Genomic DNA, 72,089 nt, shown 5'->3' with positions numbered 1-72,089 from the left:
AATTATCATAAATTGAAAATTAATTTAATACATCTGACTTATGAACATCAAAGCTTAGCCTAGCCTACCTTAAATACACTAAGGACAGTTACATTAGCTTCTAGTTGGGCAAAATTATGTAACACATAGCCTATTTTATAATAAAGTATTTCTCATGTAATTTATTGAATACTCTGCTGAAAGTCAGAAACAGAATGGTTATATGGCCACAGAAGGGTTATAAGTGTATCAGTTATTTACCTTCCTGATTGTGTGGCTGACTGGGAGCTGCACTCACTGTCGCTGCTCATCATCATTATGATTGAATAGCAATACTGCATATCATTGTCCCAGAAAAAGATCAAAATTCAAAATTTGAAATATAGTTTCTACTAAAAGCATATTGCTTTCTCATCATTGTAAATTCAAACAATCATAAGCTGAACTATTGTAAATTGGGGAGGTCTACATATTAATGTTACTCAATAACATTTAAGTATCAATTCCTACTTATTGAACATGTGTTTTCTCCCAGAGTTGGTTGAAATTGTTTCTGGTTAATCCTGAATCTTTTGATGGATGCATTCTTTTAACATGTGTGTAGATATTTCTATATCTAGTCTAAGATCCTTGCGGATAAAGACCTACTTGGTTGTAAATACTGTGCTTCAGAGCTTAGTACCCTCACACCCAAATTTTCTGTTCCCAACCTAACCCAGGCAATCATTGTGATAACCTCCTCTGATTAAAACAACACCTGGTTGAATGCCCAGGGTCTGAATACTCAGATATTTAATTATCCCCCTTCACTCCATTCCTATGATGGCTTTTGTTCTTCTGTAGCTTCCTGATTTTCATTTACACCTTACCTGGCCTTTTATTCGGATCTCTCAGTCTTTTGATTCAGAAATTGTTTCTAGGTTAATCAGTGCTCATTGGAGTGCAAGTACCCATTATTCAGCTTAGCCATCATCTTCTTGTGGAATATGTAGAAGGTTTTTATGAGACCCACTGTGATGACCTAGATTGAGATATTGAATCAAATCAGTGTTGCCAGCCTTCCCCTTCCAGGTATTGTGACTGCTGGGAGAGTCTCCCTGCTATGCCCTTCTTACTAGAAGAAATCTGTTTGGCTGGCTGTGACTGACAATCAAAACCCGAGTTTCTCTGTGTCTTATTCACATAAATTTGAACTTCTGAAACTCTTTCTTACCATACTCTGCCCTTCTAATATACCAGAGGACAAAACTTCTATACTCTGGGAATACTTTTTACTGGCTTTTCTTTCTCTCCCCACGACTAGCTCCCTAGATCCAATTTGCCTTCCAGCCTCAACCCACATCATACATCAGTTATGTTATTCAGTATTTGTTTAATCACTTCTAATAACAAAGAATTCACTTCTAAGTTCAATCATTGAGTAGCTCAAAGCCTCAGTAAGTTTGCCATCAAAGTCACAGATGGCCTTTGATTTCCCTGTATTCATTCTTATTTCATCAGAATAACAAACATAAATATAGAAGATTTTGTGTATCTGTGGTCCCTCATCAAAAATGACTGTGCCAATAATTCTTTTAAAATACAACATCAGGGGATCCCTGGGTGGCGCAGCGGTTTGGCGCCTGCCTTTGGCCCAGGGCGCGATCCTGGAGACCCGGGATCGATTCCCACGTCGGGCTCCCGGTGCATGGAGCCTGCTTCTCCCTCTGCCTGTGTCTCTGCCTCTCTCTCTCTCTGTGACTATCATAAATAAATAAATAAATAAAGATAAATTTAAAAAAATTTAAAATACAACATCAACAGAAGAACAATTTCTCAGATGTAACCTTGTAAGTACTTAGGATGAAGTCTCTTCATTTTCTATTACATTGGTTCACTTGAAAATAAAGAAATATGTGGAAATGAATCCCGGCTCAACCAATTACTAGTTGTGTGTCAAAATGCAAGTTATCCTTTCCCTGCCACAACTTCCTCATTTATAAAATGAGACTTAAGATAATAATACTTACATCATAAAAGGTTATTAGGATTAGATTGATTGATTGATTTATGTAACACACTCAAGTTAATTCCCAGTAAGTGTCTTCAACACGGTAGAATTAGGTTTTCCTTTTTTTGAGACAGTGTCCTGTTACTGCTTTCAGCTAATATACTTTTTATAGTTGATGTGGTCTAGTTTATGTTCAGGTTTTAAGGTGTTATACTTTAACCAAAAGTACATTTAAAGTTAAATAAAATACCTAGGTTTAGGGGCGCCTGGGTGGCTCAGTGGTTGAGCATCTGCCTTTGGCTCAGGCTGTGATCCCGGGGTCCTGGGATCGAGTCCCATATCAGGCTCCTCACAGGGAGCCTGCTTCTCCCTCTGCCTGGGTCTCTGCCTCTCTCTCTGTCTCTCATGAATAAATTATTAGAATCTTAAAAACAATTAAAAATACCTAGGTTTACTCAAGTTGCTCTTGTATTTAGAGAGATTTGGTTTCTTCCTTTCCAGCTACTTTAATTAGCCATAGGACTTTAATTTTATGCTTCTGGAAAAATATCTGGTATTCATGCAATGTATTAGTGTATTTGTCGCCACGTTTTATATCTGTGAATTTTGCAACATAACTTCTGTGTTACTATATGTCATTAATGAAACAGAGTAATTCAAGTTCAAAGTCAGAAACCTGGGATAAGGATCATTCAATCAGGATAACATTTATTTATTTAGCAAGAAGCTCATTTATTTATACTCTTTATAAATCACATAATTCTACCTACCACTCCAACCACATATATTTGGTCTGCCCATAAGGATATCATAGGGGTGCTGCTAAATCCTTCTACAGTCTGATCACTTTTTCACTTCATAACTATACCCATTCACATCTCTCATCTACATCATTGCTGGTCTTATTTTCTGGTCTCTCTGTTTCCACCTTATCGGGAAGTCTATTCTCAATACAAAATACGGAGTGTTTAAAACCTAAGTCTAAGTCTGGTTATGCCATTCTTCTGCTCATATCCCCCTTCTGCCTCTCTGTTTTCTCAGAGAAAAATCCAGGATGCTTGCCATTATCTATAATGTTACATCTGTTTTTTTTTTTTAATTTTTTTTGTTACATCTGTTCTGACTCACTATTACTCTCTGATCTCCCCTCTGTTTTAGCCTTTCTGCAATATCTCTTGTCCTGCCCCTTACTACTCCTTAAATTTGTACCTTTACCATATAGACATACAGATGACTTTAGCCTCTGCCTGGAACACTCTCCCCAGGATTTCTAGGTCCCTAGCACATTCTCCTTGTTTTTGTTCAAATACTCCATTTTTAGTAAAAACTGACCATGATCAATGATGGCTACACTTGGTTAAGGTATGATTTTTAAGAAGGCTATGTCTTCTTATCGTGATTTTTTTTTCTCTAAAGAAAAGAATACTGTCAATAATAGAAGAGCATATGATATCCAAAGACTAGGTAGTCCATGGAAGATACATGAGTTTTCTGGCTTATCTCTATAAATTAGAAAATCTTCCTCTGATACATATCAAAGTCATTTTCCAGGTAGTGCTGGCTTTTGCTCTTTCACATGAAAAAGGAATGAAAAGGCTTAAATATAGAATAGAATTATAAGATTATAGAATTATAAAATGATATTTCTCCATAGAATTAACTGCCAAAGTAATTTCTATTGGTTTAGGTAGATGCATTTCTGTATTGAATGAAAACACAGAACTGACTTAATAATTGGCAAGGTATCAAGCAGAGAAAGGCATGCTATAATGTTAGGTTTTTAGAAAACACACTTGAGGGACACCTGGGTGGCTCAGCAGTTGAGCATCTGCCTTTGGCTCAGGGCGTCATCCCGGGGTCCAGGATGGAGTCCCACATTGGGCTCCTTGTGGGGAGCCTGCTTCTCCCTCTGCCTGTATCTCTGCCTCTCTCTCTGTCTCTCATGAATAAGTAAATAAAATCCTAAAAAAAAAAAAAACACATTTGATAAATGACCATGATAATTATGTTGATCCAGAAACTAGAAGCATAGATTCACTAGAAATTAATTTAGACTTACTGAAGTGAAATTATAAATGACTAGATTAGTTTAGTTTTGAACAATGGCCTTTTTCTCTTATTTTGGTTTAATACATTTATGATATGAAAAGCAAATGGAGGTTTTTATTCCTGTGGCCTGAAATATTAGGGTTTTCTGTCTATACATTTATGATTATCAGAATGAAATATGATATTGCCATTTTTAGCTTGCCATTATCTGTGATGGGCATCATTCTAACACAATTACTTGTACAGCATATGTCAGAAAAAAGTCACACCTGTCTAAAACAGCTATTTCACTAGGCAAATCTCTCTTGGCTATACTCTGCATGTGAGTCTCAAAATGCTTTAAAAATAGAAAATTAAGAACTAAAAATAATGCAAGTAAAAAACTGATTAGTAAAAGGTACAAGTAGACCTATTACTCTCAGTGTCATTTAGCACAGACCATAACAAAATGAATCATCCATATTTAGTTCTGCACAATAATAGGATCAGAAAGGTTGTTTGTTTTTTGATTTGTTGTCATGTTTTCAACTGCCTTCCCATGAGTTTTCATCTATCTTATAACCCAGTTTCTAAAATCATGCATTTGCAATTCAAGAGAATCTTGCTCTACCTAGCTGTACCTCTTTATCAGAGAATAAACACAGTAGAAATTGTCCAAAATCAAACTATTTTTTTATTCCAGCCTGTGCTATTGTGTTGAGAACAGACATGTTTAAAAACTAAACACTGAGTTTGGCCCTTAACCCAGTACTTACAGTGTGACACAGGGAGGCTCTCAAACTCTGGTGTAGTTGATTTCCAAGTAAATGCATTATATTATCCAATTGTTTTATATGCAGCAGTTATGGTGGTCTTAAAATGTTATAAAATTGAAAATGACATTTTCTTAAGATCTTTCTGTAGCTCCATATTGCACATAAACTAAAATACAAATTTATCCTTTTCCTAGACTTATGAGATCTACTTGAATGGACTCCTTTTCCTTCTTCCACCTCATCCGGATCAATACTAAGCTATAAAACCAGTAGTGGTCTTTCAATTATTTGCCCAACCAAATCCTTTCCCAACACAGAGATTTTATATCATTCTATCTAGAAAACTTTTTCTCATAAAAAAAAAAAAAAGATTAAATATTCAGGTCTCAGCCTGATGTCCACTGAAGAGTGCTGATCCCACCCGACTTCTTTGCCATGTTTCACATAGTCCTGCCCCTAATTCTCTAAACCAACTTTGATTCCTCAGACCTGGCACAAAAGATTTGCCTAATATTTGTTGAATAAAAGCCGATATTTGTCTTTTATTTTCATCTTTTTAATTATCGCATGTTAAAAAATGTACAAATTTAGGGAGCTAGTGAAAAATACATCCTCCATATTTAAAACCTACCAAAATTTTGCAACTTTTCCTTTCCTTATATTTTTTACACATTTACATGTTTTCCTTTGATAAAATAAGATTGTAGACACTATGTCATTTCCATATACATTTCTAAAAATACCTGTATTATTCATATTTTCAGGAAATATTTTTACCAATAGGATTTTTTAATTTGTGGAATTAGATTTATAGCTGAGTTGTGCCTATACTGAAATTTATTTGTATTGTTTGGATATTAGCAGTCATCTCAAAAAAATGTACATTTTCTAACATAATCATAATCCTATGATCACAACTAATACAATCAACAATAATGGTAGCATCTAATATCCTGTCCAAGTCAGATTTGTTCATAAACATCTTTTCAGTTTACTTATTCAAATCTATATTATAAGTCCAAAGTGTGCATTAGTTTATAAATCTATACCTATATCCAATTCTAAAGTCTTTACACTTACATCTAACTTCCCTTTTGTCTCCTGCCACTAACTCATCACAGCAGCAGTATCAATGGTCTTGTATAGTGACCCGTATTTTGTAGCTGTCTTCCTCCCTGTGGCATCATTTAACTTGTTTTCTTACCCCTCATATATCCCAAGAATGGATATTATCTTTAAAAGATAGTTAAATTCAGGTTTCAGTTGGGACAAGATTGCTCCATAGAAGGTACCATGTGCTTCAAATTAATTCATGTCAAAAGGCACAGAATGATTAGTTACCCTGACTCTGAGGCCAACATGGAAGTTGGATTCATGTGTTGGCAGCTTGACTACTTAGATTTTCGCATCAAACTTTTCACTAGTGATATCCTTGCTGGTGATTGTTATCAGAATTAATTGCTTGTCAGGTTGTCAACATAGAGATTTTTCTAATTATATCTTTACCTGTGCATTTGTTAGCTGAAATTATTCAGAATTTGTTCTTGGTGGTTATTTGGCCTCATTTGCCCATATTATGGGATTTGTGGGTTGACTGTTATCTAGCTTTGTTGACATTATCCATGTGTTGTTTTTCTCTGACTTTTTTTTCCCTCTAACCCTTGTTGAGTTTGGTTTTTGATAAGGAATGTTGAGGAGATTAAAACAAAGTATGTTCCTGCAGTGATGACATCTATGTCACCTTCCTTTGTTTTGAAGTCTTCTTTTACCTACTTTCTGTGTGCATCCCCAGTCTCCATTTCTGTTCTCTTTCTTCCCTTCTAATCATTTCTGGTCTAATTAGCAATTTAGTTTTTCAGTGTTAAAATGGAAGGGCTGAGCTGATTTTGCATATATAAACTGTAGTTAATTACACAGCTGTGTGCTGGAATTATACAGGATCTTCTTTGTGAAAAAACTAAAGTTTACTTCTTGGTTTAAAACACTGTCCCTTAATGTCATTTTAATTTATGAAAGGACCCAAAATAAGTTTTGGTCTCAGACTGTCCCAAGGTATTTCTTAAGGCCAGTTCATTTTGTCTTTTATTTATTTTCACTGGAAATAGCACTTTGCTCTTTCCCTGATAGTCCTTGGTACTGTTAGAGCATCCTCTAAAGTTCCTTGAAACCTACTTGAATTCTTAGGACATATTTTTACAAATTAGATTTTTCATTAGTGGAGTTAGATTTATATGATTCAGTTGTACTTGGATTATGATCATTTGTATTATTCCGGTTTCAGCCTTTTATTTCATTAAAATGTGTGTATGCCCACCCCCATGCCTACCCTGTGCTATTTACCTTGGGTGAGAATACTACTGATTCACAGCAGAGCTTGTTACCTCATTAATACTGATTTCTTCCCCTAGGGACTGAGTGCTTCACTTTGGGGTACTTGTGTCTAAACCAACCTAAGCACCCAATGAGTGAGGCCTAAAATTAGATGTAGCAAGAACAACTGGAAGTATTTTATATTCGTTTCTATAAACTGCCTCATTCCTAAGGGAAGCACTAAAGGTTCTTTGAAATGAGAATAAATTTTGCCATTTACTTTGGGTTTTAGGATCACATCATAATTAGTGGAACCACATTCATATCCCTCTTTTCCTACCAGATAAAAGTTACTGGGGCTGTGTATTTGACTTGCAAGCTAAAGGTAATTTTACCAAATTAAGCTAAATGGTTATACAAAAGAAGCCAATAAAGATCATTTAAGAAAAAACTGGAGTTGGTGGTAGGTTACACTGTCTGTTTTCACTGCAGAAAAAAATATTGACATTGGAAAGTAACTGAAAGCCAAACAGGCTTCCTCCAGCAAAGTGTGATTTGAAAGATGTACCAAAAAAAAGTTACATCAAAATCTCTCAACCTCAGGCAACCTCAGTTTATAGAAACAAATGCAAACTCATCCTTTCCTTAACTGAAATTCTTATCAGGTTTTATCAGCATCTGCCTTTTCCCACACAACTCATCTGCAGATATTGCGACTCATCACTCAATATTATAATTAAATATTATATGATAATTATAAAATATTAACTACAAAGGAGAATTATTTCAATAAATTTTCAACTAAGTAATTTGTCCCTAGTTCAATAATGACACTGGTATCTTCAATAATAACATGGGTATTGTTGTAATGAAACTATTATATAAATATTATAGGATGGGGCAAATAAGTAATTAAATTAACGATACATGGAACCAAGATTCAACAGATTCAACAAGAAATAGGTACAAAAAGAAAATATTTTAAATAGTTGATCAGAATCTCTGCATCCTTAAAAATAAAATGTCAGTGTAAACTCTTTGCAAAAAAAAAAAAAAATCTTTATTGATCTTGATCACTGAAAAGGGTTGGTATCCTGTTTATCCATATATGGCCTAATAATTCTCTTTTTCATAGAAAGCAAGTAGAATGGCTCAGAGAAATGTCTAGGTTTTTATATGGCTGGGAAGAAAATATATCTTGTAATACCAGAAAGCAAATAATTTATCAAATACTGTTGGCATTGTGCTAAATGGAAATGAGCCAATTTGAAAGGACAAATTGAGCACTACAAAGAATAATGACTACAAAGGATTGAAACCCATGAAATATATTAAAAATTTATTATTTTAAAATGAAAATAAAATAAATTGGTCATTTTGAAATTTTTCTAGCACATCAATTTCTTGTTGTTCTGAAAGCTGGTAAATAAGAGCAAAGAATCAAGAATATATTCTCCTCAAGGTAATCAAATAGTTGATGGACAGTGGCTCTTAGAAAATAATTCCTACTAAAGAATTCCAAAAATTTTTAAACTCATCAGTAGAGATGGTGACATTGAGAGGAGAGTATAAGTAAAACAAATTTTGCTATCATTGATAATTAGGTTGAATTTGTGAGATGAGTACACATAAGTCTTTATTATACTATTCTTTTTATGTATGTTTAAATATATAATGAAATGTTTAAAATGTCAAAACAACTAACAAAGAGTGTAAGGGATTGGGGAGAAGGTATTGGTTCTGTCTGTCTAGGAGGTGAAGTGTGTGGCCACCAAAGCATCTCTGAACAGCAGGGACAGTATGAAACCACATCTTGGAGAGATAGTGAACAGGGACATTAAGGAGGCTTACTTACCATTGTGCCTGACACAAAGGAGTAACTCAGATTTATTTGTGAATTGAATGTGTTAGAGTAAGGAGAGGTGTGTTTAGAGGTTTTGACTTCATTTATACACTGAGTAGCCATGGAAAGTTTTTGAAAAATGGATGAAAATATTTCTATCTATATTTTAAAACTGCATTTCTGTTGGTAAAGTGAAATATGTAGATTAAGAGGTTAAACTTTGTTGATAGAGTTAGTTGGCATATTAAGAGATGGTTCTAGACAACAGAATGAGTAGATCAACTATGCAAGAAATTAGAGCTTTAGAAACATCAAAATGCAGGACCAATTCAATGTGGAAGGAGAATGGAGAGAAGTAAAATAAACCTGTATATGTTTATTGTAACTCCTTGAGAGAAAAGGGATTACTACCAAAATTACTACAAGGAGACTTTTTCTTTGATACCTTTAACCTGGAGTTTATGTGTGTGTATGTTTATTATTTCTTTATTATTTACTCTTCTTATGCACTGTTATGCTGAAAGTAGCCCGAGAATGAGGTCAACTCAACATTTCTTTGCTTAAGGCTACATCCACTAAATTAATTCTTCCTCCAATTTAGAAAAGAAATAAATCAATTACCCTTGCTGAAGGGTGGCTATCTTGAGTGATTTTAAGAAAAACTCAGGTCATTCTAAAGAGGTGTCTGAAATAGCTACAGAAAGTTAAGAGCAGGATAAGCACTAATTTGTGCTCTCCTTCATCCCAATGATGGTGTGCTTAATAGAGGACAATTTTTTTCCATGGGTATTTTCAGGGTCAAACTCATATTTCTATAGATATGCTGCACTGTCTGAGATGTAGACTGTTTTTGTAGAACAGGTCTAAGGCTGAACCTTATCAGTAGCACAACAAGGACAACAATATCCATTTTACCTCAAGAAAGCACTTTGTATCTGAAATTTCCTGACTCTCTTTCCTCCTCATATTTCTTAATATATATTGTCTTTCATAAATGAGAACTTAAAAGACAGTGGGATACTAGACTATGAGCTGATAGAGGATGAATATTTTTTTAAATTTATTTGGGTAACCTAGATATCTACTAGTGATTAGTAAGTTTCCTAGGAAAGGAAGAAGGCAGCAAGTGGTTCAGTTAGTTTACACATAGAAAAAGACAAATAGAGCAAACAAGGGAAAAAAAAGTCTACCTTCAATGCTGGGAAAGTATGGATGTCTCTCTTTGACTCTTGGCCAAGCTAAGAGCAGTAGGATTTATGATGTGTTCTTCAAAGTCTGACATCTCCCTGGTGACCACCAGGGGAGATAATTTACTGATAATTTTTACCTGGCATAACCAGTTAGATAGCTTGGCTTGATGTAGTGGGCATAAAAACACCACTGTGAACTCTAGCCTTGAAGATGAATGAATATATTTGAGAAGTCACATGAGTGCTTGCAAATAGTGAAACTTTTAAAGACTTTGCAAAGTGCATCCTTGGAAAAAGAACATTAGGCAAGGGTCAAAAGAGAGAAACTGGGAGAAGTAGTAAGTTGGGGATTTGAGAAAAGGCTGCTTCAGCTTTAGTTATTATAGCACTATTTTAAATGGTGCACAATTCTCATACATTAAGTTCAAGCCTGATGAAGAGTTGATCTCTGAAGTCACTAGTAAGTGCTCAGTGGATCTCCTATTTTAATGATTTCTAACTTAGGATGTACTAGACAAAGATAATAAACCAAGCCCCACACATTGCTGAAGTGTGTGGCTGGTAATTGGTCCAGAAAAGGAGCATGATGCCCAGGACTTTTGGCAAAGTAGAGACAAACAAGAACGATGTTGTACAGGGCCAGTGAAGATAAGGAATGTGCTGCCATCCATGACCTTCACTGTGAAGCATTAGGGACAAAAGTCCTCTTACTGTCTTTAAAAACTGATGAGAATTATCGTTTGAACCAGTGAACAGAGAGTATACTGGTGTAAGAAGCTCTTATATTCCTGTCATTTGAGTTTAGATCTAAAATTATAAGCATAATTATATATATAATACTATATTTCAGTTTCCAGGAAAAAAGAAAGCAAATCCTTTCAAATCTCACAGGACTCAAGTATGCTGCCCTGGCTTGAAAAATCAGGCTTAATGCCAAGTTACTAACGTTTGAAATTAGGTTAACAGATATTTCAGTCTGGGCCCACATTTTAGTGCTATCTACTATTTTATTATAGCTTGGGCTACGTGATCAGATATCACTCATCGCTATTTATAGTTGAGACATTACCTTTCTCACATTTTCAACTAAATAAAATAAATTCCATCATTTCTAAATGATCAACCGAAACTCCATTATAAAATAATCACAATTCTCCTTTTGACTCTCTAGAATCAATATGCAGTCAGATAATGAACAGAAAGCAAATGGCAATACCCAAAGGCTTAACTACAGGAAGGCAGAAGGAAAAATTTGAAAAAAAATATTCCATGCAAATTCCAATGTGACGTATAGATACACATATACATTTTATAGTTAGCAGAAGCATGCAAATTTTTCGTTCTAGGCTGGGAACTAGCACCCTGTTACTTCCACTGCATTGTTTTGGCCCAATCAAGTTGGATAATCCAGATTCTAGGGAGGGGATGCTATCCTCTGTGTCTTAATGTGAGAAACTTCAAAGTCACTTTGCAAAGAGAATGGTAACAGGGTGTTGACTGAAGGCTTCTGGTCATTTTTGCTATCTACCACACCAGGGAAAATTCAAATAAAAATACAGTTTTGGGCACCTTGGTGGCCCAGTGATTGAGCCTCTGCTTTTTGGCTCAGGTCATGGTCCTGGAGTCCTAGGATCGAGTCCCACATTGGGCTCCCCACAGGGAACCTGCTTCTCCCTCTGCCTATGTCTCTGCCTCTCTCTCTGTGTCTCAAATGAATAAATAGATTAAATCTTAAAAAAAAAAAAGTGTCATAGGCATTACATTAGATTGTTTAAGATCCAGTCTAATTTTCTATTGCCTAAACAAGTAAAAAATACTCACTTTGCACACACACAAAATCTGAAGGAAATTTGTTAGAATACTGGCTAACATTTTAATATAAATGAACTCAATTCTTCGAGATTCATAGAAAATTCTGTAAGTATACATATTAATTTTCTTAGTATTTATTGTGTTCTGATTTTTCTATTATAATCTTATAGTGTTTAAGTGTTTTATCATTTTATAAATTCCATTCCATATCCTCCAAATCTCTGACAGGTCCTGTGTCCTAATTTTTATTCCAGGAAATGCCATTCTATATGAAGAACTCATCTCCTAGTGTGTATATATGTTTATACATATTAATTGGACTTAGTTAACAAAATAATGAGGAAGTAGAGGCTGAAATAAAGGTTAAGTGTGACTTACAAGATACAGTGTTTCTGTGATTAGATCATGAGAGAATACAGAAAATTGACAGGCATCTATTAAACTGAGTGATGGCTAGAAAGCAGCTATAAATGTTGGAGAATATCTAGCAGTGAATAGCAGCATCGCTTATTCCCAGGAGGACTTTGGCAGGCACAGAGCAGGCATTACCTGGAGAGTTACCAGAAATGGTATCAGAGATACCATTAGTATCAGAGATAACTAAGTAAATTAAGAAAGGGAAAGTCTGAATGCACTGGGAGCCGAGAGTGGGCCACAGCCTATGTGCTGCCACTATCTTACAGCCAGCCCCCTACGGGCATCAACAATGTTAATACAGCATAGAATGAAGTCCTGAGGTGAGACCTTCCTGCAGGTGGAAATGTAGGTGATAGGTGAGAAGATTACATCAAGTCAGCCAATCTGGGGGAAATGATTCACCTATGTTCTTTTTTTTTTTTTTTTCAATGTCTTTACTAATTATGGACTATTGACTTGTTGGGCACTTATATTTGCCATTTACTAATTGTGTGACATTTGATAGTACTTAACTTCATTGTTTCTGTTTCCTCTTGGTAAAATAGAATTCTGAGGTACTGGTAAGCACCTACTTCAAATGGTTATTGTGAAAATTAAATAAACTTGTATAGTCATTTCTTTGATTACAAATCATCCTAAAACTTAGTGGCTTAAAACAATGACAACATTTATTTTGTTCAGAAACTTGCAATTTGCGCAGGGATAGCTTATTCCTGTCTTCTCATCATCACCTGGGTTCATTCATTCAGATTCTGTGCCTCCCTTTAGACTCAACAACAGAGCCCAGTTCTCAGAGAAAAGACCTAAGGAGTGGGATTTTTACCCTCTTCCTCCACCCCCATAAAAAGATTTCTTGCAGTTCAACAGCTTTTGCTCTAGATTCTGAACTTTAAAATAAAAATAATAATATAAATACTTCAAATTTCTTCTCTATTTTTTTCCAGTTTGTCTTGCTATACAAGTCAGCTTTGATAATGAAGCATATATTGATACTGTGATTGCTTTGAATATATTGTAATATTATAATTTTTAATGTAGAGATTTCTCTATTTCTTAAATTTTCTCTAAATGTTCTTGGAACTACTGTAAATGCTATCCTTAAAAGAAATTCCTTTTCTGGTGTTGGTTGCTATATAATCTCTATAAAAATAAAATGGATTTGCGTATTGATCCTATATCCAGTGATTTATTAAATTTACTTATTATATAGTAGTTGGCATTATTGTATATGCAGAATATCCAAAAGAATCAAAATATTAGAAGAAAGGAGTTTTATTCTTTTGGATATTCTGCATATACAATAATGCCAACAATTATGTTTTATTTTTTCTTAAACCTTATAATAGTCTTCTTATCTTATTATCCTAAAACTTTGAACATTACGTGAAGGGAAATAATGAGAGCAGACATCCTATCCTTATTTCTGATATTTAGGGGAACGCTTTCAATATTTCTGTATTAAATTAAAGTTCTATTCACTGCTAGTTTGAGTTTTTATTATGAATCTATTTTGAATTTTATCAATAGCTTTTTTGCAACCACAAAGATCATTGCAGTTTTCTCCTTTACTCTGGAAGTGTGGGTGGAGAACATGGATTTATTTTCAGACACTAAACCACCTAACCTTTTTTGAACAAATCAAAATTTTGTACCATAAAATTATTAATTTGTGTATAATTCTCTTATATGTCATTTGATTTATTTGATAACTTTGTTCAGAATTTTAACAGTATGTCTATAAAAGAGAAAACCCTCTATAACTTCCTTTTCTTAAAATATCCTTGAAAAGACTGTTATTTTTTAAAGTTATTTTAAGTAAAGGAAGATTCTGTCCTCTACAAGTCTGGTTCTACTGACCTCAGTTCCTTTCCCTGTGTATATATATATATATTTGCGGGGGGGGGGGCTGCCTGTATATTTGAAAAAGTTCTACAAGTGATTCTAATGTCTATCCCTGGCTGGACAACCACTGATTTAGAAATCTAGACATAATTAGGCAGACTAGCAAACAATATATTCTAAGCCCTCAAAATGTGACTCCTTGCAAGATTTATGTGAAACAAGTGTCAGGCACATTTCTTAAATAGTATTTTTAATCTCATATTCAAAGAGGATGCTGTGTGAAGTGTTTTATGTGTTTCAAAAAAACCAACCCTATTGGATAAAAGTCTAATGATCTAGTTACAATTGCCCATTGCTAAATGATTTCCCCCTAGCAAATTTTAAAGACTAGAAAGAAAGAATCTCGGGCTATTGGAGCTGAGATGTCAATACCTACAGATGTCTGAGGTAGTGGGACAATTGAAACTTTCAAATGTTATTAATTAGTCACAAATTTCTGTTGTCAATAATCTTCAAAGGAGGAAAAATTCTCTCTTGATCTACCTTGGTTTCCTTTGCCTTTTGAGCTTATAAGTATCTGCAAATTTACTTAAAAGCTATATAGTCCTTGGAATCGAAAAGGTACACATTTTAATAGAATTATTTTCTGACACTCCCAAGCTTTACAACATAGTACAAGTCACTCAAACTACTGATATTGAATGTTTTCATTTATCAAATAAAAATATTTGCCTTATAGAAATAAAAGATTACATGAAAAAATTATACATAAAGATTATTTTCAAATGACAATTGTATTAATACAAATACGTAGCTCTAAGACAAATGTCATTTATTGCATTATAAAACCAAAAGAAAATCAAAGTTCACCTGGTATATGTATCCTCTGCTCAGAAAAGAACAATTGTTCTTATATCAGTAGAAATTTTTCTTTAGTAAAAGTACTTTTTTCCACACAGTCTAATCAATTGCACAAATTTTTTCAGTTTCATCATCCAACTGTTTTGGAGTAGTAATCTTGGCTCCATTCTCTATATTTAAAACTCTAAATAACAACAACAACAAAAAAGTGAAGACAAAGATTGCCAAGTGGCATTAGGGAAAACCGCTAAATTAGATTTGAAGGCAAGAATTTGCAACTGAAGTTGCTACCTGCCAGTTCAGAGATCCGGATTGGGTTTATTCAGCTTTGGGGAAAGGGAGGAAAAAAAAAAAAAAAGACATTTGCTCAAAGTTTACATAATCTTAACCTCTAAAACTCTCTTGTTAGTTAGATTTCCTATATAGTGACATATTCCAAATTCTTTGAGGTACTCAAATTCAATACAAGCTTTCAAGAAAATCTGATTTTATCAGACAAGAGTAGGAGAAGCAGATCTACTATGAGTGTTATGACATTAAAGGATTTATTACAGTAAGTAGATATTATATGATTCTTGGAAGATGGTTATGTGAAGTTCCCCAGAATTAGAAGATCAAAGTAAAGGTCACACTAATCAACCTTACTAAAACGCTGGCTTGAGAGGATAGTCTGGAGCTCCCAGGAGAATGCTAAGAAACCAAAGATGCTTAGACTCCAAAGTGGGACCATGTCAAGGAAATCTGTAGTTTATGGGAAACTGATACCTCTCTGTAGCTGCTGCTGATCTGGGTCTGACTGTTGTTAAGCATCTAAGCATGGACCTAGTGCTGCAATTTGCAAGCACACATAAGTAAAGATACAATGAATCACTTTAAAGTTAAGACACTGAAACAAAAGGAGCCACATGACTGCAATGTAAATTGTGGGATATATTTGTTGTTGAAAAGCCTATTTTAGACTGCACCTGAGAGGTTTTTGTCTGCAGCTCTTTTCTGAGAGGATAGAGCAGAAAGCTCCATCCCTCATCAGACTTGCATGGCAATGAGAAACGGTCTCATGACAGCTTCCCCAGGGTGTAGGGAGGTGACTGGTAGATGATGTCAGGATGCACACACACACACACACCCCTTCCTCATATTCTGGGAGGATCACAAGATGTTCTGCCAAAATTCCTGTAAGCTGCTGTTTAAGACTTCCCTTGATTTTTTTTTTTTTTTTTTTTAATAACTGCTACCAAGTGTGCTGCTCAGATGCTCAGGTTGCCTACCTGTTCCAAGTCCTCTGAGATTTATGCCTGGATCCTTAAGAAGAGGGGTCTGCAGTGAAAGTTTAAAGTGATGTTGGGCAGCCCGGGTGGCTCAGCGGTTTAGTGCCACCTTCAGCCCAGGGCCTGATCCTGGCGTCCTGGGACCGAGTCTCACGTCGGGCTCCCTGCACGGAGCCTGCTTCTCCCTCTGCCTGTGTCTCTGCCTCTCTCTCTCTCTCCTCTCTGTGTTTCTCATGAATAAATAAAAATAAAAAATAAAATAAAGTGATGTTACCACCAAAATCTCTATTAAAAATGAAAGTAAAAGACAAACCGTTTTGTGAAAATTGGATAACCTAAAGGAGGAAGGATGGTATTCCCTAAAGCCAGCATCAAGAAGAGGAGAGAGAAAATGGTGAATAGTAGAGGCAGCCAGAGGAAATGTATTCAATTTAACCTTAGTGCCAGGAGACTTTCGGAAATAATTTGGAGGGGCACTGTGAAAGCCCCCCCCCCAATTGTGATGGTTGATAGAAGGAGAACAGTGTTTTATTGCTATTATTGTGTGGCTTTTGTATCCTGAGACTGGTGTGATATAGAAATTAACTATGTTCTTCTTTTTCTAAAAGAATAGTTTAGGACTTAATATGTTAAACATTGAAAGCATACGATAGCTTAAGTAGACCTTTTTATCCAATGTTTACACTATCCATGTAAGTTTGTGATTATTAATTAGTAGATAAAAATGAAGGGTATAGCTGGTGAGTATGGGTACAACATATAAATGTCTGTGATGTAAGTAGGTGCCAATGTAGCCTTTTAACTTGAACAACAAGCTGTGTAAATTAAGCATAAAGTTTAGGGTCCAAACCAAATAACTGCCTCAAAGTTAATTAGCTCAAATTTTAACACAGAATTTCAACTTTAAAAGAATTTTAGGCATTAGCAAGTAGATTTTGTAGCAATAGCGTTAGCACCTTCTAATCAGATGTACCATTTCTCCTAAACATTGACCATATTTACTATAACCACTCCTGCTCCTTAATGCTGAAAGACTGAATATACTACCAGGCAATGCCCAGACCATTTACTAACATAGAACTCAGGCCCAAGCCTGTGGCAACTAGCAGGGGAAGCTAACCTACAACCTCTGGAGCAACTGACCCCAGATTGGCAGGATGTGATCAATAACTGACAGCTTCCCTAATCTCTTCCCTCACTTCCAACTAACTGGGAAAGCCAGAGGGACTCCACTAATGAATCATACAGGATGTCTCTCTTCTAGTTAGCCTGTCTCCAGCTTCCCCATGTCAACAGCTTCCATCAGGGGATTTCTGAGGCATTCTCTTCTGTCCACTCTATAGCTTTTGCACTCCTCTGTCTGTCCTTGAGTCCCAGCTAAAACCCAAGGGATGCTGGCTGTCTGTCTTGTTACCCAAAGCTCTAAAGAAACAGCATTTACATAATCTCACTTGAGTGGTCCTCACATATTTCACAGTGTTTAAATATACTTAGTGTAAACCGCTTAAATAATTCAAGACTAGGAATGATTTTGAAATAAACAATGAGCGGGTTTTGAATCTTTAGAAGTAAATGGATATAGTGAAATAAAAACGGAATCTCCTGAAATATCTGATAATATTTATAAGCTACTGTTGATGAAGCGGTGGCCATATTCTGAGCCCTGAGCTAGATGCATCCAATATCTAACCTCACTTAACATTTCTAAGTGATAGCTATTATGGGTGAAGGAATCAAGGCACAGAGAGGCTAATTTCCTTGCTGAAATCAATGGAAATGGATTTCAAACCCATATGCATTGTTGTCCCCAGCCCTGCTTTTTTCCTCTGGACCACACCACTTTCAGAGTTCCAAAGACAGTGCCAGTTTCCTCAGAAGTCACTATCAACTAGAGAAACTAATATCCATGGCTTATTGAACATGTCACTAGGTACCTTTGTAGTTCTCAGTCCAAGAAAATAAAAGTAAAGGTAAAAGCAACCTAGCCTTTGCCCTTGAGAGCTCATATGGTAGGTAAAATGAAACAAAATATGCCACAAATATTAATGGTTATTAATATTTGGTTAATCAGGAGAACTCAGATTATAATCCTGGAATGAAGGAAGAACAGTTCTGATACATGTAGTCATCCAAAAGCCTCAGCAAGTAAATTCAAAGGTTATGTTTTTTCCTCCTCAGCACTTAGTTTACCTGTGTCTAGCAACAGTTTCTTTTTCTTTTTTTTTCTTTTAAAGATTTTATTTATGAGAGAGAAAAAGAGAGAGAGAGAGAGACAGGCAGAGGGAGAAGCAGGCTCCATGCAGGGAGCCCGATGTGGGACTTGATCCCGGGTCTCCAGGATCATGCCCTGGGCTAAAGGCAGGCACCAAACCACTGAGCCACCCAGGGATCCTTACAGTTTCTAATATACAAGTTCTCATACCAATGCCAATGCTTATGAAATCCCTAATCCAGGAGCTTCTTTATTAATTGTAGACAGAATTCTAAGCAAGGTGTCAAAGAAACCAAACTCCTAACCCAGTGATTCTTAACTCATGTTTCCTATGATAACTCCTGTGCCAAATAAATTAGAATCTCCGAAAAGAGATGCGCGCAACGTTTGAAAACTGCTGTTTTAGACCTGCTCTAGAGTGGCTTTTTTCATATTATATATATATAAGACAGGTAATATTTAAAGGTCAGTATGATTTCTATTTGTGATACCAATAATCACTTGAAGTCCTGATGTAATGCATTTAACTACCTATATTCAGTTAAAAGTAGCAATGATTCCATTTTATCCTGATGTACTCCAAAGTTAAATAATCACATCCTTGTATTCAGTCTTCAAAGAACTGGAAACTCACTGCTAATATATTTTTAATACTTTGCTATTGATTATTTAAATATAATAATAAATTATGATGGACAGAAATGCTCATGAAAGTTTATACTCAACAGTTTGTGATTGGAATGAAAGATTTATATTGTGGCACAGAGATATATAAACAGTGTCAGAGGATAGAGAGTGATGGAGGAAAAGGCTTATGCTATTAGATTCGATGGTGAGCAAGGGCCTCTTTGACAAGGTGGTGTAGTCCCCTCTGACACAGATTGAAGAGGACAATGTACGCAGATACTGGAAGGAGAGAATGCTGTTAGAGTAGAATAGTCAACAACCCAAAGGTAGGGGAGTGACTGGTCCATTGAAGAGTAATAAGCAAGCCAGTTTGTCAAAAATGAACAAATGGGTAGAGCGTGGCTGGAATGATGACAGAGAAGTAGCTTGGGCCAGATCTTATAGAACTTAAAGGTTATGGTAAAGATCTTAAATTTTATTTTGATAAGGATGTGAAATGTTGGAAGATTCTGAACAGAGGAAAAAAAAACTGACCTGGCTTTGTTTTGGAAGAATGCTTGTGGTCTTTTTTTGAAGTAATAAACTTAAATTTTCAGCACATTTTTAAAGTTCACAGTAAAATATAATAGAAAAGTACAAAGAGTTCCAATATACCATGTGTCTTCCACATACACAACCTTCCCCATTATTGACATCGCACACCATTGTAGTGTATTTGTCCTTGTGGCTTTGATACAAAGCAAAGGCATTAGCTAGACTATTTTTCTTGTGTGGTCAAAAGAGGGTGATGGCTTGAATGAACTTGGTAAAGATAGAAGTTTTGTATTTGAAATGTCTACTAACTGGAATGCAAAGAATGCTAACAGAGCTCCAAGGAGGGAGAAATTATTTCTATTACATATAAGCAGCACTGATTTCACTCCTCAATGTTCCCATGACTCCTTAATTTTTACTCAGTTGGATATCCTTTTCACAAGATGAGAGCTTCTCACTGGCTTCTATAGAACTTAATTGCGTAAGGATGAAATCTTAAACTGCTAATTATTAATTTTTCATCTTTGAGTAAATATTTATTAAGCCCAGCTTCAAACCAAAAAGCTGTTTTAACAATTTTATGTTCCATATCAGTGAAAGACCTGAATTTAATATTAATTCTCAGCTAATTATTAAATGGAAGTATTTCATTTGCTTGGACTCTGCAAGTTTCTAGGTGGGCAAAAAAATTTGTATTCCTGGAAGAAATGACTGCAATGAGGAAACCCTAGCATTGCAGGCATGTTATCCATTAACCACTCTATAAACCAATAATACCTCAGCTTTTCCATTCTGCCTAGTGACTAGTTCTCTTAGAGGACAGAAAATCAGCCTCCTTGGTGCCAAAATTAAAATGAATCAGTTTATTTTTCACCTGGAGAAATCAGTACTTTATGACTTTTGAGTGTCAGTTTATTAAGAATATTTGTAGGGACACTTGGGTGGCTCAGTGGTTGAGTGTCTACCTTTGGCCCAGCACATGATCCTGGAATCCCGGGATCGAGTCCCACATGGGGTTCCCTGCATAAGCCTGCTTCTCCCTCTGCCTGTGTCTCTGCCTCTCTTTTCCTGTATCTCTCATGAATAAATAAATAGAATATTTTTTTTCTAGAATATTTATAAAATGTTACACTTGGGAAAGTGTCAGATTACTTCATGGAGGCACATCTTTCCTCAACTGAGCTTTAAGATGACTAGAGCCCAGCTGGTACCTTGACTACAGCTTATGGAAAACCCTGAAGTAAGGGCCCAGTTTGCTCTACCCAGAATACTGACCAACAGAATCATGAGATAAAAATGCACATTGTTTTAGGCCATTGAATCTTGGGGTTACTTCTTACATAGCAGTAGGTAACTAATGCAAGTTACCTACCCTACACAGGAATAAATCTCAACTTGGCACCCTAGGAAGGAAATTAAGTTGGCATTTGTTCTAATGTGGATTACCAAACAGGTTATTGCTTCCGGTATCTACACAGGACTATGATCCCTTCAATCACATATTTAAAGCTCAAGTGAAAAGATTCCTAATGTGTAGCAAAAGATCAAATAATATCTTTGGCCAAAAATATTTTGATATCTTTTCCCTTAACATGGATATATTAATAAATAATACTACCATTTCTTTGTACTAACATTGTATTTGCCCATTTTTTACTTGTACATCAAGCTGAAGAAGAAGAAAAGTCAAATTTAAAGAATTTGATGAATTCTAAGCATCCATAAGTTCTTGTTTATAGGGGTTACAAGGCCATCTAATAAATTTCACTACAAATACAAAAACTTGGAAATAAAGCCCATTTTGTTTTCATTCTGCTTTATACAATTATGACTCAAGACAGAGAGCAGAAGACAAACTGACAGACTGGTAAATTACAGGTTGACCCTAAAAAAAAAAAAAAAAGAAGAAGAAGCCCATTTGTCTTGTCCTGGGCCTGAATCTCTCTATTGGATTCTGCTCCTTTGATTGCTAGGATGCTATATCAGCAAGGGAGGGAAAAAAAAAAAAAAAAGAAGAAAGAAGAAAGAAAAGAAAGAAAGAAGAAAGGAAAGAAAAAGAAAGAAAAGAAAGAAAGAAAGAAAGAAAGAAAGAAAGAAAGAAAGAAAGAGAAAGAAAGAAGAAAGAAAGAAAGAAAGAAAGAAAGAAAGAAAGAAAGAAAGAAAGAAAGAAAGAAAGAGAAAGAAAGAAAGAAAGAAGAAAGAAAACAAGCTTCTCCTTTCAAGGTCAAAGATTTATACAGCAGAAATGGAGCCCATCAAGGTAGTCTGTTCTTAAAGTGACAGAATAAATAACTCCCCACATGACATTGAGAAATCACATAGAGGTAATTTGAAAGTCAGGAAAGTACTTTTGCCAGGATAGTATCTAGTCTTCTCATTTTCCACTATTATGAGTGCCTGTTATTGAATCTCGAACTCCTCTTAAGCATCCCCAGTTAAAATGCAAAATATACTTATTATCAATAAAAAGTAGAAAGTAACCAGAATGGGTCATCAAATAGTCTTCTAGGACATGTCAGAGAAGCAGCAAGTACATAGATAATTTTCTCTAAGTCCTGGCCATGAGAAAAGGATTGTCATCAAAGCCAAAAGCACACAAAGTATAATGAGATCCTGTAACTGTGAAGTCTACTGATAAAATTTTGCAGCCACGTATAACCTTAAGCCTATACTCACATGACATTAACATCTGACTGCTCACAAACTATCTTTCTTGGTTGCCTCATTTCTATGAACCCATTTGCTGCTCCAACACAGAGCTAGAGAGTTCCTTAGAGGAATGGAAGAAACTGAAAATGTGACAACATTGTTGTATCCAGAGCCAGCTTCCAAGGATTCAGTAAGGCATCTATGATAGGAAAAGACAGACATGTGGCCACACTTCTCCATTCTCAAAACTAGCAAGCTAAAAAGCCTTGTGAGTATTTATACTTACGGTTAAAACGTGATTTTTGACTATGAAATAGAAAATTCCAAATTTAGAAGTGATTCGAGTAAGTAGAAAGCAAGTCTACACTATCATTTCCCAATCTCTCAGAGCATCTATAACATTTATAGATGCCTAATGATTTCTGTAATCCAAATGATTATTACAAACTGGTACTTTATTAAAAATTTTCAATGTATGATTACCAGTAACATAAAGATTATCTCATAAATGGATTCTTATGGATCTGGTCATAATTGGTTTGCTGAGTTAAATAGCACAATACCTTCACTCTGCAGAATCAATATTCAAGTTGTAATTTTTTTTCTTTTTTTCCTCTGCCTAGGAATTTAGGTCTGGGTTAGGATTCAGAAAGTCTGCCTTTGCCTTGAAGCTCCTCTACTCTGTATATAGTCCAGCCTTCCAGGGATTTTGATTTATTCAGGAAATCATTAACCATTTTTATAAACATTTATCCTTTCCTGGAGAAAAAAAAAAACATTTAAAAAGTAAAGTATCTTAGGAAAACATTATATTGGGCAGCATAGGAGAGACAATACTTAATCTAAAATAATACAAATGGTCACATCACTGAAGGCAATAAATGTGCAAAGGCAAAATGAAATTGAAACTACTATCTTAGGAGCTAAGGTAATATCAAATTTATCTTTTTTTCTGAGGCTTTCTGCTGAATGCCAAAGTTCAAATTTTGATAACTACTTGGGGTTCAGAGGATAGAAGATAAAATTGATGATCCTCCTCAAATGAGCAAGTTGTAGACAAGCCCTACACAATTCTGAGTTCTCAAAGGAGTGTACCTCCTACCTACAGGTCTGAATAAATGTCCAAAACTAATGAACTAATTGTCCAAAACTAATAAACAAGAAAAAATTTTAAAAATCATACAGAAGAGGCTAGAAAGAAATTTTGTTTGATTAGAATTTGGTGTTGAGAGGGAAAAATAAAGATTTTCCCCTGAGAATCGGTAACCACAAACTGGCATATGAGTTTCTGGCATGAATTCATGTTACATATGAGATCCAAAATAATCTCAAATGAAGAATTAATTTGTTCTGTACTACCATCAAGATTTGAAATAGATCTCTAATGGAAAATTTAAAGGGGTCTCATATTATTCAGTTAACCCCAGGCAACTAGGAAATAGAGCACAAATCTTCTCTAGAGGAGCCCAGGTATCAAAGCAAATTCATAGACCAAATTCCAAGAAAAATTATCTGCCTGTAGTAACAGCGAATTATTAAAAAAGCAAAACAGAAAAAAAAATACTCAAGGAAATAATGCAACATAAGTGAGATGTAGCTGAAAAAGCAGAGCAATAGACTCAGACACTCAAAGCCTTGACATATTGAAATGATCAGTCACAGAATATAAAATGTAATATAAAAATGTAATGCAAAATAAGAAATATGTATAAGTAGTTGAAATAGATAAAAAAGAGGCTTGAAAATATGACCAAGAAACAGAATATAAAGAATCAATATGCAGACACTGACAAATAATAAAATCTATACAATTAATAAAATTCCTTTATAAAGAGCCACACACATAACTCACTGGATAGAGAACCCAAATGACACTAAAGCGCAATGCGGGAACATTTTTTTCCAATAAATATTGGAACAATTGCCTATCCATGTGAAAGGAATATGTATCTCAACTCCTTCTAGACATTCTAACAAAACAAGTTCAGATACATAGTAGACCTACAGGTGAAAGGCAGAACAATAAAACTTCTAGAAAATAACATAGGAAGATATATAAATTGTATTGGGATTGTGAAAGGTTTTTTTAAACGAAACAAAAAAGGATATATCCATAAGGAAAAAGATTGAAAAATTACCACAGTGAAATTAAGAACTTTTATTTTCTAAAGATAGTGCTATGAGAGTGAAAAGGCAAGGTGGAGCCTAGGAGAAAATATTCATAACATGTATGTCCAACAAAGGACCTGTATACAGAATATGTAAAAAAAAATCCGGGGCACCTGGGTGGCTCAGTGGTTGAGCGTCTGCCTTTGGCTCACTCAGGTCATGATCCCGGGGTCCTGGGATTGAGTCCCACATCAGGCTCCCTGTGGGGAGTCTGCTCTTCCCTCTGTCTAGGTCTCTGCCTCTCTCTCTGTGTCTCTCATGGATAAATAAAATTAAGAAAAAAATCCTACAAATTGTTTAGGAAAATAACAGCAAAACTTGAATAGGCATTTCAAACTCAAGTATATATAAATGGCCAATTAAGTATATGGAAAGGTATTAAATTTTATTAGTCACAAAGTAAATGTAAATTAAATCTACATGAGGTTCTAATACAGATCCATCAAAATAGGTAAGATTACAAAATCTGACTATGTCACTGTGTAGATAGCATAGAATAACTTATAATCACATACACTGTAAGTAAATGTGTAAATTCATACAACTTCTGAAAATATTTGAAGTATTTTCTAAAGCTGAATATGCACATACACCATGACCCAGAAATGTATCCAACATAACTGTGTGCATGTGTTTACCAAAAGACATGTATAAGAATGTAGCAGAATTATTTGTAATAACAGAAATAATAAAAGAATCCAAATATTAACTTGTAATAAAGTTAATAAATTTTGGATAAATTTTGATGTATTTATCTAATAGACTACATTGAGCATGAGAAATGTTATTGCTACATACAACAGATAGAGAAAACTCAAAAATATAATATTGAACAAACTAAGCCAGGCCCATTGAGTACCTATGGTATGATTCCTTTCATTTGATATCCAAGAAAAGGCAAAAATTAATAAATAGTATTAAGTGTAGTAAAGTAGTCTTTATGGACAATTTTCTGACTTGATTTTAGGGAGATTTTTGTCTATTCCTGATAAGGTGCTGGGTTTGTTTGTTTTAGATTTTATTTATTTATTCATGAGAGACACAGAAACAGAGAGGCAGAGACATAGGCAGAGGGAGAAGTAAGCTCCATGCACGGAGCCCAATGTCAGACTTGATCCCAGGACTCTGGGATCATGCCCTGAGCTGAAGGCAGAGGCACTTAACTGCTGAGCCACCCAGGCATTCCATCAGGTGCTGGTTTTAAGTGAATATTCATTCTGTGGAAATTCTTTGCTTCTATACACTTAGAGTCCATGTGATATGAAAGACATCTATGTATGATCTATTGAATAAAAACTATGCACAAGTTATATCACATACATACAAAGCTTCTCTAATCGCTTCTTTCATGTTCATCTATTCCAGTTTTATCAAATTCCTTTTTTACCTATTTCAATTCAAATAGCTAGATGATCCACAGCCCGATGTGCAACTGTTTGGGCAGTCTGCCTCAGAGCAGGTGAAGCACTCGAACAGTGTGCTTTCTCTGTAATGTCCTAAACACTAGTAATTCTAAGACTAGGGTGTCACCTATGCTGATTAACACATCACTGCTGTTTCTTAAAACTTCTAAGTGCACACCTCTACAACCAACTTCTGCATAATGTGTTCCCGTTTGTAAAATGTTTTTTTTGCAAAGATCTTCACAAATGTGAAGGATATTTAGTTTTCATTCTATAAACAAGACTGCTGTTTCAAATAACCATATGGTTTCTCCACAATCATTTAGCTAATGGGTGGCAGAGCATTTTCCACTTAGTTATAAAAATTTTATAAAAATTCTTAGTCATATCCACATATTCCCATGATGTTTCCTCAGCTGAACGGGAAAACTCTTAAAAGTGGACTCCATATATTTTTCTTTTGTGTCATCTGGTTGTCAGCTCACAAAAAGTAGTTAGTGATTCTTGAGAGATGGCAATATTCTGCAGTCTTGTATTTGAGTACTTGAGTACTTAAAAGCACATCATTCTCAGAGAGACCTGGGTGACTAACATGTCATCTCAATTCCACAAGATGTCTCATGAGCATTCTGTCTCCTTTGTAAAATAGGCTTTTAACTTATTACGTAACACGTAAGTAGGCATGAGGATAAGTAGACTCATTTGTTCATATTAATGTCACTGCTTAAAATAATAGGGAAAGTTCCATGGTCTATTTCTCAGTGATTTGCAGTTGTTAAAAAAAATCTTCACGTTATAGCTTTAGTTCTTGCACAAAGAATCTACCATTGACACACAAACAGGCACAACAGAAAATTCAAGACAGCAATTCACAGAATGTGTTCCTATCTAATCAGATGCATCATCTTTTTTTTTTATATAAAGATTTTATTTATTTATTCATAGAGACACACAGAGAGAGAGAGGCAGAGACACCGGCAGAGGGAGAAGCAGGCTCCATGCAGAGGGCCCGGCGTGGGACTCCATCCAAGGTCTCCAGGATCACACCCTGGGCTGCAGGCGGTGCTAAACCGCTGCGCCACTGGGGCTGCCCAGATGCATCATCTTTTAATATAATGCTATAGAAGATAGGAAGAAAGCAAGAGCAGAACTGATCAATACTTTAAGGGGATATTCCAAAGGTAAATTTAAGGATTAAAATTTCTTCTCTGAAAAGAAATGCCAGTATTTTCATTACTGGTTCTTCTTCCTGAGTATAAAAAATATTTATAAATGCTCTGAAAGTTATTGTAGTTGTTTTTTCTAAGGTGAAACATAAGAGGAATAATCCAGATGTGGTGGTCACTGAATTTTATGAGACGTCTTTCTGAAGGAAAAGAAATTAAAAGCTTCCTCTCATTAACATAAATATAGTTCTCTAACTCTAAGATCAAGCAGTTATAATTGTCATTTTAAGAATTCTTGACGTACTTTCGCAATTCTGAGATAAGATAAAAAAGTATCAGCACAGATTATTCCAGATCCTTATTTACAAAATGTCACAATTCAAACACATTTTAACTACCCTGGGAGTACATAGTACACCTCAATTACTACAACCATATAGATCTTTTTTCAATGATAGCAACTGTGGAAAATCTAAAAAAAATAAAAAATAAAAAAGAATCCCCAATATGAAGATTTTAATAGAAATACTGTATTCCCTGCTTCCTTTCTCCACTATCTCATCCCTTGGAAAAAATAGCTATCCCCAACTACAAGAACTTCCAATTAATAATGGTACTCAAGAGAATCTTCCAGGAAAAGCTTGTGGTAATCTCCCTCCCTTTCTTTCATTCTTTTTTTCTTTCTTTCTTTCTTTCTGTCTTTCTTTCTTTCTTTCTTTCTTTCTTTCTTCCTTCCTTCCTTCCTTCCTTCCTTCCTTTCTTTCTCTTTCTTTCTTTTTTTCTTTCTTTCTTTCTTTCTTTCTTTCTTTCTTTCTTTCTTTCTTTCTTTCTTTCTTTCTTTCTTTCTTTTTCTTTCTTTTCTTTCTTTCTTCTTTCTTTCTTTCTTTTTCTTTCTTTCCTTTCTTTCTTTCTCTCTCTTTCTTCTTTTTTTCTTTCTTCTTTCTTCTTTCTTGCTTTCTCTCTTTCTCTTTCTTCTTTCTTTCTCTCTTTCTTTTTTTCTTTTTCTTTCTTCTTTCTTTCTTTTCTTTCTATCTTGATTCTTTAAAAAGGCATTTTTTTGTGATCTAGTAGACACATCAATGCAAGACAAAGCAAGAACTATTTTAGCTGCTACCCTCTAACCAAGCCTGTTTAAGAGAAAAATCAGAAATGTGATAGGAGCACATTTAGAAGGGGTTGAAGAGAGCCCTTGAGTGGAGAGCTCTCAGTCTAGTATGAAATGATGTGCAGAATGTAGCAGAAAGTTTCCCCCTCTGAGCTAAATGAAAAGGGATTTAAGAGAATCCTAAGTTACTAAATTTATGGAAACTTAGGTTTTTCTTCCTCTCTAAATGATTGCTGAGCTTCAGAAACTCAGTCTTGCTCTATGCTGTCAATGGATTTTGCAGCCGAAAGGTGCAAAGGGAGGTAACTATTTATAGCCCAAAGAAATCTGGCATCAGGAAATTATAAGAGCAAACAAAAGAGCAGGGTAAGAAAAAGGGGATTAAAAATTAGGCAATTTAAGATTATTTAATTAGCAAAATGATGTATGATGTTTCTGAGGGACAATTTTATGCTACAGAAGGCAACTGGACATTTATTGCTTTGGTGAGACTCTGCCCATGAAGGCTGCCTGCCTGGGTAATTAAGCCAGTGGTAGTAGGCTGAAGGGGTAGCTCTTATTCCAAATGCTGAGACAGGTCATAGAAGGTTACTAAAAAATTCATCACAAGGGTACCATGTAGTACATGCATTCATGATGATATACCAAGGAACAAGAAGCTGACCCACAAAAAGACAATGAGTATGTGGAAGCCTACAAAAAATAACTTCAAAGAATAATGACAAACTTCAATATGCTTCCCTAATTTCCTCTCCTTTTATTTGTTCGGCCATTCCTTCCTATTGAATGGAATTTCTCAGCCTTTCTTTCCTTTGAAATAGCTAATAGCAGAATATCCTGGAGAAAGGAAGAAAAAAAGAAAAAGGAAATACATAATAAAAATAACACCCCATCTCTGTATAGTGAATATCCCTACGCATAAATTAGTGGGATTAAAGTGTCTTTTTTTTTTAAGATTTTATTTATTTATTCATGATAGTCACACACACAGAGAGAGAGAGAGAGAGGCAGAGACACAGGCAAAGGGAGAAGCAGGCTCCATGCAGGGAGCCCGACATGGGATTCAATCCCGGGTCTCCAGGATCGTGCCCTGGGCCAAAGGCAGGTGCTAAACCGCTGCACCACCCAGGGACCCCTGGATTAAAGTGTCTTGAATTGGATGTGAAATTGAAGTTCTGATGTAAATCTGAGATTATTATGTTGATGGAAAATAAAAAGTAAGTTATAAAATCTGCTTGATGTATTTTCCAGTGGAAAGGAAGGCATTAAAAAAAAAAAAAAAGGAAAAGAAAGGAAGGCGTTTCTACAGTTATTTGAAAGCAATCAATCAAATAAATAAATAAATAAATACAGTGAGTTTCCATAATAGCCCATGGATTTTAATCCTTTTAAGAATCCATTCATACAAGTATAATCTACTGCTTAAAGTATGGGTAAGCCAATCTCAAGAGCTTTAATGAAAGTCCCAAATTTAAAATGGACCTGTTATACAGATACATATTTGGGACATGTGGAACTAAACTGATTATGAAGTCAAGATTATGTCCACAGAATAAACACATTAAGTACCTATGATTATAAAATAGAACTGTTTGCCTAACATAGAGTACCAAATTATGTGAGGCAAAAGATAACGGAATTATAAAGAAAAATAGATGAATTGACTATTACAGTTGAAAACTTAAACACTCCTCTAGCAGAAAAGGATAGATCTGTCAGGCAGAAAAATCAGTACAGACATGGTTGAAGTCAACAATACTATCAATCAAAACTGGATATAATTACAGTCTACTTTATCCAATAATAAAAGAACACACATTGTTTTTAAGCTTACATGGAACATTCACTAAGATAGATCACGTTCTAGGCCATAAAACACAACAATTTTAAAATAACAGAAATCATACAATATTTGGTCTCAAGCTACAGTGTAATTAAAGTAGACATCAATACTATGAAGATACTTAGAAGATCCTAAAATACATGGATATTAAACAAAACACTTCTAAATAACACATGGGTCAAGAACAAATCTCAAAAGAAATTTTAAAATATTTTGAACTAAATGAAAAGGAAAATACAAGTTATCAAAACTTGTGGGATGTAGCAAAAGTAGTACTTAGAAGGAAATTTATAAGAGTCAATGTATGTACCAGAAAAGAATAAATCTAAAATTTCTAATGTGAGTCCCTTCTAGGGATACTAGATAAAGAAGAGCAAATTAAATCTAAAGTAAAAAGAAGAAAAGGAAAAAAATTAGAGTAGAAAGCAATAAAACTGAAGACAGGAAATCAATAGAGAAAAATCAATAAACCAAAAGTGAATTCTCTGAAAAAAATTAAATTGATAAGCCTTTAACCAGGCTAACTTAAGAAAAAGAGAGAAAAAAAATACTAATATCAGAAATGAAAGGAGGGACATCAGTACATATGATCTCATGGACATTTAAAAGATAATAAAAGAATTATATGAACAATTCCATGCCCACAAACTTGATAATCTAGATGAAATGGGCCAATTCCTGAAAGATACAACTTATCAAAATTCATGTAAGAAAAATAAACAAAATGGATAGACCTATATCTGTTAAAGAAATAAAATTAATAATTTTCCACAGCAAAAAGCACCAAGCCTAGATAGTGAATTCTTCTAAACATTTGAGGAGAAATTATGCCAGTTCTCTAACAATATCTTTCAGAGGATAGGAACAAAAGAAATGCTTTCTAATAATTCTCTGAGACCAGTATTACCCTAATGCCAAAACCAAAGACATTTAAAAAAAAAAAAAGTATAGACCAATATCCCTCATGAACATAGGTGCAAAAATCCTCAATAAATTATTATCATATCAAATTCAACAATGTATAAAAATAATTACACAAAAAGACTTAGTGAGATGTATCATAATATGAAATGTTGGTTCAACACTTGAAAATCAATTAATGTAATTCATCACATCAATAGGCTTTAAAAAGCCACATGATCATAATAATAGATGCAGAAAAAGCATTTGACAAACTCCAATACCCATTCATGTTAAAAACTCTCAGCAAACTAGTTATAGAGGGGAATTTTTCAACTTGATTAAAAAAAACCTTCAGTTAACATTATACTTAATGGTAAGAAACTCAAAACTTTCTAAGATCAGGTGCAAGGCAAGAATGTTTCCTCTCATCTTTTCAATATCAGACTGAAAGTTCCAGCTCCTTCGGCAAGATAGAAAAGAATATATATACATTGGAAAGGAAGACATAAAACTGGCTTTGCTCATAGCTGATGTAATCATCTATGTACAAAATGTGAAATAATCAATAAGAAATTCCTGGAACTAATAAAAGAGTATGGCAAGTTTGCAGAATATCAGATTAATATACAAAATCCAATTGCCTTCTTTTGCAATGTAAATTAAAAGGTAGAATTTGAAATTAAAAACACAGTATGATTTATGTTGGAACTCCCCCCAAAATGAAATACTTAATATAAATCTAGCAAAATACTTACAAGATATATACAAGGACAACTACAAAATTGTGATGAATGAAATGTCATTCTTTTCCAAAAAAGTATTTATTTTGGGAGGTGATATAGGATTCAGACCAATGTAATCACTAAAAAATGGCATGGAGTAAAAGGAAATGAACTCTCCTAACACTCATCTGTGAATTTTAAGTTAGAAAAAAAAAAAGGCAAACGTTTAAGGAGAGGTATTTTATGCGTCAAGTTAATTTTTTAAAATATTTTATTTATTTATTTATTCATGAGAGGCACAGAGAGAGAGATAGAGAGAGAGAGAGAGAGAGGCATAGACACAGGCAGAGGGAGAAGCAGGCTCCATGCAGGGAGCCTGATGTGGGACTTGATCCTGGGTATCCAGGATCACACCCTGGGCTGAAGGCCGCACTAAACCCCTGAGCCGCCCAGGCTGCCTGTGTCAAGTTTATTAAAGCTTTTAAAATATTTTGAGGTATTTTAGGTAAAGGAATGCAAATATTATGTTTTCTCTTTTTAAATAATATATATTTTATATATTACAAAAATATATATTGCATATGTATTAAATATATTAATATTTTATATTGGGCAAAAAAAAAGACTGGAAAGCAAATTTTATCATCAGTAAATGACAATTTTTGAACTTATAAAGAAACAATATTAAGTAAATAGGGAAGAATTTTCTTTTCATATGAAATTCCTATCTCTTCAGATCTTACTATATTCTAATCCAGTTTCTTCTTCAAGGTTATGTCGGTTTGTTCTTTGGTGGAGTGGAGGTAGATGAGGTGACTCAGGGAAAAGAAGGGGTGTTTAAAATAACCCTTGCATTTTTAAATATTAATAACTGTTGTTTCACTATTCAGAACAAGTATTTAATACTACTTACCATTCAAAATATAATTTTTAAAGTTACTACCTTGCATTTATCCAATTCTATTTTGCCAATTTTTTTTCAACTTTAGATTTCCTGGAATATAATTTATATACAGTAAAGTTATGTTCGAGTTGCTCATTCCTAGTATTTTTAACATACATATATAAGCATGTAAACTGGATCACTAGTTCATATTGGATCACTATTTGTCTATTGTATGAATCTAGAGAAATAATAATGTTAATTTTAAATTAATTTTAAAACTCTAACCTTGGGATACCTGGGTGGCTCAGTTGTTGAGCATCTGCCTTTGGCTCATGTTGTGATCCTGGGGGCCTGGGAATGAGTCCCACAACAGGCTCCCCACAGGGAGCCTGCTTCTCCCTCCGCCTTTGTCTCTGCCTCTCTGTGTGTCTCATAAATGAATACATAAAATCTTAAAACAACAACAATACTAAACCTCTAGCCATCAAAGCAGATGGAAAGTGGTAAAAACTTGATTCTACAGAAAAACTTTCCTTAGTAATAAACTATCCAGATTAGGTGACATTTTCCTTTAGTATGCAATGAGGTATACACTCAGGTTAAATACCTGGATTAGAACTCTACCTCTAGGGGTGTATGGGTGGTTCAGGTTGTGCTCCTGGGATCAAGTCCTGCATCAGGCTTCTCACAGGGATCCTACTTCTCTCTCTGCCTGTATCTCTGCTTCTCTCTCTCTGTGCCTTTCATGAATAAATAAAATCTTTAAGAAAAAAAAAAAGAACTGTAACTTTGTGACCTTGAGTAGGTTACTAAACCTCACTATGTTCAGCTTTCTCTTCCTAATTTGGTTGGGGATAATACTACAATCACACATGATTGCTAGGAGGAGTAAGTGCATATAACAAAGTACTTGCTACAGTATCTGGGACATAGAAAACTATAAGCGATAGCTACATTAGTACTACTATTCCTTGGATTACATCTTTTAATTTAGGATTTTGGCATGTCTTTTTATCTTTTTTTGCTGCCATTATTACCAAAGAGGGATCTGCTCTTTACATTACTTCTCTTCTTTTTGTCTCTCTCTCTTCTTCCCCTCTTTCTTTCTCACTCTCTCTCTCTCTCTCTCTCTCTCTCTCACACACACACACACACACACACACCACCACATTAGGTAGATATAGAAAAATGGTAGATAATAGATCATTCTCTTTGATATAATAGTAGTAGAATTTAATGCTACTCTAATCTCAAGTATAGCTTCTGGCACCTAGTCAAATGGAATTGAAGAGTCTTAGAATAGTTGCAGTGTTGACAGGTAATTTTGAGAACTGAATGTTACAGATTTGACTTCATTCATAGGTTCATTTGTCAGGGCAGTAACAAAAGAATAACATTTTTTAACTGGAAAGAACATTAGGGCTTTTAAGAGCACTCTAATCTCTTAAGACAGATACAGTCATTGCCAAAAGGTGATTTTTTCAATATTTCTTAGAAGTTTAATAATAGGTGAACATTTAAGTACATGATGGATAGGTATTAGATAGGCTTATATAATATTAACAATGATAAAATATACATGTATATATAAAAGTAACAATTTAGAAAATTATATACAGGCTTTGAATATTACATTGCATTTTGCAGTATTAAAATAACTTTTATTTATTTTTAGTTCTCAGTAGACTTTAATTTTAGAATATATTTAGGTTTTCAGAAAGGTTGCAAAGATGGTTCTCATATTTCTCATATATTTCACATCTGATTTCTCCTACTAATATGTCACTATTAATGAACCTAAAAGTAACTATAGTTTAATCATGTAATTTCCAGGTAATAGTTATATTTTCATAAGATACTTTTTAATGTAGGAAGAACTTTATATTCTCAACTTCATAACAACCTTGATTAGTAAATAGTATTGCTCCTTATTATGGCTAAGAAAATTGAGATAAGGGCAGCCCTGGTGGCTCAGCGGTTTAGTGCCACCTTCAGCCCAGAGCAGGATCCTAGACACCCAGGATCCAGTCCCACATCAGGCTCCCCAAATGGTGCCTGGTTCTCCCTGTGCCTGTGTCTTTGCCTCTCTATCTGTGTTTCTCATGAATAAATAAATAAAATCTTAAAAAAAGAAAATTGGGATAAAACTATATAAAGCAAAAAAAATCTGTCTCATGTCATTATTTTAATTATAAATATTAAGATTTGTCTATGTCCATGATAAGTATTAATTTTACCCTCTTGTATAGAAGTGTTATATTTAAAACAGAACAATATATTGGAATGTATTTCAAAGAGAAAGTAGAAAGAAAGAATGGATATTGCCTACCATGTGTAGTTTTTCCATATATAATATACTAGTTTTTCCTTAAAATGAGTATTCTAATTTTTAGTCAATAATGATCAAATTGAGGGGCACGTGGGTGGGTCAGTGTTTGAGCATCTGCCTTTGGCTCAGGTCATGATCCTAGGGTCGGGATCGGCTCCCTCCCTTACAGGCTGCCTGCTTCTTCCTCTGCCTATGTCTCTGCCTCTCTCTCTGGGTCTCTTATGAATAAATAAATAAAATCTTTAAAAACCATTATGATTAAATTGAGACCTGTATGGCCTCTGTGAGCTTTGAGAATATCATCAAACTAGTAAGTCAGAAGCAAACTATGAACTAATAGTTCTCTGATCCCAATGTTTATTCAGAACACATTTAAGGGGCAGCCCTGGTGGCCCAGTGGTTTAGCGCCTGCCTTTGGCCCAGGGCGTGATCCTGGAGACCCGGGATTGAGTCCCATGTCAGGCTCCCTGCATGGAGCCTGCTTCTCCCTCTGCCTGTGTCTCTGCCCCCCTTTCTCTCTCTCTATCTCTCTCTGTGTGCCTTTCATGAATAAATAAATAAAATCTTTAAAAAAAAAATAAAAAATAGGGATCCCTGGGTGGCGCAGTGGTTTAGCGCCTGCCTTTGGTCCAGGGCGCGATCCTGGAGACCCGGCATCAAATCCCACATCGGGCTCTCGGTGCATGGAGCCTGCTTCTCCCTCTGCCTATGTCTCTGCCTCTCTCTCTCTGTGTGTGACTATCATAAATAAATAAAAATTAAAAAAAAAATTTAAAAATTAAAAAAATAGTTCCACATTTTAAAGAATTGTCATATTACATCCAAATAGTATTGTGATCCTCAATAATTTGCAACATTTTTGGGTTCTTATAAGATCTCCCATTTATAAATTGAAGCTTTTTTGTTGTTGTTTTTGTTTTCCCTGTGATCCTTAGAATGTGATTCTACATCTGGAAGTATATTGCATAAGAAAAGAAAAATTACTGTAAAACATCCATTTTTTCTTAAAATATTCAAAAATATATTATTCAGTTCTTAACCTATGTAGCTACTTTTTATCACACATTTTACAGGAAATAGATTTAATAGAAAAAAGTGAAATCTATAAGATTTCATAAGGCTAAGAGGCTTAATCTTTTCTAAAATTGAAAAATTTCCACTGAAGCATTCTACCAAAAATTCCACCTGATTTCTTCCTACTATTATCATTACCACTTATAAGTATTCTGTGTTTACCAGTCAGTCTTTTAATTTAGTAGCTGAGAGAGCACTCAGGGTTTTGGTGAAAAGAAGGAATATAGAGAATGCACTTCTTACTGTGGAATGGGGGAAACTATGGACTTAGGCCAAATGTGGTTCATTAGCTGGCATATTTTATATGACCTACAAACTAAGAATGATTTTACAGATGAACATTTGCAATTAATTTGATGACTGGGAACACTGACTTTGAACCTCCATTAAACAAAATGTTATCTAAAAAAGTGCCATTTTTCACATAGGTAAACCTATATTATCAAAAATGGAGTTATTAAATTATTTTTATTTGAACATCATCAATAAAAATTTAGGGAAAATATTTTTCTCACTGTGCAAGTGAGTTTACAATATTATTTATTGTCTATTGACAAATTTATAAAGCAAAATATAATATATTCAGTATTTGGTATTTCACAGGAAACATTTTCAAACTGGTGAGATACTAAATTGCATTCCTCAGGTGTGAGGATGTCCCAGTCAAAATCCACTTTGGTTCCACTCATCACACCAGGGAACCCCTTGTGTGGAACAGGACCCAAACAGGATCCCCCCATCCTGCACCACTTCAGCTTCAGCTGCATAGAGAACCCCCTGCTCCACACCCACTTTTATTCCAGTACTCCTACTTGGAGTCCCCATGAGTCCTAGCTCATGCCTGCTGCAGCTTCAGCCAGCCAACCAATGCCTCCAAACTCATGCAGCCTACAAAGGGAAATATCTTACACAAGGCTACTCCTAAGATTTAGAAGTAGCTCTTCTGCCTAATTCATAGTTACAAACACAGAAAGTCAAACAAAATGAAGATACAGAGAAATATACTCCAAAGAACAGGACAAAACTTCAGAAAAAGAACTAAACAAAACAAAGATAAGCAATTTATTTAATAAACAGTTCAAAGTAAATGTCATACAAAGGAGGCATGAATACACAATGGGGAAAAGACAGTCTCTTCAATAAAAGGTGTTGGGAAAACTGGATGGCTACATGTAAAAAAATGAAAGTGATTCACTTTCTAATATCATACACAAAAATAAACTAAAAATGGATTAAACACTTAAATGTAAGACCTGAAAGCATAATATTCCTAGAAGATCATACAAGTAGTAATTGCTCTAACAGCCATAGCAACATTTTTCTAGATATGTCTTATAAGGCAAGGGAAACAGAAGCAAAAATAAACTGTTGGGCTACATCAAAATAAAAATCTCTGCACAACAAATGAAACCATCAACAAAACAAAAGACAGTCTACTGAATGAGAGAAGATATTTGGAAGTGATATATCCAATAAGAAATTAGTATCCAAAATATATAAAGAACTTCTACAACTTGATGCCAAACAATTCAATTAAAAATGGGCAGAAGACATGAATAGACATTTTTCTAAAGAAGACATACAGATGGCCAACAGACAGATGAAAGGTACTCAATATCACTAATTATCAGAGAAATGCAAATTAAAACCATAATGAAATATTGGTTTACACTAGTTAGAATGACTAAAATTTAAGTGATGAGAAATAAGTGTGGTAAAGATGCAGAGAAAAAGAAACCCTCATGCACTGTTGGCAGGACTATAGATTGGTACAGCCACTATGGAAAACAGTATAGAGATTTCTTAAAAGTTAAAAATAGAAATACCATACAAACAAATTTTTCCACTACTGAATATTTACCCATAGAAAATGAAAACACTAATTTGAAAAGTTAAATGCACCTCTATGTCTATTGCAATATTTTTTTTTACAATAGCCATGATATGGAAGCAACCAAGGTATACATCAAGAGATGATCAGATAAGGAAAATGTGGCATGTGGGTGTGTAGGTGCATGTGTGTAGTGAAATAAACAGATAAAGGCAAATATGTGTCTACTCATAACTGGAATACAAAAAAATGAGTAAATAAGAAAAATTCAAAATCAGATCTATAAATACAGAGAACAAATGAATAACTGCAGGGGCAGGGGTAGGGCTGGCACAAAGTGGGTGAAAGGAGAGGGAGATACACTATGGTGAACACAGTATAATGTAAAAATCGTCAAATTACCATGTTATACACTTGAAAATAAAGTAACATTGTGTGCCAGCCCTACTTAAAACAAAACAAAACCAAAAAAACCAACAAAGTAATGGTCATAAAGGTATTCACCATACTAATGAATGGATGAATTCAGTGAGAACATTAACCTTTTTTAAGAAAGAGTAAGATTTTCAACACGTTGGAAATATCCAAAAGAACCAGAGTTGAAGAATACCAAAGCAGATATAAAAAATATATTAGGAAGAAAAAAACAATACTAGGAATCAACAAATTAGAGGATGCAGAAGAACAACTCAGCAACTGGAAAACAAAGTAAAGGAAATCACCCACCCTAAACAGCAAAATGAAGAGAAAATATTCTCCTTAAAAATGAGGATAGGTTAAAGGGTATCTGGGACAACATCAAATGTACTAATATTTGCATTACAGGGGTCAGAGAGGGAGAAGATAGAAAGGGATGGAAATCTTATTGTTAAAAATAATAGCTAAAAACTTCCCTAATCTGGGGAAGAAAACAAACTTACAGGTCCAGGAATTACAGGTAGCCTCAAACAAGATGAACCCAAGAAGATCCACACCAAGACACATAACAATTAAAATAACAAAGTTTAAAGATAAGTAGAGAATTTTAAAAGCAACAAGAAAGAAGCAACTAGTTACACACAAGGGAAACCCCATACATAAGGCTATTAGCATACTTTTCAACAGAAACTTTGCATGCCAAAGATGATTGGCATGATATATTCACAGTGCTGAAAGAAAAAAAAGAAAAAAAAAAACACCAAAAATACTCTACCCAGCAAGTTTCTCATTCAGAATTGAAGGAGAGATGAAGAATTCCCGCCCCCCGTCCCTCCAAAAAGGAAAAAAGGAGTTCATTATCACTAAACTGGCCTTACAAGAAATGTTAAAAGAACTTCTTTAAGCAAAAAATGTCATAAGTAGAAGTAAATTATAAAAGTAAAAACAATTCATGAGTAAAAGTAAACATACAGTAAAGTTAGTAGATTAATTACTTACAAAGCTACTATGAAAGTTAAAAGACAAAAATAGTAAAATTATTTATATCTAAAAATTAGTTAAAGGACTCAAAATAAGTTATAAAATATGACAACACATGTTGGGGAACAAAAAAAAATCTGTTTTGGAATGTGTTTGAACTTAAGGATCAGCAACTTAAAATACACTGCTATATACTTAGGGTATTATATATGAAGTTCATTGTAACCACAAACCCAAAACCATAATAGATGCACAAAGAAAGGGAACAAAAATAAATATAAGCATAACACTAAATAAAGCTAATAAACCTCTAGGGAAGAGATCAACAGAAGTATAAAGCATCAGAGAAATACAAAAACACCAAAAAAAAAAAAAATTAACAAATTGGCAATAAGTACTTATCTATCAATAATTACTTTAAACATACATTATATAAATGCTCCAATAAAAAGACTCTAGGTGGCTGAATGGATTGAAAAAGGACTCATCTATACACTGCCTACAAGAGACTCACTTCAAACCTAAAGACACCCAGACTGAAAATGAAAGAATAGAAAAATATATTCCATGCAAATGGAAGTAAAAAAACAAAAAGCAAAACAAAAACAAAGCTGGAATAGCAATAATATATCAGACAAGCTTTAAGACTAACAAAACTGAGGATTCTTATAAACAGAAAGCATTTATCATCATAAAGGTGACATGAAAGGCCCACTGAGTTTCCAAATGCCCTTATATTCAATATAGCACAAATGCCAGTATGTAAAAGATGGAAAATAATAAAAATATTAGTTTATAAATGTTTAGCAGATTTTTCTTATACTTCATTATATCACTGAAATATGCCTTTTACTTAATTTGGACTGCACAAAAATTTTTAAAACTCCAGGTAGGCAAACATTTTATTGATTAAGAATCCCTGGAAGATTACATTGTGGACTAAATGGTGGAGGCCATTTAGTTGTCCAGAATTGGTCCTGAGAGTACCGTCTCTTCAAGAACAACTTAGTTCAAATGAATACTGTCATATTAAATAGTGCTCAAACATGTTGGTCCTTGTCCAATAGACACGATGACAGCAGAGCTATTACATTGTAGTCAGTTGCACTTCAGAAGAAACCATAAGTATAAAATCTCCCTGAACTTCTAATGCGTACTCTGAAATTATTAAAAAAATGACTTATTTGTCAATAGTGCTGCCACTTTATACTAAACTGGCAAATTAAAAAGGATCAAAGAGCAATAGTTTGGAGAAAAGAATCATATTAAAACAATGTCTGGGCTGTAGACATTTTTCTAGATATATCTTCTGAAGTAAGGGGAATAAAAGCAAAAATAAACTATTGAGACTGCATCAAATTTAAAAGCCTCTGCAAAGAAGGAAACAATTAACAAAAATAAAAGGAAACCTATGAAATGGGAGAAGATATTTGCAAATTATATATGCATAAAGGGTTAGTAACCAAAATATATAAAGAATTTATAAGACAACACTCAAACAAAGAATCCAATTAAAAAATGAGCAGAACACATGAACAGACATTTCTCTAAAGATGTACAGTTGGATGAGAGATACATAAAAAGGTGCTGAGCATCGCTGATCATCAGGCAAATGTAAATCAAAACTATTATGAGGTGCTGCCTGGGTGGCTCAGCAGTTGAGTGTCTGCCTTTGGCTCAGGGTGTGATCCTGGAATCCTGGGATCAAGTCCCACATTGGGCTTCCTGCATGGAGCCTGCTTCTCCCTCTGTGTGTGTGTGTGTGTGTGTGTCTCATGAATAAATAAATAAAATTAAAAAAAACAAATAAAAAAGAAAAAGAAAACTAAAATGAAATTTCACCTCAAACCTGTCAGAATGGCTAAAATGAAAAACACAAGAAACAACAAGTGTTGGAGAGGATGTGAAGACAATGGAACCCTAGTGTGTTATTGGTGGTAATGCAAACTGTTGTTTCCACTGTGGAAAATAGTATGAAGATGCCTCAAAAAGTTAAAATAGAACTACCGTATAATCCAGCAGTCATACTTAATAGGTATTTACCCAAAGAATATGAAAGCACTAATTCAGAAGGGTACATGCACCCCTATGTTTATAGCAGCATTATTTTCAATAGCCAAACTATGGAAGCAGCTCAAGTGTCCATCAATTGATGAACAGATAAGGAAGATATGGTACGTACACCAATGGAATATCATTCAGCCATAAAAAGAATGAAATTTTGCCATTTGCGAGTACATGATTGGAGCTAGAGTATAATGCTAAATGAAATAAGTCAGAGAAAGACAAATACCATATGATTTCACTCATATGTGGAATTTAAGAAACAAAACCAAAAAATAGACTCTTAACTATAGAGAACAAACTGATGGTTACCAAAGGAGAAATGGGTGGGGGATGGGTGAAATAGGCTTTGGGGATTAAGAAGGGCACTTCTTCTTAATGAGCAGTGGGTCTGGTATAGAATTGTCTTGTATAGAATTGATGAGCAGTGGGTCTTGTATAGAATTGTTGAATCACTATATTGTACACTTGAAACTAATATAACACTGTATGTTAACTATATTAAAATAAAATTTTAAAATTTAACTTTACGTCAACAACAACAAAAAAAATAAAAATAAATAAAATAGTGCCTGGGCCTTCTGGGTGAGTATCTGTGTATACATACTAAGATATTTCCATGTGAATTATATTAAATGTATGTAATTTACATTTTGTTAAGGGGAAAATATGATGAATTGTTGATTAAAGCAATTCTCAATGGAAAAATATTATAAATGGAGACTTTTCTAATATTTGAGATTCTTTAGCAGTGCTGGAATAGTGTAATTAAAATTACTTCCATAGGAAAGATACGGAAATTAATCAGATAATATTATTAGTTTTGTCAGTTTGCTGAAGAACATATATTATTTTTTTAAATTTTTATTTATGATAGTCACAGAGAGAGAGAGAGATTGAGAGAGGCAGAGACACAGGCAGAGGGAGAAGCAGGCTCCATGCACCGGGAGCCCGACGTGGGATTCGATCCCGGGTCTCCAGGATCGCGCCCTGGGCCAAAGGCAGGCGCCAAACCGCTGCGCCACTCAGGGATCCCAAGAACATATATTATTAAGTACTGTATTTGTGAAGCAAGATGCTGCCTTTTTCCTAAAAGGCAAAATGCCTTAAGCAAAATTATCACCACTGCTTGCATCTACATATCACTTTCCAGCTGACAAGATGCTTTATACACATTTTCTCATCTAACTCACACCACCTCCCAGCTAAGACAGATATTATCTGTATTTTATCAATGAATTAGCAGAGATTTTGTGACTTTCCCAACGCTATATTTTTTAGGGGAGAATCAGCTCAAAAACAGATCTCAAAATTTGGGGTTCTTGGTCCTCTTCTTTCCAAACAATTATTCTAGTAACTTCCTGATATTTTATTATCTATTTATTTAGCTTGTTTGTTTGTTTGTTTGTTTTTCTTAGAGAAAAAGGAGCAGAGGGAGAGGGAGAGAGAATTTTAAGCAGGCTCTACACCCAGCTTAGAGCCCAATGAAGGGCTAGATCCTACAATGCATGCGATTGTGACCTGAGCTGCAATAAAGAGTGGGATACTCTTAACACACTGAGCCACCCAGGTGCCCCATCAGCTGATATTTATAAAGAATTTCCCAACCCCATTTGACTCCTACCCACAGACTCCCCTCACACCTCTTTTGGGCTTATGCCTTGACTTAAAAACAAACAAACAAAAAAATGTTTGACGGACAGCTACTAACATTGCTAACACATGGGTGAATTTGGTAATCTAGTAACCTCTCTGCTGTTGTTAGTTCGTGATATACACCAGGATAACAGATAGCCATACACATGTAAATCCCTGACTAATGAATGCATAGTATGTTTAGGTGTTGGGCTTTTTTCTTGTACCTTTTTTTCTAAAGTTGTCATGTGAATACATAGAGTACATTCAGTTCCGTTGTGCATGATAGCATGCATAAGGAGGCAATCTGGGGGCAAAACAACCCCTACTGTATTAGGAGAAAGAAACTGCATCAAAATAATACATTGTTATTAAATTAAAATGCTGTATCTTGGGCAATACCTCAGAACTGTTGAATGAAAATCTCTCTACATTATATCCAGTCCAGGAATATGGACTTTAAACAAATTTTCTGAGAGATTTTTGCTAAAATTGAATTTAAGGAAAATTGGAAGAGGTAATCAGATATGAGTATTGAGTATCTGTGCCTATTTTTACTGAAAATGACAAGAATTCCAGTCCCTAATCATTCTTTATCCAGTCCATTTCTAAGGTTGTGTCTTTGCCAAGAAAAATAGCAAGCTCACAGTGGAAGCAGGGACTTCCCAAGCATAGAGTTTCCAAACTGCAATGCAAAGTCACTGCATACATAGCATCCAACTGGGTTACTCCCCATCACCCCTGTGGGACTTAACAGCATGCTTGCTGTGCTGTAAGTAATAAAGTCCATTGCCTCTGATCTTGGGGTTTCACATGATCTGCCAGCATCCACAACATCCTACCTAATAAGGTAACTTTTTATCCTGTAAATAGGGGGAAATACTGCACCCTGGAAGAGAACCACTGCATCATTCAGATGTAAATTAATTATAAGACCAGATCTGATTTTTAGAGAATAGTTAACTGAAATACAGAGTGAATACCCAAACATCTTACATCAGAAGCATGCATGAGTTTGTCTGCAGGAAGCAATTGTCCCTTTTTGCTTAAATCTCCTACTACAACGTCAATTCACAGTATTTAAAGATAGAAGTCATCACACAATTTAATTAGAGAGGCTACTTCTCTATCTGTAAAGAATTCTAGAAGCCCCTCTCTCTATCTCTATCAAGAACTAGAGAAAAGTCAAAAGATTTTAAAAACACAAATAAAAAGACAAGAAAAGTAAAAAAAAAAAAAATCATTATAAACTAAAAATTCTTATCAACAGGCCAGCAGTATTTTTATGTTTTTGAAAGTATCCCGCTGGATAGTACAAAGAAAAGAGAACTCAGATAATCTCATTGCTCATAATGATAAACTAGCACCTGATCACCATGGAATACAAGAATCTCTGCCACAGTTGACAGCACAGTGAACTCAGTGTGCTCAATCAGATGTATAATGGAGCTGTAGGGAGTTCTTGTAGCCATTATCTTGATATTCCAGATTCCTATCATTAGGGGAAGAAGAATTAAGAATAGTCCTTCAGAGTAGGCTCCAGTGATAAAGAGAAATGATATATCAGCCCATAATGAGGACAAGAAATCTAAGGTAGCTTTGAAGAACATGGTGTGGAGAGGAATGAAGAATAAAAAGAGATTTAAGGAGGAAAGAATATAGGCACTCACACCCAGAGGAACTTCACTGAATTAGAGCCTTGTTGCAGAAAGAAATGTGGAGAACTGCTGGGGAGGGATAGAGCATGAAGATTAGAGTTAAGGCAAAGATGGAATTTCCTACAATGTTTCCCTCTAGCAAACAGGGCTCTTTTCTAATGGAGAAATCAACAATCTGGCTGGATATTCCAGTGATGAAGTGTTGGCATTTCAGATACCAACAGAGGTTTGGGAATTTTCAATACCCAAGCCCAGGTCAAGTCTGAGATTTCAGTATGGGACTTCAAAGAATGAAAGGAGCAATAAATCTGTCAGAAAAATATTACATGGCCTAACTCTAAAACACTTCATCATTATTAATACAATATCCTTCTACCCATATTGGAAGGTAAGCACTGGCATCCTGGAAATACAATATTCAGAACCACTTATACTGGCAAAAGGACAAACTATGGTTACTTGCTAAGCTGAAAGAAGAAATTAGACAATTCACATGTAATTAAAGAGTATCTCTGTATAACTGGCTATCTAATGGGTACAATGGGCAATGGAAAAGAAACTGAGGATACAGTTTCTGTCCTTATATAACTGCTCTTTTAAGGTTTTGGGTTTTTTGTTTTTGTTTTTGTTTGAGAGTGAGCAAGAGAGAGAGAGTGCATGTGTATGTCTGGGGTAGGCACAGAGGGAGAGAATCTTAAGCAGGCTCTACACCCAGCATGGAGCCCTATATGAGCTCAATCCCATGGCCCTGAGATCATGACCTGATCTGAAATCAAGAGTCTGTTGCTTAAACAACTGAACCACCCAGACACCCTATCCTCACATAACTCTTAACTTCAGAAAACAAAATTGACTAACAGGCAATTATCATCATTACCACTATCAACATTATTTTAAGGTAAGATAAATTTTCAAGATTTTATAACAGAAATTGCATATTATAAGCTGTGGTAGTAGGGGGTACCACTCACTGTTAGAGGGATGGTGATAAGACCTTAAGAAAAGTGTCTGAATAGGGAGAAAAAGAATATTGAAGACCATCATAAAAAAAAAAAAATCTAGATGAGAAGTTCACAGACATGTCAGGCATGCAGAACACAGAAAAAATTATATTTTAAGATTTGTATTATGGCATAGGAAGAAATGAGGCTGAGCAGAAATGCGAAAGATGAAAATAAAAGGGTACGTTTAATGTAATCCAGACATGTGAGTATCTATTTGATGTCACTTCAATGTAGATATATTATAACCTCTAAATTAATAGGAGACAGAGTCTAGAGTCCTGATGTATGAGAGTATACTCAGGAAAACAAAACTTGCACTAGGTGCTTCAAGAGGGTAGATTTATTTTTTATTTATTTATTTTTTTTTTTTATTTGTTTATGATAGTCACAGAGAGAGAGAGAGAGAGAGAGAGAGAGGCAGAGACACAGGTAGAGGGAGAAGCAGGCTCCATGCTCCGGGAGCCCGACATGGGATTCGATCCTGGGTCTCCAGGATCACGCCCTGGGCCAAAGGCAGGCACCAAACCGCTGCGCCACCCAGGGATCCCCAAGAGGGTAGATTTAATTTAGGATACTACTAAGCTGTTATTTGTGGAGGTGGGTATTGGTGAAGGAACAAAAGGCAAATTCTGGGGTGCTCAAGAAAATAACTTTTTGGGTAGAAAGCATTTAATTATCTGCAGTTAGGAAAACAAAATGGATAGGATTGAGTTCCAGAAATTTGGAAAGGTAAGGCAACCTCAAACCAAAGAGGAGAGCATTAGCCAGTGTCTGGGGCATCCTGTGAGGAGGTCTGACAGGCTTGGTTCTAGGAGTGGTGAAAGAAGCTGGAGCCCAGGATCAACTGCTGGTACTGGGATAAGGACACAGGGAAAGAAGAAAGCAGGGAGCTAGATTCTTACCATCTACTCTCCCACTAATGGCCACCATTCTTAGAAGTTAAAAAACAAACAAAAAAACAAAAACAAAAATACAAAAAAAAAAGAAAACACCTTAGCTGATAAAAAAATCTGAACTGTAGCCCCAGCTGCAGAGAGCAGAGTATAAAACGTTGGCCTTGACTGAAAGACCATGGATAGATAAGCAATAGTCCTGCTCACTTCCTTTCTTTACTTCTTTAATGATTAGATGCCCAGCACTAAACTGTGGAAAGCATTAAAAATTAAACTCACTATCTACAATTGATATTCATTATACCACTGAGGACTCAAAATAAGTGGGTTGTTGCTTCCTGGCTTGGCTGAAGTTTCTTATGTGTTTTCAAGATTTATTTCAGAACAGCAAAACAATTGTGAAGGAGACCAATTAAAAATAAATCCCTAACTTAAGCATCTTCCCTTCTTTTTATCTTCCTCAGTCTAAGACTCTTTTTTTCCCTTTCTCTTTCGTTTTCCCTTTCCTTTCCTTTTTCTTTCTCTGACCTCCTTCCCTGCATGCCAATATGAATGAAGGCATTCTATTGATCCCCATTTAATAACCAGCAGCATAAATTGATGACATTAGTGGTATGTACTTCAGAGAAAAAGTAGTCGGAACAGTAGCACTGGGCAATTATAACCAAAAATAAATAGCTTATTACTGCCTGTTTGTTAGTTTTATTTCTATAGTGGAAACCAATTAGAAAAACAAACTTCTCATATATGAGGGTGTTAAACAAACCATTATATCTAGTATTAGTCTCTAGACAATTGTATGCCTTCCTTCCTTCTTTCCTTCCTTCCTTTCTTCCTGTTTTTCCTCCTTCCTATCTGTATTTCTGATTTACCTTAGCAACTATATTGAAAGTTCTATGCTAGGGAACATGGAAACACAAAAGAGAAAGAATGATCCTTGACCAAAATAACTTTACATCATTAGGGTTAAAAAGTTTGTAACCAGTAAATGGAAGGTATGTGTTGCTTATGCCAATTACTACAAAGACAGAGACTGTGAGAGATAAGGTCTGAAAGACAGACAGGAGGTATGGAGGCAAGAAGTGAGAACTAAGGCTAAAAGATGAACAGAATAATGGTTATGCTGAATTAGATGTTATCCTGAAAGCAACTGGTCTCATTGAGGGATCTTAAGCCAAAGAATAATATAATCAGATTTGCATTAGAGAAAGACAATCCTAGTTGAGGCAGAATGGACCAGAATGAGTGAGACAAGATGCAGAGATTTCAGCAAAAAGACCATTGTAAAAATTCAGGCAATCATTTTAGTGTGGAGTTCCACAATGGGCCTTAAATAGTTAGTAGATCTATGTAGCTCCCAACCTGTGAGACATGTATTTTCTGTGTAATATGTATGGAGAAGAAGGAGAAATAGAAGGGTTAAGTTTCCTGCTATTATAGGGTTCTGTCAAGAGGCTACACTTATGGGGAAATAGTACATTCCCTCCCCATCTCTGTGCAGAGCATTGTGACACTAGGCTCCATTGCAGAGAGAACCACAGGGAAGGAAATAGTATTTTAAAAATCTCAGGGGTTTTGAATTGGGTTTTACTTATTACTTGGGAAACAGCACTCTGGGAGAATGGTATTTTCTGAGAGGAGTAACAGCAGGGTACAGCTGTAGCCCATTATGCCCAGGAGCAGAATGGACTCCCAGTGGATAGGTCAGATGCCCTGCACTCTTGGCAGGAGAGCAAAAGCAGTCTGCAGGGGAAGATTTCTTTGAGAACACATATAAGATATCCTCTAAAGACTACCCAAAATACGTAGAGATTGAGGCTCTGTATTTTTAACCGACATCCCAGATGATTCTTCTGTGCATTACAATTTGAGAACAATTGTCCTAGGCTTTTTCTGCCATTAAAGTAAAGCTTTTTCTGCTACCTCTCTTACCTATTTGTGTTAAAATAGCAGCAATAGTATACAGACTTTTCTTGCCACTTAATGTTCTAATTTTTGTCTTTTGAAGATTTTTTTTTTTTATTCATTTGAGAGAGAGCATAAGCAGGGGGAGAGGCAGAGGGAGAGGCAGACTTCCAGCTGAGCTGGGAGCCTGACATGGGTTCCACCCCAGGACCCTAGATCATGATCTGAGCTGAAGGCAGATGCTTAACCATCTTAGTCACCTAATTTTTGTCTTTTAATCACCTGTTCCTGATTGGAGAGGCAATTATACCTGACTTCTGATAAGAAAGTCACCAGGGACCATGTTAAATATCTTTAACTCATCTACAGATTCCCCAGCCATGATTCTTTTTCTAGCTTATTTCTTGAGGCCAAAATATGCATCTACTGTATCCATACCCCAGTGACATATGATAATATACTAAGGGGCCATATAGACAGTCTATCAAGCTATAGTTAGAGCCTATAATTATAAGCCTCTTGTTATAAGCATAGATGGCATTCAATCTCTTGGTTTTCAAAAGTAATCTCATCTTAATCTGTTTTAAGTAGCAAGTCTATAAATTTGCTCCTGTTGTTTTTGAATAACCCATACTGGAAAAGTCAACCCACATGGCCTGGAGAACAGGGCATTGGTGATATATGGCATATAGGGAGGGCACAGAACATAGTACATATACTTAAAACAACAGAGTTCCTTACTAGCTGGGCAGGCAGTTAAAAGAGGAGGCTCACACTTTGAGACTCCTCTGTGTTCTCTAATACACTGAGGTGGCAAAACAGGAAAGAGTTGCAATAAAAAAAGTGGTGAGCAGTGTCAAAACTTGCAGTGAGTTGAGGAGAAGGTCTGAAAAATGCTCATTTATTCAGCAAATATGGAAATCATTATTGACCTGGAGTAAAACAGTTTTCATGAAATGAAGAGTAGCACAGAGAAAGCAAAGATTTGAGAATGTATTTAGGAGTGTGTAAGTAGAAACAATAATCATTTTACCCTATTATGAAAGACCTGAATTAATAATAATAATAAATAATAGCTTATACATGCTTTGTGTTGTATCTTTAATCCTCACTGCAGTCCTAGGACAACTATACTATTATTATCTGCATTTTTAAATGAGGAACAGGAAAATTAGTTAACTACTTTGCTCATGATCACAAAACAATTACATACATTATTAGGAATTTAACCCAAGTGTATTTGAGGTTTTAATCACCACGCCATTAACACCGTAAAAATCTGGAACTTCTTTGAATTTTAACACGCATTTGGAAATTTATTTGTGCTTCTTTATTGTGAAGGAGATTGTGTTTTTTTAAGATTTATTTATTTATGTATTTTAGAGAGAGAGAGAAGGAGAATCTCAAGCAGAGTGCCTGGCTTGATCTCACAAGCCTGACATCATCACCTGAGAGGAAATCAAGAGTCCATGCTTAACTAACTGAGCCACTCAGGCATCCCTGTATTTCATCCTTTCTCTGACAGAATAGCAGTACAACAAATAAAAGTTTCTCAAAGTCTTATACATAAAAACACTTGAGATCACAAAAATACTAAATCTACTAGAAAGAGAATTAAATTTTTTCCTACAAGTTCAATTTTTTCTGATAAGAACTTTGAGTGGTGCTTGTGCATTTAGATCCCAGCATCACATGCCATCTTCTTGCTAAAAGCTGCTCTCTACTCACTACAAAGCCTTGTCTGAAGAAACTATCTCAAGAGTCATGTTAACAAGGGACAGAAAAATCTCCACCAAGGCAGGCATTTATAATTACACACTCAAATATTAATCTCCCATCTCAGAAAGCCTCTGGAAGAAAAAAACAGACAACAAAGATACCTCTTACAGATGGGGAAAAAAAAAAGTGATTTTCAGGAGCTGGGGTGAAGGGAGGCTTCATGTTAAAAGAAATTTATTGAGTGTCTCATTAATTTGTACTAAAAAGGGGAAATACTTTTGGTGTTTCCTGAGTGAAAGCATTTCAGTCTTTCTCAAAGCACTGGTCTTCAAAAACGTAGTCCTAAGTCAGACAGAGGGAAATGAGTACTATATGGTATTACTTACATGTGGAATCTAAAATGGTCAAACTTGTAAAAACAAATAAGATGGTGGTTACCAGAGGCAAGGGTGGGGAGATAGGATAAATGTTATGCAAGGACACAAACCTGCAACAACTAGTAGATAAGTCCTAAAGATCTAATGAATGATATAGTGAACACAGACAAAAGTACTATAGTATAATCATCAAGCTTTCTAAGAGCCTTGAACTTAATTATTCCAATCACTAAAAATAAAGGATAATTATGTAAGTGATGGAAGTGCTAATTATCACTACAATGGCAATCACAATCACATTACAACTTATAAATGCATCAAATTAACATGTTGTACACCTTAAATTTACAAAATACTATATGTCAAATATATTTTAATTGGAAAAAAAAAAAAAAGGAAAAGCAGTCTTTTCGTTTCTTCCAAAATGGAAATCAGTGGGAAATGAAGTCCACCTTGACACTAGGAATACCAAAGGTATAAAATAGCATGTTTGTCAAAACTACCTATCCTGGGATCCCTGGGTGGCGCAGCGGTTTGGCGCCTGCCTTTGGCCCAGGGTGCGATCCTGGAGACCCGGGATCGAATCCCACATCAGGCTCCCGGTGCATGGAGCCTGCTTCTCCCTCTGCCTATGTCTCCTCCTCTCTCTCTCTCTCTGTGTGACTATCATAAATAAAAAATTAAAAAAAAAAAAACTACCTATCGTCTGTGATTGAGTTTGGATATACAAACCATTATAAATATCCTTCCTTAAGAGAAAACAGAAGCAAAATCTTCTAAACCAAAGAGAAACTAAAGATTACCCAAAATGTCAGGAAACATGAAGAGAGGGCTGGGGGCACCTTAAAAAACAAAAACAAAAACACAAAAACAAACAAACAAAAAAAAGCCTAGATTTGAGCAAAGGCAACAAATAAAACATTGTGATTTCATACCAACTTGTGATGTAAATCTGAATCTCAGAAATGCTATATGTGCTATATGCTATATGAGATCATTAGCTTTTTTAACTAAACCATCAGATTATCTCAAGATCCAGAGGAGAAAAATTAGATTTCAAAAGTATCTCAAAAATATTATCTCATACTCAGGTTAGTTCTTAAGTTTACTACATGAGAGCAGAGCAGATTAATAGTCCATCCCCAAGAATGCCTTAAGACCTGATTCTATTTTATTCCTTATTCCATATTGTTTCAAACTACCTGAAAAAGAAAGAACTTTGATTTTTTCTGCACTTATACTAGAATATTAAAGAAGGGCTTAAAAAAACAATAATGATTTTCACAAGAACACCAGTGATAGATAATATCATTTCCTCTATGGTCATCCCCTAAAAGTTAGAGTATATTGTTTGAAATTCACCAACCCTCATTGTGTTAATTTTAATTGTATCTAATACTGATGGCTTGTTTAAACAAACCTAGCAAGTAACTTATTATTTCGGAGCTTTTAAATATTATATTACTCCTTAAGATTATTTTATCAGTGGTTACTAACTCATGATAAATGAATATAGTTAACTCTTACAGAGAAAAACATAAAGGCTCTGATTTGCTAAACCATAAAAAAGGCAAAGAAAAAATAGCCTTTAAAAACATTTTGATGAATAAAGCCTACCTTTATCAAATCTCAAGGTAAATTAGATTGCTAGCATTGCTGAGTGCTAGTAAAACACTTTTGGATCAATATGAATCTGTTTAACTATGGATTGCATCTCATAAAGTCACCAATGGTGAGATGAATTGCATCTTTGCTTTCTTTGATCATGTTCATACTGTTATTCAGCAATTGTGAAATTATTTTTTTTTCCATGACAGTCAGATGTCAGTCTCAAAATATCATATAACTTGATAACATCACAATTGCTGGTCATCCCATATACCACTAAACCTGATTTATAGAACACATAGAGATACATATGAGGATTCTAATTATGTTTTTACTATTTAGCAGAGGAGAATGAAGCAGTCTGGGCACACAAGTTACCACAAGTGTGATATTTTTTGTTTGTTTGTTTTTATTTTTAACACAATCAGAACCTATCTCCATTTCCTCCTTTTATTTTGAGGATAGTAAAGGAATAGGAAGATTTGTGTTTTTTTTCAACTTTACTTTGGTCTCCCATACAATACTTTTAAAATGATCATTTAATTTAATGTATTATAATTGTTTTTGTGGGAGTAGGAGGATTTCAACTCATCAGAGCAGAAATAGAACATTTTAGAAATCTAAAAGAGAGCCAATGTTCTATTCTCTGTTCTATTAAGTCACATTAATGGTTTAAATCATAATCAAATATGTGCATTTTTAATCTAATTTTAATCTATGATGTATGAATAAAATCGTACTCACTTGCCTTTATGCATCTCAATCATCACATAGATTCAGCAAAACAAATGTAACATTGGTTTTCTTTTATATACAAAGATGAGACTGTGTGTGGGGGGTGTGTGTGGGGGGGGTGTGGGTGTGCACAAGCTTAGTCAACTTTTAAATACCACTTTTTGGGTACTTACAGATAGTCTAATTATACTCTTACTCAGTCTTGATGTAATTCAATAGATGTCCATACTTGGACTCAGAGTACTTACATGACCTTCTAAAGGACTTTCTAAATCCAAAAGATACTCTAAAAAATTTGAATTCATGCACCTCTTCTATCTACTTTAGCCCAACTGCTCCCAGAAAGAAGTGTCCTTAGAGCTTTTATGAAAAGCACCACAATATGATTGTGGTAAAAGCAGTCCAAGCTTTCATTTACTCTCTTTATCCTATTTGCCTCTTTCTTTGGTGAGCAGCAGTTTAAAGGACTGGTGGAAGAGAAGATACCTTGTGCAAACCAGTGAGCAAAGACAGTACTAAAGGGGCTATTTCACTGGTTCTTTTGACAAGGATGCTTGCTGTTAACTCAATGTATGAATGACTTTTTCTTTTTTTTTTTTTTGAATGACTTTTTCTTGTTTTGTACACATACACAGACACATATACCAACATGTGTGTGCACTTATATCTTTTTTTCCTTTCTTCAACATTGTTTCCTAGACCTACATTTATTAACCTAATGAGTTAATCTTCATAAAAGAGTTATAAAGAAACTCTATATCTCCAACTAAACTCTTGCAAATATGTATTAGAAATTTATTATACTCTTATAAGTTTGAATACACAGCAACCTTGTTTCAAATCCAGCTCTGCCTCTTAGCTAGCTCCCTGGCCATTCAGTTATTGGGTGCATGGATATGTGGGTGGATGGATGGATGGATGGATGGATGGATGGATGGATGGATGGAAAGCTGGAAAAAGGAAGGAGGGGAGGGAGGGAAGGAGGGTGGGAGAGTGTAAAGAACACATTGTTCTTTGCACATTCTCTTCTTCCTCTTTTAATCAAGTCAATCTACTGTTTACAAAAAAGAAATAAATATTCTGTACTTTTATTATTATTATTATTATTATTATTATTATTATTATTATTACAGTCTTTCTTACTCAGATTCTCTCTTCTCTCCCCTCTATGTATCTTAATCATAGTAATCGTTCAGGACTGAGCTTTAGCCCTGCTTGTTCCAGTAAGCCTTACTAGACCATCCTGGCCTACAGGATATTTGTTGTTTCCTTCTAAATTCTCTCCAATTATTTTATCTCATTTGACATTAATTATAACTGCCTTTATCTGAATTTTTGTTTTCAGATATGTTTGTTCTGTCCCTCTAAATTTTTAAAAAATATTTTATTTATTTATTCATGAGAGACAGAGAGAGAGGCAGAGACATAGGCAAAGGGAGAACAAGGCTCCCTGTGGGGAGCCTGAGTGGGACTTGATCCCAAGACCCCAGGATCATGACCTGAGCCAAAGGTAGACACTCAACCACTGAGGCATCCAGGTGTCCCTGTCCCCCTAAATTATAAGTGCTTTTAGAGCAACAATTGTGATTTCTATTTTTTGTTATATTCCATATCACTGTGTAGTAGAGGCCTCTGTCTGTACATCTTTAACTGAAAAAAGATTTCTAATCTTATTAAGATTATCCCATATCTTATCTTAAGCCCATATCTTATTAAGGTTCTAAGACACACAAAGAATAAATAGAATATAGGCCTCAGTCAAAACTATGAAATTACTATATAGTTATCTACAGTTATTTATATACACATAGCTTTATATATAAATATATATATAATACATATATATATAAAATTTTGATGGATATAAACTATATATACTCAGGAATAACTGGAAATATACAAAATAATAATTAGTGGTATGACTGGATGTTTGGAAATATGAATGAATTAACTTTTTAAAAAAAGATTTATTTATTTATTTGAGAGAGAGGGGTGGGGAAGGGAGAGAGGGAGATAGAGAGACAGTCTTTAAGGCAGACTCCACTTGTGGAGTACAGAGACCATTGAGGGGCTTGATCTCATGACTTGGAGATCATGGCCTTAGCCGAAACCAGAGTCAGACACTTAACTAACTGAGCCACTCAGGCACCACTGAATTAATTTTCTAACATATATTGTTAATGTCTCCATTTTTTTTGGATGGGAGCTGAGTATCATTTCTAAGGTCATAATAATTTCATCTTTAGGATTGAATTCCTTTAAGACTTGAAGCATCATTAGTTTTGTAACAATCCTTTACTAAAACACACGCACAAAAAAAAAATAGGAGAGTTACATTAAAGATAGTGACAATACCTTATCCTAAGTCTTTAGGTGAATCAACAAGTTTCTGAATTAGATTTGGTAGGAACTCAGGATATGTTAACCATTACTTGTAACAGGACTTTTTCTTTCAACTAGTCATCTCCCTTAAAATTTAAATAAATCTCACTCTGCCTCTGTTTCTGTGTCAAGAGACCTCAATCAGTTATAATTCTGTCTTGTCCCTGTGCTCACTGACTTCATCAGTTCTTGTGAACTCTGAAGGTACTTTGGGAATAGAAATTGGCATGTGCTGATCCTTCCCTGTTTTTGGAAGCCAGTTTCCCAGACAGACCAAACTATTCTCATCTGATCTGCTGTGTCCCCTCATGCTATAAGTTTTACATAGGTACTCCTACGTGGTGAGGTCCAGGGTTTTCTATTGTAATCTTCCTCTAGTTCATTATTCTAAAAGATTATTTGGTTTAGAATCAAGAGACTTATTATCACTACACAGTTTAGGTAAAATTACTAATATAAGTAAAACAGTATCATTAATATAGGTCACTGCTTTGCAAAAATAAAGAAAATAAGTACAAACCACTCTTTGCAGCAGGAAGAAGAAAGATAGGAATTGTGTTCACAAGGGTGTACATTTTTCACATAGGAATTTCATCTGCTGTTTTTAAGAAAAAGAAGGAAGATCTCTCTGTTGTGCCCAAGATTACGTATCTGAGAAACCACCAAGGAGCCGACACCAATGCAAGAATACGAGGGTTTATTTACAAGCTCAAGCTTGGGTCCAAGTATACTCCACACAGCAGAGCAGGGGCTTGGACCCCAAAGTGGGTTACAGCTGGGTTTGTTATGGGCTGGTCTAAAGGATTTTCAGAAGGGGTGGAGGAATTTTTTCCATTCCAATATGGGGGAAAGGGTGGGGGAGTTTCTTAAGATCTGATATGGGATTCCCTGTCAAGGACATTCTGCAGTTTTTCCTGTAAAGTTCAGCTCTTATTCACAGGGGCCTAAGATGGCTGTACTGTGCTAATGCTAAACTTGAGGTGGAATGGCCTTAATTTTCTCAGCCTCCACATCTCTCTATCCCTAGCAACAATGTACTAAACACTGCTTGCAGCCAGTGAGAGAAGTTACTACAATCTAAAATTCTTATTCTTCTCCAATAAACTTCTATTTAAAACAACCCTCTACAATTTCCTCCTAAAACATAATAAAAACTGACCTTCACTTTGTCTCTATGGATTTACCTATGGTTCACCAGAACTTGCTTGTCCCAAATAGCAATTTCTCTGCTATTCCTAAATAAGCTGATTTTGCTCATAAAATAACTATTTTATTTTGAGGTTAATCTTACATGGTGGTCCAAAGTGGAGTCTGAAGAAAATGAGCCCTAAAGGAAATAATGACTCCAGAATTGCGTGCAGTACCCACCTGAGCACCTCTGCCTCCCGGAGTCATCTTTTCCCATTTAGTTTGGTAGGTCTTCTGGGATTCAAGCTCTCTCTTTTTGGTTAATCTCTCTAGCTTTATTCAAGTCTGTTTTTGGCTTTGTTTTTTAAGTTTTTATTTAAATTCCAGTTAGCATACAATGTGATGTTAGTTTCCATTGTACAATACAGTACTGAGCACTTCCTGTTAAGTCATTCATCCTATTCAAGGGAGGTGAAACACATGTTTTAGAACACCCATCAGTAAACAGAGCTTCCCATAGGTAAGACATTTTAGCGAAGCCAAAGGCAATTTAGGTTCTGGTCCTTGGACCCAGAATATTGCGCGCCTTTCTGAAAAACTGGGTGAGCTTTTGAATAATTTGGAATTGTAAAGGCCATTCTAAGGATCCTTTGTATAGATAAATCCACCTTTGGAGTCAACTTTAAAAAAGACCAAGGAATGCATTTTTTTATTGATATGCAGAAACTTCTCAAAGATAAAATGACTTTAAAAACAGTTCTAAGAAGATCATTACAGCAAACAAACAAATTAGTGAAAGATTTCGGCCCTTACAATCTGCCGGAAACACAATTTGGATCCAACTATTCTTTTGAATTTTATACTTGAGAATGGCTAAAATTCCTAAAATAAAAGGTTTGAGATTTCTGTTTGTGCCTATTTATATGTTGCTCATGTATATATGCTATGGATGTGTTATTTTTCTACCTGCAGATGGTATTGCCAAAATTAATCTGTCAGGAGCCCTATTTAATTGACTTAGAGAAAATTAAGTATGTATATAAGTACACTCTTAGAAATTAGAAACTAATCCAAAAGTTTTTCAAGTTTATATATCTGGGATAATCTTTAATAAATAAAACCTAGTTTAATAATTTAAAGCAGATTTACACTTATTGGTTTAATAAAAGCAGATGTGCCTTCAAAACCTCTCAACAAGAAACATAATATAATTAACTATTTATGTCTAATCCAAGTATAGTCATTAAAAATAAGTAATTGAGGGACTCCTAGGTGGCACAGTGGCTGAGCATCTGCCTTTGGCTCAGGGTGTGATCCTGAGGTCCCGGGATGGAGTCCCGCACCAGGTTCCCTGCATGGAGCCTGCTTCTCAGTCTGCCTATGTCTCTGCCTCTCTCTGTGTTTCTCACGAATAAATAAATAACATCTTTTAAAAAAATAAGTAATTTAAATTATGTAAATAAAATCAAAGTTTATACTGTTAAATATACATAATGGATATTCATTGAATATATAAATCATTTCCAAATAAGAAAGACATTAAATGATAAACAAGTTTATCTACTTTTGGCTTTTTTAATTTTAGATAGACAAAATATATTTGTGCCTATTAATAAATGTATTATATGCCATACTGAGAAAAGTTTGTATGAAGAAGAGTATCTTCTATAAACTTTGAAATGTACACTTGACCCTTGAAAATGTGGGGAGGGAGGGGTGCTGTCTCCTGCACAGTTGAAAATCCATGTGTAACTTTTGACTCCCCCAAAACTTAACTACAAGTAGCCTACTATGAACCAGAAGCCTTACTGATAACATAAACAATACATATTTTATATGCTGCTATATGTATGATATACTGTATTCTTATAATAACGTAAGCTAGAAAAATACTAAGAAAATCATAAGGAAAAGAAAATATATTTGCCTTGCTTTACCATATTTATTGAAAAAACCCAGGTATAAGTGGACCTGTACAGTTCAAACCTGCATCATTCAAAGTCAAATGTATTTATAAATTTGCTAACCTACTGTAGGATACTGATGATAGTCTAAAATTGTTTTCCTAACGTTCACTGCAAAGCACAAATTACAAATAGCTTAAAAAGTTGGAAAAAGAATTGAGAATATAAAAGGAACCAAGAGAAAATGTCAGTTATGTTAGAATGACGTAAATTAACTCTGCACAAACTGTGTATTAGTACTAAGGAAATGTAGGCAAAGCAGTAGGCATTCCTTTAGTAGGTAAGAAGCAATGGAACTCCCGAGAGCTTTCTCCAACTGTGGAAGGATTTAGAATAACTTCTTTGTTTTTAAACTATGGTCACAGATCATTGGTGAATTATGATGAACATTTATTTAAATAGAAAATATACATATCTATATTGATATAAATGAATAATATATATCTTCAATTATATCTATAATTTTCAGATAGATTACAGAATATTTATATATAAATAAAATAATTTCACAAAGTACAAAATAGAAAGCATGCATAGCATATACTAAAAATAGGAAATACATTGCAGTTTATTACATTTTTATTTTGGTTACTTATGTGTTTTAAATATGTAAATATGTGCTGGACTGTGATATATACTATATTTGTTATAATTGAATGATCCAACATGTTTAAAAGCCACTGCTTTTATATTACAAAAAACTGAACAATGGAAAGGGTCTGTGTGGCCAGCTGAAAAGGCCAATACAAGACCACTCTTTCTGTCATGTACACATACAGTGGTAATTCCTCAAGGCCGAGCTGTAATCACTCTTTGATAAGCTTATACTTTATTGCCTTGTCTTTTCAGATTTGCAGTCAGGCAGCAATCTTTGTTTAAAAGAATTTCCAGTATTTCTTATAACTACTTGCAAGGCTGAGAATTCTTGTGGTGGCCTCCCAGATATTTATAGCTCTGCCATCAATCTATAAGTTGTCTCATTTTTCAAGTTCTTATTCTTTTTACTCAGCTTAGAGCAACCTTCTTCAGCAATAATGTAGGGATCCTATTGTCCTACCTGTTCTATAATTCCAAGTCTAACAGAACAATATCAAGGGGAGCCTATAGACATGAATGAATCTCATACTGTAATTTCCAGAAAGTGTATGGTTAATTTTAAATATAAATTCTGAAACTCATATAAATATTTTTATTTTTCATGACAATGTATATATTTGCATAAGTTCAATAAGACTTTTTGTTTTTGTAACAGAACACCTCATGCACCTAGCCCCTGCTTCTTTTGATCCACAGCTGATAAAAGAGGACATATACTTCAATACCATAAAGACCTAATTGTTCATATGGAAAATAGTCATGCATTAGTAGAATAGTCTTTCCAGAGCATGATCCCAAGAGACAAAGACCTCAAACATTACACCTTGCAACCTGGTACTTCATTGATTGGAAAAGACATCTCCAAAAAGACTTTCAACTCTATAGGACAGACTCCTTTCAGGTACTGTTAAACAACCCTTGTACTGCCAAACTTCAGGGAATAAACTCTTGGATTCACAAATCACATCTAAAAGGGGACTAAATCCAGACTGGACCTGCACTGGTTTGGGGCTATTACAGATAAAACATAGAGGTGACTATCAACTGACCTTATTATTTTTTTTTCAACTGACCTTATTATATAGAAACTATACAGTAAAGATACAGATCAAAAATAAATGGATAAAGCAGTCCTGGTGCATTTTAAGAGCTATAACTACAAATGAACTTTGTAAATAACAATTTGAAAGAGGAGTAATTAAGAGATTTTTTTTTTAAGATTTTGTTTATTCATGAAAGACAGAGAGGAGAGAGAGAGAGAGAGAGAGAGAGAGAGAGAGAGGCAGAGACACAGACAGGCAGAGGGAGAATTAGGCTCCATGCAGGAAAGCCTGATGTGGGACTACATCCCGCGTCTCCAGGATCACTCCCTGGGCCGAAGGCAGTGCTAAACCGCCACCCAGGCTGTCCATGAGAGCTTTGTAATTTAATATTTATCTTTTTATCTGAACTGCATTGAATCACCTATTCACAATCTCTAAATAATATCCTGATATTTTTAATTCAAATGAAATAAAATATTTTTCTCTTAGCTGGAGGCATTTTTTAAGTGAAAAATTCTTTTATACAAAGAATTCACAATTTGTAGTTTCCTACAGTAAAAGTCTCAAAGTCACCACCAAGGTCTATCATCATCTTCATCATCTCCAAGATACAGAAGCAAACTGCTTAAACATTTGTAGAATGGCATGCTAATCATTCCATTGAACCTTCAAAATAACTTTATGAAGTAAATGTTTTAGCAAGTATGTTTTTACTCCTGATGAGGAAAATAAGGCTCATAGAAAGTAACTTAGGCCAGATTATAAAGTCAGACAGCTAGAGAATCTAGAATTTTATCCACATACAGTTCTTATTTATCAAGTTTTTGCAAATTAATGGAGTTGGGAAAGCATCCAATGGAGAAGAATTGGGGAAATATCTGATGAGAAAGAAGTCATACCAAACAAAACCACATGCAACATATCTTCATAAACAAATGTATTTTATATCAAGTTAGTAAGAGCAGCATTGGAAATCAATAAAGCAACTTTATACACTGAAATAACAGTAGGAAAATATCGTAGAAAAATAAGTAAGAGCATGAACTTTGAAAATAAATAGGCCTCTGCTAAAATCTTGTTTTTTTCTTTCTCATTTTGGATATTTTATACTTACCAGGTGAGGGTCTTTTGCCACTTATTTAAACTCTTTAGGATTAAGTTTCCTGATTTCTAAAATGGATATAAAACTACATGCATCACAAAGTTCCATAGTATTAAGATAAGGTAAAAAAGTTCATAGGGACGTAGCAAATTATAAGATCAATAAATGGTTTCTATATGGATCCACTCTTTTCCCTCAAAATGTGTAGGTTTGGTGGCAGAAGAAAATTTAATGGGTAAGTGGTAAATAATGCAGTGGACTTTTTACAAAGGACTGATGTTGGAGGATACATTTGTCAGCATCTTTTGGGTGCAGACATATAGACCGAGATGGTGATTTGCAGTGAGTAATAGGTTTCTGGTCTTCATCCTCTTCCTTCACAGAGCTCCTAAAACCCTTGAAATTTCCTAAGTGATGAAAACAATAAAGGTGTCTTACTACATTAATGAGGTGATTTTTGGAAAGCCTCCAAGTAAACTACAAATGGAAGCTAGTTTCCAGGGGAAACCAACCTTCTGATTAGAGGATAGAACTTTTAGTTTCATCCTCCTACTTTTGGGGAGGAAGATGCACTAGAGATTCAGTTTAATTACTCATGGCCAATGATTTAATCAATCATGCCTATGTAATAATGCAGCCTCCATAAAACCCTGAAAGGATGAGGTTGGAAGAATTTCTGTGTTAGTGAACATCTGGAGATTCCAGGAGAGTGGCTCACTCAGTGTATGGGAGTACTGCACCCTTTCCAATATACCTTGCCCTATACATCTCTTACATTTGACTATTCTTGAGCTATATGCTTTTATGATAAACTGGTAATCTGCTAAAGAAAAGATTTCTTTGAGTTTTGTGAACTGCTCTAGCAAGTTAATCAAACCCAAAGAGGGGGCCATTGGAACCCCTAGTCTATTGCCAGATAGTCAGAAACTGGCATAATCTGGAATTGGGATTAACATCTGAAGTGGGGTGGAGCGTATTTTTGTAGGACTGAGCCCTTAACCTGTGATCATGCACTTTCCTCAGATAGATATTGTAGGAATTGAGTTTATTGCTTGGTGGTGAGGGAAAAAAACTTGCACATTGGAATTGGTGTCAGAATCATACAGACCATCTCTGGAGCAGCTAAATAGTGTTTGAGAAATGAACAAGAAAGAAAGGGGAGTCAACATTTGTTTCTCTTTAAAGTCTGAATAATTGAATTGCATTTTGGGTCTTGAGACACTGCAAGCAAGTAGTTATTTTCAAATTACTGTGTTTCTATGAGCAGAGTACAGTACTGAGCCATGGATCAGGAAGGCCATAGACTCAAAGAGGAATATTATTATTGAGGAATCACAGGAAATGCCTAATTTTTGACTGTGCATTTTGGTTTGTCCATGGAAAAGATTCTGGAGAGAGAAAAATTGATAATCTAAATGTGCCATTTTAGGGCTTATTTCATTCATTTTTTTGCTCTAATCTCCATCTACTCAAGGATTATTATTCCTATACCAATAATAGGAAAATTGAGGCCCTGAGAGCTTAAATTACCTGTTCATAGATGCACAATATATGAGGGACCAGAACTATATCCAATGCATGCTTGATCACAAAACCCTTGCTTTCTCTTATATCCTTCAGTCAATAAAAGATAAATAGTAGAATATCTATAGAATAAAGAACACTGGTTCAACACAGGTTCCATAAGCATAAATTATTCTTTAAAATATTATTTTATTTTACTGACTTCATATTTAATAGATATCCTTATGATATTTATTTTTTTTAAGATTTATTTATTTATTTATTCATGATAGACATAGAGAGAGAGAGAGGCAGAGAGAGAAGCAGGATCCATGCCGGGAACCTGACGCGGAACTCGATCTCAGGACTCCAGGATCACGCCCTGGGCCAAAGGCAGGCACCAAAACGCTGAGCCACCCAGGGATCCCCATGATTTTTAAATATGGATTCATTTATATCCACATGATTTTAAATTTTGATTCATTTATTACACACTTCAGGGATGAGGGTGTCAAATATCTGATATCCAAGGATGTTCACGTGTTTCTGTAAATGGATGCTCGTGTGTGTGCATTAATGTGCTTGTATTTATATGTTTATATATTTATGTTTAATCTTAAGCAATTAAATGGATTTCCAATCCCTTGCAGATGTGGGACTCCAGGGACTAGATATATCCAAATAATCTCAATACTTAAGACAACTTTTAAATTAAAAACACCATCCATCATTTTGTAGTTGAAAAAATTTAGAATTAGAAAGATTATGAGTCAAAATAAATCATAGATCAAATCAAACCTTCTGTCTTCATCTCATTTCTAGAAGGAATGAATCTAGTTTACTAATTCTATATACCCTATGTTTAGTTACAAACCCAACACATGTCAAAATGAATGAATAAGTGATTTAGACTCCATGCAGATAGACAGTTTACATGTGTTGATGTGTCTTTCACGCTATCAATTCAACCTGTTATTTGTAATGCACTTTCATCCACTCCCAAGCCTGATGACTACATAGCTTTTGAACCATTGGTAGTATCTCTCCTTCCTTTGAATAAGAGACATTAGACTAGAATTTTACTTTGATAAATCATTCTGATATTAAATAAAACATAATATTTACAAATAGATTATTTCTCAGAGACTTCTCCAAGTGGAGGAAATAGTAGGCATGACTTGAGTAAATGGAGTTTCTTTTCCCTTCTTTTGTACAACCTTATTCAGAAGCAATATGCGATAAAAAGTAACACATTTAGCTGTCCAAAATTTTTTCCAATGGATAACTAAAAAAAATTCAAATTAAGGAATAATGTTTTACAAACATTTTTTTAAAGATGTAGTTGATTAACTGAGAAGAGATTAAAAATAGATTTAGAGATATCAAGCACCAAGGTTAATAAGGAAAATATAAATCATTATGCCTTAGAAGCATTAAGAATTTCCCAGATTATCTTATCAAAAAGCTTCAGAAGTCAAATGCTAAAGGAATCCAAGGAAGGACAATTCCAAGTCTTCACAAGGAGAACATGGTAAAGTGAGGGCTAAAACAAAGCCCTCCTGGTTCCCAGTTCATTTATCATTCTATCACTGGATGTGAGCAAATTTATTGCACTCTGAGTTGTCTCCCATAAATACTCCCTATCTTACTATAATACTCCCCATCTTTCTGTTCTACAGGGATTATAAAAAGAAAAGTCACTGTGGATAAAAACTCTACTACACTCACCACAGAATCCTCAAGATATATCCCTTGGAAACATATGATGCTCAACAAATATTTATTGATTAGGTGGTTTTCCTTGACAGTAGAAAACGATATTAAAAAAATGACCTGAAAAATCTAAAAAAGGGACCAACTGTATTCATGAAGAAGTTGAATTCTATTTCTGTTCAATCTTATTGATTTGCCTGGAGGAAACAAAATAAATCTTACTCCTTTACGATATGTCTTACTAAGGCGGGGGCGGGGGGGGTGAGCAGGATCCTTATTTATTTAAATGAAATCTCAATTATTCAGAATATAAACTTGCTATGGCCTAGTGATTGTGGAAGCTGTTCTATAGCACATGTATAATACAATAATAACATCACAATGAATCAATATCATGGGCTGGGCAAACTAAGATGAAATGGCTGGTAATTCCAACTGTACTTATTGTTGGTTACAGTTGGTAGGTCCAACTATAACTGGATCTTTGAGAAGATTTCAGGTATGTGGCCAAGAAATCACTCCAGACACTAAACTGATGTTAGTAGAAATGATCAAAACTGCATAGTAAGATGGCACGGGTCTGATCTTGAATATATATATTTTTCTAACTATGCAATCCTCAAATGACTTCATATCCCTGGGTTTCAGTTTCCTGGTTTGTAAATGAAGTACAATGGTTAAAATACTTCCCTCATCTGTTGCAGAGGTCATTTTGAGGATAAAATAAAATAATGTATACAGAATGTATGAAAATCCCTTGTAAACTGTAAAGTGCAGTAAAAACACGACAGATTAATTAGAATAACTAATGCTATGGTGATAATCATTTCACAATATATAAATATATCAACTCAACAAGTTGTATGTATTCAATTTACATACTCTTATATGTCAATTATATCTTGGGAAAGTGAGAAAAATATTGATGCTGGCATATTAAAAAATAAAGAATAGTTAAATATTAGGATCAGTGATTTGAGAGTCAAGAAACTTGCATTTAAATCAGATTCTGACACTAACCTGTGGTATAATTGGACAATTACTGAGCTGAACAGTATCTCTCTAAAATTTCCTTTTAATTAAATATCCCCAAGCCTCTATTTTATCTCATTTCTTTTCTTTGGAGAAACAGGGTAATTGTATGATTTTCAGCTACGAAGAAAAAAGCCTCTGAAGTGAGAAAGTGTGATGATGAAACAACACTATAGTATTACATATTTTTTTAAGATTTTATTTATTTATCCATGAGAGACACAGAAAGAGAGAGGCAGGGACATAGGCAAAGGAAGAAGTAGGCTCCATGTAGGGAGCCCGAAGTGGGACTTGATCCCGGAACTCCAGAATCACACCCTGAGCAGAAGGCAGACTCTTAACCACTGAGCCACCCAGGAATCCCTAGAATTAGATTTTTAAGAAAAGCCAATTATTGCTTAGTCTTTCAACTTTATCTCACCTGACTGTCCCATTGACTGTAGCACACCAAGTATCAGATACTACAGTAGTAAACACGGGAGCACTCTCTCATTAGAGATACTGATAGAAAGGTAAAATAAGATTTAGAATAAAAATGAAGTAGGACATCTCTATTTTCTATGAAGTCTCATAATTTTCTGAAGAAAAAAAACAGATGGAATATGATAAATATGGCAGACTTGTTCTGCCTTAAATGTATCAAGGAATAACAGAAATATATGAAATTTTGTATTTCAAAGATCTTTGATGTCAACATTGTCTTTTACAGTAAACCTAGCAAAGTGTAGAATCGTTACTGATATATTCATGCTTTAGAACTTTAATTCCCATAGCCTTCCACAAAGTGGTTAATGGTAGTCAAGAATTTGCTCTCCAAATAATATTCTTTCCTTTACAAAGTATCTTTAAAAAAAGTATTTATTTATTCATAAGAGACAGAGACTGAAAGAGAGAGGCAGAGACACAGGCAGAGGGAGAAGCAGGCTCTCCATAGGGACCCCGGATCCCGGGATCATGACATGAGTGGAAGGCAGGTGGCCAACCGCTGAGCCACCCAGGCATCCCCCCTAAGTATCTTTTTTTTTTTTTTTTTAGATTTTATCTATTTATTCATGAGAGACACACAGGCAGAGAGAGAGAGGCAGAGGGAGAAGCAGGCTCCACGCAGGGAGCCCGACAAGGGACTCGATCCCGGGTCCCCAGGATCACGCCCTGGGCCGAAGGCGGCACTAAACCACTGAGCCACCCAGGATGCCCCTAAGTATCTTTTTTTACATAAAAAGATACCACTGTTTTATATCACTGTTTACACATTCACATCCAAACAGACAAATTTTAAGTATACATGTAAGGAAATATTTTCAGAGTTCCAAGTCATTTATCTTATTATTCATTAACTTAGATCTCCCCACTCTCTTCCCTATGAATTTACTGAGCAACTGTCCTTTTGAAATCAAGCAACTATGAAGCTCCTTTCATCTGAATTGAACATTCAGTGGATGAGAACCTTATATTTATATGACATTGAATTGGCTTAATTTTACATCTGTGTCCACATATTGCTACTACCAAATCTCTTGGTGCAGTTGTAAATTAGCAGCCAGATTCCTAATCCCAAAGTGAAAGAATGAATATATTCTATGTTTCTAGGTGATGTTATTCGATTAACATGGAGGATACCTGAGAGTTCCTCCATTTGCCTTCCAGAATATTCAATGCTATTACAGATCCACTCCCTCTCTAAGTCCAGAATATCCTAGCTCAAAAGCTCTCAGATTGTTTCAAACATAAGAGACAGACATCAACATCACTAATTCTGAATTTGAGAGTCTAGGACCATGCTGAATAGAATTACTAGCTGTGTAGTTTCTGAGTTCTGTAATTCTAAATTCATTTAGAAGTCTAAATACCTTGGGGTTTATTATAGGCTGAATTGTTCCTGGACTCCACTTAGAAAAAAAATTCATATATTGAAGTCCTAACCCTTAGTACCTCAGAATGTGAGGATATTTGGAGATACGACCTTAATTTTTTTTTAAGATTATATTTATTCATGAGAGACACACAGACAGAGAGAGAGGCAGAGGAAGAAGCAGGGAGCCTGATGTGGGACTCAATCCCGGGTCTCCAGGATCAGACCCTGGGCTGAAGTTGGTGCTAAACCACTGAGCCACCCAGGCTGCCCAGGATAGGGCCTTTAAAGAGTAGTTAACATAAAATGAGGTCATATGAGTGGGCCGTAATTCAATATGACTGGTGTCCTTATAAAAATAAATTAAAACACAGATATGCATAGGGAAAGACCATATGAAGACACACAGAGAGAAAACAGTCATTAAAACCAAAGAAAGAGGCCCTCAGATGAAACCAACCCATCTGACTCCTTGATTTTGGATTTTTAGCTTTTGGAGCCATGAGAAAAATACAAAACTATTAACCCTAATCTTAGATAAATTGAAAGTCAATAACTCTTTATATCATGTACATTTTAAAAACATGCTTTTATGTACTAACTCACTTCACAAATACTTCCTGAGCACTGACTACATGTTGGACCTTAGGGACACAATATTCAAGATCTCTTACAATGCTATAATGAAAGTATTGGCCAAAGCTGAGGGCCCATCTGAAGATTCAACTGGGGAGGATCCACTTTCACGCTCACATGGCTTTTGGCAAAATGCAGATCTTCAGATGCTTGATTGAGAGTTCCAGTTCTTAGCTCAGCTTTGGATGGATGCTACCCTGAATTTTTTGCCCCTTCAAACTAGAAGGATGTTTCTTTCTTTTTTTTTTTAATTTATTTTATTTATTTATGATAGGCACACAGTGAGAGAGAGAGGCAGAGACATAGGCAGAGGGAGAAGCAGGCTCCATGCACCAGGAGCCCGATGTGGGATTCAATCCCGGGTCTCCAGGATCACGTCCTGGGCCAAAGGCAGGCACCAAACCACTGCGCCACCCAGGGATCCCCTAGAAGGATGTTTCATTAAAGCATACAGGCTGAGAAAGCCATAGTCTCCTAGCAGGATGGAAGTTATAATCTTTTGTACAGTAGTAACAGAACTGAAATCCCTCTGTGTTGCCATCTTGTTTCCTGAGTAAGGGTTTCACTGTGCCATGAATACCAAGAGGCTTGGATCATTGGAGGTCATCTTAGAAGTATGCCTATTAGATATATTCAATCAATCAATCATGCTACCAATTAAAATATAGGACTAGAGGATTTTTACTTCTTCTATAGCTGTATACATACCTTCTCCTACAAATCTTATCCTGATCTTCAAGGACAAAGGGAATGATAGGATTTCCTATTTATTTAACATATATTAAACATTCAATAGCATCATAATAATGTTATTATTATCAACAATAATATTGGCAACAAGTTATTTGTTTTTCCCACGTGCTCCCATATTTTAATAGTTGTACTTTATCTACATTGTCTGAATCTAGAACCATTACAAACTGTACATTCTCTTTTAACGCTCCTGTAGTGTTGCTTTTATAAATCACTTTTATTAAATCCCTTCCTCCAAGCCTAAAGTTTTAAAATGATATTTTTCCAATTAGTTTGGTTTTGTTTTCTAGCTGATTTCTCAAGAGGTGCATACTGGAGTTACATTTCCCAAGTTCTTGGATGTTGACTACAATTTGTTCGCATCCTTAACATTTGATTGTCAGTTTTTCTTGTGTAATATTCTTTCATTTCTTCTAGCATAAAATGTAACTGCCAAAATGTCTGTTAACAATCCAATTTTCTCTCCATTATAAGTTATTTTCTCTTCTTGCTTGGATGACCAAGTGATTTTTGTTTTGTTTAAAGTTCAGTAATTTTACAAGAATATGTTTGGCTGTTGATCTTTCTAGGCATCTAGTCTCAAGTATGAAGTATGTTCTTTCAACTTATAGTTTTATTTATTGTTACCTTGCTTTGATTTTCTTCTTCAGGGATTCTTATAATCCGTATGTTGTTTATTGACTGCTTTGTATATTTTTCACCTTAAAAACACTTTAACTCTATCTAGACTTGTTTTTTTTTTAATTCCTTCCCTTTCACTTTCTATTTGTCTTAAGGATTTTCTATTTTATTTGCTATTGTGTTTCTCCTAATTCAGAATTTAACTGTGAATGCTTGTATTTTTAATTCATAATTAAATTATTTAACATCACCCATGAGTTTTTTTTAATTCTGAAAAGTATCTTGTTTTTTAATGTCCTATCATTTTTCTTTTTCTAAAAAAAAATGTATGTATTTATTCATGAGAGACACAGAGAGAGGTAGAGATATAGGCAGAGGGAGAAGCAGGATCCCTGTTGGGAACATGATGTGGGACTTGATCCCAGGACTCTGGGATCATGACCTGAGCCAGAGACAGATGCTTAACCACTGAGCTGCCCAGGCATCCCATCACACCACTTCTCTTATTGTATTTTATCTTATTTAGAAATAGTAGTTTATCCTTTTGATCTGTTTTGTAGGCATATATTTCTGGCACTCTATCATTGACCATTGTATTCTGCCCCAATTCTCATCTTTGCTTTTCTTGGAATTTGACAATCATATTTTCCATTGTTCATTTGTTTTTAGAGATTTATCTATTTAACTGAGAGTGGGGGAGGGGCAGAGGAGGAGGGAGAGAGAGAATCTCAAGCAGACTCCATGGAGTCTAATACCAGCCTCAATCTCATCATCTAATCATGACCTGAGCTGAAACCAAGAGTTGACCACTTAATGACCTGAGCCACCAGCTGCCTTCCATTGCTCATCTTTTAACAAAGTTATTTTATCTAAACTTTTGAAAGGGGGCAGCCCGGGTGGCTCAGTGGTTTAGCACCACCTTCAGCCTAGGGCATGATCCTGGAGACCCAGGATTGAGTCCTACATCAGGCTCCCTGCATGGAGCCTGCTTCTGCCTCTGCCTGTGTCTCTGCCTCTCTCTCTCTGTGTCTCTCATGAAAAGTAAATAAAATCTTAAAAAAAAAAAAAGACTTCGTTTAAAAAATAAATAAACTTTTGAAAGGTTCATGATAGATTTTTTAACTTCATGTAATTCTAACTCTGCTATTGTGGAGATGTATTTCAAAATATAGCACTCACTTTCTGAGATATTCTGGCTCTGTTCTTCTCTCCCATGTTATCTAGACCTCCCTTCTTTTCTTTATTTCTATTTTCCCCGCTTCTTTTTTCATTGTAATTACTCTGTCACATGACAGGTCTAACACTTGTCAGGACATTGGAGAGAATACTGGCTAAGGTCCTGCAGACAGGAAAGGTAAATCTATAAATGGGATATAAGCTAATGGCAGTCAAAAAGAATTACTGATCTCTCCAGGATATAAGGAATTTAATAGTCTTGGATTATCTGTGTAGACCCTAAATCCAATACTTGTCCTTGTGAGAAATTCACAGAAGAAAAGAGAGACAAAAGAAGGCAGACACAGGGAGGAGGCAATGTGACCAGGAAGGCAGAGATAGGAGGAGGATAGCCACACTTCAAGACATTTAAATCACCACCAGAAATGGGGAAAAAAAAGTTAAATGTTCCCCAAAGGCCTCCAGAGGGGGTCTGATCTGCTGACACTTTGATTTTGGGCTTCTAGCTTCTGTAACTGAGAGAATAAATTCCTGTTGTTTTAAGTGACCCAATTTGTGGTAATTTGTTATGGCAGCCTTAGGAATCTAATATTCCCCATTTTCCTGAACTTCTAATATTTTCTAGGCCCCCGAAAAACCAAACCATTTCTTTCTAGAAAACAGGAGATGATCAGGTGCTCTACCCAAAGCTTTATCTTTAGAAGAACTTTTCCTCACTCTACCGTTCAGTGTCATTCCTGAATAGAATGGTAGTGCCACTGTCATTCATGGTCTATGCCATATGTTCAAGCGGCAGGGCCATTTGCTCTGTAGCATAGTTTTGCAGCAGATTCTTTTCCTGTGTAGAGCCTCATTCAAAGTGAACAGTCTTTTATGTGATCTAGTTAATGGGTTGGAACAAGTGTGTAATATGTTGCCTTTTAGAACCCAAGGAAGCTTACAAGGCATTGTGTTTCCTTCATAGCATAGGTGTAGGATTCAGCAATGTGTTCTTTATTTGGAGAAGATTCCCTAATATTTCACAGATCACTGGTCACCTAAAAACTTCACTGGCATTGCAAGCCCTTGAACCATCTTGGGTTTTCATCTCACATTTTCTGGAGTAGGTGTGTTTTACTAAAACTTCCAACAAACTTGTCACTTTGTGTTCATCTTGTTCTAATAAAATCTTTTCAATATACTGTTTCAATTCAGACAGTCTAGGTCTAGAGGTTTCTGGTTCCCTCTGATAATAGAGAGCAAAAATGGTTTCGTAGGACCAAACCATAAATGTATCTGGGTATCTAACTGATGAGAATGCAAACTATTTCTGATCCCCCTTTCTGATTGGTATAAAAAAGAAGACATGTACCAGCTCAGCAGCCAAATATGATATACCTGAAGCTCTATTAATTTACTTTAGCAAAGATAATATATCCGACATAGCAGCTGCATTGGTTGACTTTGTGATAGTACACTATAATTTTACAGGTTCTGCCTAACTTCTGTGGTGGCCAGAGTAGTCAATTAAATGGTAATATGATGGGAAGCACCACTATCACATGCTTTAGGTCTTAAAAGTTGGCACTAATTTCTATTATTAACCCCAGAATGTGATATAATTTTGTATTCAATTTAACCCCTTGCTGAGAAGTTTTAGAATTTTCTTATTTTTCCCTACTGTAATAGCCCTTACCCCACACACCAAACAATCAATGTGAAGTTTCTGTCAGTTACAAGAATGTCACTCTAATTAAACCTGTGCAAATAGGATATTAGGTGGGATATCACTGACCTAACGTACCGAGTCTTCTTAAGCCTCTACTCCAAAAGTAGAGCCATA

Source organism: Canis lupus, chromosome 7 (genome assembly GCF_048164855.1).
Source record: "Canis lupus baileyi chromosome 7, mCanLup2.hap1, whole genome shotgun sequence".
Taxonomy (NCBI): Eukaryota; Metazoa; Chordata; class Mammalia; order Carnivora; family Canidae; genus Canis; species Canis lupus.
This window is presented reverse-complemented; position numbering follows the sequence as displayed.